Consider the following 72,089-nt stretch of genomic DNA (forward strand, 5'->3'; position numbering starts at 1 on the left):
TTGAATTTAAGCAAGTTTCATTATTGGTAATTTTGGGTCATGAATCTAAATGGTAATAAGAACATTGGTGACAAGTTAAACACATGAGAGTTGATTTATTTAACTTGGTAAAGTTCACTGCGGGTGTTTGGTGCCTAATTAGAGTGTGCATTCAGATCTGGGGTGCCTAAACCAGTACAATTCGTTGTACTGGTGTAGCACCTGACGGTGGTGATTAACCCGTCAAGCGATAGCTACGATCATAGTGAGGTCTTGGAGCGAGTAGTGCCTGGCGGTGAGGGTGGTCCCACCAAGCGATGGCTACAGGTTAGTGGGCTTTGAGGTGCTTGGTGCCTGGCGATACGTGTCCCCCGTTAGGCAGTCTATAAGCGTGTAGCGCCCGGTGACTCGGAACAGCGCCATGCGGTATTACTATGGCAGAAGTGTTTTTCTTGCTTTGAATGTGCGTGGTCTACAAGGTTTTGGGGATATCTCGAAAGTCGGTTTGTTGATGTTCCTTGAGTTGTGGCTCAGAATGACAGCTCTTGAGTTGTGGCTCGGGATGACGAATGAACATGATGAACTCTTGAGTTGTGGCTCGGGTTGGCGAGTATTGTCGGTGTGAGTGTGCGAGTTGTGGCTCGTACGGATGGGTCCAGATAGATTGCCCTCTTTAGTATTAAGCTGAAGAGTTCGGTAGTCTTAGGATGTTATGAACTATGTTCGTAGTGATCATCCACTTGGCGTTATAGAGTATGGTTTGTAGTAGGTTTCTCGCACGTGCTCTACAAGTTGTGGCTTGTAGGTGTGGCAGCAAGACATCTGGAGGTATTCACCTAAAGACGTAGATCATGGATGACATGGTGGTGGCCATGTGATATGGAATTAAAGGATGAAATTCCTTTCGTGTGTTTGTACATATATTTGTTTTGTACTTGGCGATGATCATGTACGCGGTACACGGGAGTAGATGAAATTGCAGGTGGATCTAGCGAGGCATAGAGCTAGAGCGTGGGCTATATGGGAGAAAAGATTTAATCGAGTTTTTATGTTTATGGTTTTTTTAGTAAATTTTAAACCTTTATATCATGAGACTTTGGTATTGTAATTGAGTTTAATAAGTATGGATTTTGGAATAAATTCTAAGGTAATAAATGTTTAATTTTCCGCGTTTTTAGGAAATGATGTTTCAATAAATGACGCTTAGTTACTATTTCTTTATTTTATTATTTAAATTCGTAATATCCGGTCGAGATGTTACAAGCGTCAAGAAGACATGATCCCCTACTGCAAACTTCAAAGGTCTCATTCTCTTATCAATATAAGACTTTTGTCAACTTTGTGAGGCCTTCATTCTCTCTTGGATCTTCTTTACCTTTTCTATGGTTTGATTTAACAGTTCAAGTCCCACAAACACCATCTCTCCATCTTGGTACTAGCACAAAGGAGTTTTGCACATTCTATCATATAGAGCCTCACACGATGCCATACCAATACTTGTCTGATAACTATTGTTGTAGGTGAACTCCACCGAAGGCAACACTTCATCCCATCCAACTAGATGATCCAACACACATGTCCTCAACAAGTCTTCTAGTGACTGAATTGTTCTCTCTGATTGCCCATATGTTTGAGGATGATAGGCAGAACTCATCCTCAAACTATTGCCCAAAGCATCTTGCAAGGTCCGCCAGGATTTAGAAGTAAATAGTGAATCTCCATCTAACACAATGTTAGAAGGCACTCAACGCAACCTCACTATCTCTTTTTCATACAACAGTGCCAACTTTTCCATAGACATCCTCATATTAACTGCTAGAAATGAGCATTCATTGTTAACGTGTCCACTGTCACCTAGATGGCATCATTACCTCTCATACATCATGGTAAATGGGTAACAAAATCCATTGTGATGCCATCTCATTTCCACTTTGGTATCTCTAACTGTTGTAACATCCCACCGGGTCTTTGATGCTCCCAATTTCCTTTCTGACAAGTTAAATAGGCTGCAACAAATTGTGCTACATCACACTTCATGCCTGGCCACCAAAAAGATTCCTTAAGGTCCTATTACATCTTAGTCTTGCCAAGATGCATGCTAAAATGACTCTTGAACCCTTTCTTAAATATTAACCTCTTCAACTTTGTATCCTCTAGCACATAAACTCTGCCTCTAAACCTTAACACACCATCTAACCCGAACACAAACTCCTTAGTATGCTTAGAGCCAAGCAACCCCACTGTCTTTTACAAGTTAGGATCCTCTAACTGTTTCTCTTTGATTAAGGTTAGAAAATCACTAGATATAGTCAAATTGCTACATCTAATTAAATCTACCCTCACAAACCACCTACAAGTTCATATCACTAAAGTTCTCTACTAACTCAAGCTTACTGATCATCATAGGGAAACATGCACTACTTTCTTACTTAAAGCATACACTACAAAAAAAAAATAGGTATTACCGACGGTCAAAATCCATTGCTAAACTTTTTTTTCCGACAGATTATCGACGAGCGATAATCCGTTGATAAATGTGACGTAGGTAATACTTACTGACGAATTATGCCCGTCGGTAATTACCGCTGCTTGATCTGACGGTAATTACCGAGGGATACATCTGTCGATAATTACCAACGGATCAAGCAGTCAGTAATTACCGACGAGTATAATTCATCAGTAATGTCATGCATAAAGGGATTGAATTTCTGACAGATTTTACGACGGATATATCTATCGATAGTGGGAATGCCATATTCAGGTGCATTTTGGAATTTAAGCATACACAATTATTATCAAACCTGTAATCTCACAAATACAATCAGACCTGCCAATTTCATGTATAATCCTAGTCAGGTAATCCAAAGAAACATCATACCCTTAACATTATATGTCTGGATACACCACACAAACATCAAGGTTCAAAATTGTCCACATATGAAAGAAAAAATAATATAAACATCCATCAGTCACAGTGTCCAATGTGTTATTTAAGTAATGTAATCACATAATATGTAAGATAATAAATATAGAACGAAGTCCTAATCTAATAGTCTACATAATCATCGGATGGTTTTTGTTCTGCTTCATGGTCTTGATGGTGCTGGGATTGTGGTTGGACTGGAGTGGGTTGGACTAAAGTAGGTTGGACTGGAGTGGGCTGGACTGTAGTGGGCTGGACTGAAGTGGGTTGCTACTGGACTGGACTATTGTTGAAGACGAGTGTGGGCCTCAAGAGGCAGATAGGCCATGAAAAGATTTTGGAGGTTTTGAAAATCCCGGCTCAAATTTTGATAAGCCTGATCACACTCCTCTAGTCATTGTGTGAGTCGGTTGACGACCTCCACGACACTGTTGGAAGAAGATGGTTGTTGTTTGTGGATACCTCTTCCAACAGTGTAACTTTAACCAAGTTCTCCAATCCCATAAAGTCTTCCTTTATTTTTTCCACCAACAACATCAACACAGCATTATGTCTTAATGACGTCTTTCTGATCAGCATCATCAATATGGTCTGACGCATCAACACATGACCCTTGCTCAGATCTGACCTGTGATAGTCTAGTTCAAAATTCTTCCTGTTAAAAGAAAACAATGAGAATGAAGTTCAATAAGGTATGCTATTTAAGTTTAAAGGAATTTATAGTATAAGTTTTTGCTTATATGTGTTCTCCTAGACCTTTCATCAACAAACTGGTCAGATCCCTTGCGAATATGAGTTTGGTAAAATACCCCATCAATATACGCCTCCCGCCCTAGCTCTTTTGCCTATAACAAAATAAAGGCAAACATATATACATTATAAAAGACGTAATTTAGTTATAATATGAAAATAAAAGGAATTAATGTTTATACCATACGAAGGGCATGCTCATGAGTGGTAATGGAACCACTCGTGTGTAGGGTCCCACCCTTTTTCGAAGCTCTATTCTTTTAGGTTGTCGCACATTTATTGCGATAAGAAGCAAAATTCCAATGTTCTAGCAGACTATTCTAGATATGGTCCCTAATCCAATAAGGGCATTGTCCTGGATTCCTAGCATCTCTAAACATCTCAAATAGCCTATGAGATGCTCTGCTATTGAAATTTTTTCTAATTTGAGCTTCGTGCTCAAGTCTCCACTAAACCTTTATCTATAAAATAAATCAAATACAACAGTGAACATCTATTACACATTTGAAATAAATACATTTATAGATAATGAAAACAAGTTTCATGAAGTTTTACCTTAAATCGCTACCAAAAAGGTTCTTTCTCTTCTTCAAGTATTACTCCCCATGATGGCCAAGGCGACATGAATTGTTGCTTAATAGATAGAGTGGTGGCCTGAGAAGCAACTCTAGAAGGAACAAACCTAAATATAAATGCATAAAAGTCATCAAAAACAAGACAAAGCAAATAACAAGTCATGTAATACAAATTTGTATTTTAAGATAATGGGATATATTCCCTCGATTAACGGCTCAATCATCGATCGTTCATGAAGAGGAGAGTCAATATCATCAGTAGCTGAATCAGGAGCATCTGTTGTAGGAGCTAGATCAGAAGAGGGATTAGAGGATGAGGAAGGTCTAGAAGCAATGTGAACAACAACAGGGGATGGTCCTATATGGGAAGGTTGTGGTGTGGATGTAAGAGGTGCGGGAACCACAATAAGGTGTGGTGTGGGTACCCCAGCAGTGTGTGGTGGGGGTACCATAGTAGGGTGGTTTGTAGGAACCATAGTAGGGGATGATGACTGAATGGGTGTACTCTGAGCTGGTCCTGTATGCGAAGGTTGTGGTGTGGATGTAGATGGTGTGGTAGCCATAACAGGGTGTGGTGTGGGTACCCTAGCAGGGGATGATGCCTGAATGGGTGCACTTTGTGGTATTTGGTTAGGAACCTTTATGATATAGTGTGGCTACTTTCTTGGTTTTGATATCTTCTTCCCCTTATCGGAACCAAATGGATGTTTAGGTGACATTGCAGTTATCAAACTGTATAAAACAACAGAATTAAACATCAAGTATGAAGTAGATAGTTGTATAATGACAATTGTTATTACAGATAGTATCAACCACAAAGATAATACTTTTATAAGTGATTTATTTAAAGTTTGCCAAAATATAATTAGGGAATCTTTTACATAAATTTAACAATTACAATAACCACAATAAAATTTGACAACAACCAAATAATTCAATTGTCGTCATTGTTGTCGTCATCATTTTTGTAATGATCGTCATAGTCGTCGTCATCATCATGTTCTTCATCATCATCATCATCATCAAACTTCTTCTTCTTCAAATGATCTTGTTCTTCAAATGAAGCATGTCAATTAAAAGCATCATTCACCATTTCTTGCATATACATAAATTGATCCATCTTAGAGGTATGTGAAACAATGCTTGAACTATGAAAGCAATGAAAAATCAACATACGACATTTCTTCACGATGAAAAATCCAAATCTTGTAATTTAGCATGAATCCTTTCTGGTATAGATGAACTTTAACCACTTCATCTTTCAAAATTTTAGTGCATTCGCACTTTAAGCATGGGCATATGATCCCTCCATCAAGAGCATAATATTTATATTGTCGAGTGGTCCTAACAAAGTCTTCAACTCCTATGAGAAAATTTTCCTTCAAACCTTTTCTACTAGGGTAACAACGGTCATACATCCAACCACGGTGGATGGGAACTTCGACTATGTCCTGGGGCAAACCAAAGGAGGAAAATGTTAAGTTACACTACATAAGTGCAACAAAGGAAAATTATCAAACATGTGACTTAAGTAATAAACCTATTACAACTTAAGCTCATGCATGTAGAAGACAAAGATATAGGGTGCACGAATAATTTGTTCATTCTAGCACACCTCTAGTTTACTTGATTTCAATTTTTGAACCTATTTTATAGTATTCTTTTAGTCTAAAATAAATTTACATATAGAAATCATGATCAAGGTAGCAAATACATATAAGGCAATTGGTATTTGCTATAACCATATATATTAAAACAACAAAAGCAACCACGATAGATGGGAACTTCGACCATGTCCTACGACAAGTCAAAGGAGGAAAATGTTATGTAGCACTACATAAATGCAAAATAGACAATTAAAAAACATGGGACTTAAGTAATAAACCTATCACTAATTAAGCCCATGCATGTAGAAGAGAAAGATAGAGAGTGCACGAATAATTTGTCATTTCTAGCACACCTCTAGTTTACTTGATTTCAGATTTTCCACCTATTTTGTAGGATTTTTTTAGTCCAATTACAATTTATATATACAAATCATGTTCAACGTAGAATTTATATAAAGCAATTCTTATTTTCTATAATCATACTTTGAGGGTATATATACTCAAACAACAAAAATAAATTAGAATGAAGGATGCATACCAAAAATACTAGAGAGAAGGGTTGAGGTTGAGTCAAAGAAGAAGGAACTGAAAACAAGGTAGTTAATGTACCTACAAATCAAGAAGCCCGTTAGAAAGTAGACATAAGATGGACTTGTACAGAGTTGATTCAACATGAGGAAAGCACCAAATCAAGCAAATGTTGAATCTGAACCAGTTTGCATTACATATGCACATGCTCAAAGTTGACTAAACTTTGACTTTTTTATTTAAAGCTTAAATGCAAGTGGAAGATGATGGGGAATGTTAAAGACACTTAAACACACGTGTTCAAGTCCTAATTGACTAAAAATAACCAAAGTATAACTCAAAACTAATTCCAAACCAAAATGCTAAAATCACTACTCAAACCTTACAAAGTCCACTAGAATGGCATACAATTTGCAACTATACTAAACTAACCTAAGAAACTGTAAAGAAGTTATCCCAAACAGTTTAAAATAATAAAATCTAGCTAAGAAAAACCTCAACTTACAAATAAAACCAAAGACTCAAAATATGGCAACCTAGAACCTAAAACTAGTGATTAGAATAGGCCAAAATTGTAAAAATATGAAAACTGCACTATTCTACTTATTTTAATTACTTAACCACTATGTAGACAACTTTTGAATTGTAAAAGAAAGATAAAAATGAAGTCAAAATTTGAAATTAACAAGAAAATTATAATTTCACTACTTAGAACCTAAAACTAGCACCTAAAACTAAAATTAATGCTAATATTATAAATCTGAGAATAAAATTGTAATGCAAGTATCTAAGTAGGTTTTAAATGATAAAGGATTATAAAAAACTGAACTACCATCTCAAATTCACTAGGGAATCAAAATATGCCTATATGACTAAAATTTAGAACACTAGAATTAGTAAATTTGAATCAGAAACCACAAGCAAGGGTATTATCTACTTCAAACATTCCTTGAAGGCTCACTTGAATGCTCCTCTAAAAGGAACATGACCATGACACTGTACTAATTTTTACCCACCTAATTTACCACTCTTTCCCTTTTATCTCTTGACTATGAGACTATAGTACTAAAAAGAACATGATCATGAGACTATAGTCATTCTAAAATGAACATATTGAGGGGGTAAAAATTAAAAATTTGTAATAGATAACCTAGACAACAACTAAGTATCTATACAAGTCCTACTTGACTAAAAATAACCAAAGTATAACTCAAAAACTGATTCCAAATCAAAATGCTAAAAATCACTACTCAAACCTTACAAAGTCCACTAGAATGGCCTAAAATTTGCAATTATACTAAACTAACCCAAGAAACTGTAAAGAAGTTATCCCAAACAGATTAAAATAATAAACTCTAACTAAGAAAAACCTCAACTTACAAAGAAAACCAAAGACTCAAAATATGAACCTAGAACCTAAAATTAGTGACTAGAATAGGCCAAAACTGTAAAATATGAAAACTGCACTATTCAACTTATCTTAATGGTTAAAATACCTTTTTGGTCCCAATTTTTGTCATGTTTTTTCAAATAAGTCCTAATTTTGGTTTTGTGTTTAAATATGTCTCAATTTTCGTCAATTTTCTTCAATTGGGTCCTTTTTTGTCAACACTGTTTAAATCATTAACGGCATTAAACAGTGACTACCACGTGTCACTTTATGGTTTTTTTGAATTTTTTTGAATTTGTTTTAAAAAAAAATTAAATGTACACGTGTCAACGCAGTAGCATGTCACGTGTCACTTCATGGTTTTTTAGATTTTTTTTTTTAAATTTTTAAATGTCCACGTGTCAACCCAATAGCGTGTCACGTGTCAAAGTCAATGTTCTATATTCAATTTGGTCCCTATATTTGTTATTTTTGTTCATCTTAGTCTCAATTTTTGTTAACATTAACCAATTTGGTCCCTCTCCAAATTGAAACCAAATTTAATTTTTATATTACAATTCACATTTTTTATAAAATATTTTTATATAATATATTAAAATTTACATCATTATAACTTTGATATAAAAATTAAACTTGATCACATCTTCGATAAGGACCAAATTGGTTAATGTTAACAAAAATTGGGACTAAATTGAACAAAAATAACAAATATAGGCACCAAATTGAATATAGAACATTGACTTTGACACGTGGCACACTACTAGGTTGACACGTGGACATTTAAAAAAAATTTAAAAAAATATTCAAAAAAAAAATCAAAAAAAACCACAAAGTGACACGTGACACGCTACTGGGTTAACACGTGTACATTTAAAATTTTTTAAAAAATATTTAAAAAAATTAAAAATTAAAAAAATTAAAAAAAAACACGAAGTGAGATGTGGTAGTCACTGTTCATGGTCGTTAATGATTTAAACGGTGTTAGCAAAAAAGGACCCAATTGAACAAAATTGACGAAAATTGGGACCTATTTGAACACAAAACCAAAATTTGACTTATTTAAAAATACTTGACGAAAATTGGGACCAAAAAGGTATTTTAACCCATTTTAATTACTTAACCACTATGTAGACAACTTTTGAATTGTAAAAGAAAGATAAAAAAGAAGTCAAAATTCGAAATTAACAAGAAAATTATAATTTCACTCCTTAGAACCTAAAACTAGCACCTAAAACTAAAATTAGTGTTAATATTATAAATCTGAGAATAAAATTGTAATGCAAGTATCTAAGTAGGTTTTAAATGATAAAGGACTATAAAAAACTGAACTACCATCTCAAATTCACTAGGGAATCAAAATATGCCTATATGACTAAAATTTAGAACACTAGAATTAGTAAAATTGAACTAGAAACCACAACCAAAGGTATTATCTACTTCAAACATTATCTAACAGAGAAGTATACATTCACACAACCTTAAAATCATCAAACTAGACTAACTACACTTAAAATTTCTTTAGAAAACTGAAAATGATAAATTTGACTACATGAAACTAGAAAATAGGCTAAAACTAATGAAGAGTTAAAGCAATTAATGGGAGAACATTTTTTGAGTTTGAAGAGAAGAATGAAAGAAAGGAATGAAGAGAAAATAGAGACAAGATAGGTAGTAAGGGTTGGTGGAGGGCATGGTGTTAGTGACTCACGCATGCCTCCTCCTAAACCCTTAACTAGTTTGTAGCCAAGTTGGGTTTAAGAGGTGGTTTTGTGATTTTTTTAGTTTTTAATTTAGTTTCAACATTCACTTAGTCATTACCATATATTAGCAAATTTTAGGTCATTTGCATGACATAATTCTTATGTTACTTTATTCAAGCATTTCATCAAGCACTTGGTGAAACCATATTCTTCATTGAGGCATTTTGTCAAACAGTTTTTGATTTTTCATTTAGGCATAAAATTTGGACAACCTAGTACCTAGAAAACATTCATAGCATGTTTCAAAACATTTTTGCATATTGTGTAGGCCATTATAAAGCTCACACACTCAATTCCTTGAAAATCGTCATATTTAACCTTTAAAAAGTTGAGTTGAGATAACTATTTCACAATAAAAATGTGCATGAAAACAAACAGTAAATTAAAATTGGTAAAAACAGCAACAAGGGCATACTCAACAAACATAAAAGGATCAAAGGAACCTAAGAAACAACTCAAAACTGAAATCCTACCTAAAACTTAATTTCACTTCCTAAAACTTCTAAAAACACTCTAAAACAAGGCTAAAACTAAGGTTATGCTAAAGCATGAGTAAAACTAGAAAGAAACTACCTAGACAAGGTTAAAATGACTTAAGAAAACTTACTCCTAAATCATAAACTATCAACTACAAGATTTACCTAAAATCACTTCCTAAAACCAAAACTAGTCTACAAAATTAACCCAAATGCATATGCATGCAGTAAGCTAACCTATGAAACTGTAATATAATTATCCTAACAAGATTCTATTGCCAAAATATGACTAGAAAACAACTCACACTGCTAAAACTAACTACAACTCAAAATCTAGGTACTTAAGACCAAAAAGTAGCACTACATTATGTTAAAACTGCAGCAATTTAGAATTGGGGATAACTACTACACAAAAATCTTCTAAAACTAGTTGGACAACTTCTAATGAGCAAAAGAAAATTGGAAAATAGACCACAAATCATTATGAACGTGGGAATTAAATCTGCCTAGTGAAAACCTCTAAAATGAACTAGAAATTGGGCAACAGGAGCTAAGACAACCCAAATCAGCTAAGGAAATGTTAAGCAATGATGCAAACACAATCTAATTAGTATATGAATGATGAAAACTCAGGTAAAAGTTAGGAATAATAGGGTGCACGAAAATTGATGTGTGGAGACTCAAAATTTAAGTATTTGACAGCAAAAATGTACATGAAAACAACCTACAAGTTTAAACAGTAAACTATAATTAAAACCAAGGTTAATCACTGCAAAATATAAAGGAATGAAATTGTAACATGTGCACTACTTTTATTTAAGAAAAAAGAAGACAAGAAAAAGTAACTTCCAAAATTGAACTCTACCACCTAAACTGATTTTTATGCTTTATCGCAATCAAATAGAAAGCTAATCATGCAAGCAAGTTGTAAATGATAAAACTAAGTTAAAACTACACTTATATACTAAAGAAAACTAAAGATGCCTAATATGACTATATCAACCTAGAAATATGCTAAACTAAGCTCAAATAGCTTGGTTTAGGTGTTTTCATTGAATTAGAGTGGGTAATTTGTGTGGGTTTTATTGATGGAGTAAAATTGAATCAAATGAGGAGTCAAGAAGAGTTCAATGGAGCTTGAGGAAGAGCTAAATACAACATAATAGCAACCTAGTGCATAAAAGTTGCTAGGATGAGTTTTTGGCTTTATAGAATGAGTTTTGCATTTTAGAATTTAGTGAGGGTGGTGATGGCCTTTGCTGCCCATCACTGGCAGCTCTAGGGATTGGTTGCTACAACAATGAATTTTCTTGATACTGTTTTAGTTTAGTTTTTAATTCTATTTTGGTCCAAAATTAATTATGTTTTGGTGTTTTTAGAATTTTAGGTTAGCTAACATGTTTCATTACTTGGATATAGTTTGTCTTTGTTGTTTTTAGGATAGAATTTGTTTTAAATTGTTGCTTAAGATTGAATAGGTATAGTTATGGTTTTGTGGTTTGCATCTAGCTAGATTACCACATTTTAGGTTGAAAGAGTCTTTATACTTGTGCTAATCCAACCATGCATACATAGTTTGAATATGTTTTCATCAAGAGGATTAGTATTGATCACTTTTTTACATTTTACCTTGTTTAGACTTGAGCTATAATTGAAATTCTTCTATGTGTGATACACTCATGAAAATGCTCCTACTCTTAAATTAAAACATTTGACCTTAGTGTTGACTTTCACTTTGGAGGTTCAAAACCATGCACAAGTTATTGGAAACCTCTAAAGACAATTAAATACACTTATGCATAGTTGATTGAAGGAGAATTAAGGGGAATTTTTTTGCAGCAAATCAAACTACTGTAGAAAAGAATCATTAAAGAGTTTAACTTTGACTGCATAGTTGACTTTTTGTCTTGAAGTTCAAATGCAAGTTGTACATGTTGGAGACCTTTAAAAGAGATATCATGTGAAGTGTTGAAGGCAAAAAGAACCATTGGACTGCACTTAACAAATGCACATGGTAATGAAACATGGCAATAAAAAAAATGGCAGCCAAGAATCGTGAAAGGCACATCAATCCCAAAAGAACAAACAAGAAACAAACTACATCAATTCAATACTACATGACCTATTCTCTAGCATCAAAGTACACACTACCCATGTTGCCCCTTACCTGGTTATTTCTCCTCCAATATGTGTTCACCTTGCACTATCAACCTTTGCTCCACCATTTTGTCTCTGGCCCTAGAATGGTGCGGTAGCAACTATTAACCAACTTCACAGAACAATAATTCTTCAACTCTAGCTTCAAATTCAAACCAATTGAAAACAAAATTAAACAAATTCAACAAATTGAACATTGATTCTCAATTAAAACACGTTCAATTGGATTGAACATCCCTTGAAAACAACACTCACCCAAAATGCACATGTTCGACGCTAGCGAAAGAGGTGGTGGCTGCAGCGAGCTCGAGGGGCAGTAACTGGCCTAGGCGAAATGAAACCCCTCTTCCACGAGCTGGAGCATACGCGTGCCTTCTGCTTTCTTATGGTGGCTCGCCGACGAACAGAGTGGCAGGGCAGCGGTTTGGCAGGGCTTAGATGAAGGATTGGCGGAGGGCTTATATGAACGATTGTGGCGGAGTGAAATTGGGGCAAATGAAAGGGAAAGTGGCGAAAAGAAATTGGGGCTTAGATGAATGATTGTGGTAGAGGGAAAAGGGAAAACAGTGGAGAGAAAGCAAACGAAAGTGAAATTGGGGGAGGGAATGTCAATTAAAATTCTGATTTAATCGACAACATTACCGATGACCAAGATTTGTCGGTTAATACATCGGTCAACAATTGCATTACATACTTTACCGATGGATACTTCCGTCAACACATTTGAAAGCAAAATCCGTTGGTATTCCGCCGGTAAAGTAAATCACCAACATCATTCGTGCCTTTACCGACAGATTTAAGCAGTCTATAAAATCAAGTGTATGATTCGTCGGTAAATCTGTTGGAAAGTGATCATTATCGACGGAAGAAAATTCGTCGAGAAAATGTCATCGGTAATAAGATTTTTTTTGTAGTGATATGCGACAACATTCACCTTTCTTGGGTGGTATAGTAATTCAAAGTCATAATCCTTCAGGAGCTTTATCCACCTTCTTTGCCTTATATTTAGCTCTTTCTGATCAAACAGATATTTTAAACTCTTGTGGTCACTGAATACTTAAAATTGTGCACCATAGAGATAGTTGCTCCATGTTTTCAAAGCCAACACTATTGTTGTCAACTCCAAATCATGAGTAGGGTAGTTCTTCTCATGAATCTTTAATTATCTTCAACAACTAACATGATATAATCGAAGTTAGAGTTCAAAGTTCTCAAAATATTGTCTACAATTGCTTTATCTAGAATTTTCTCACCATAGTTCTTCATCGCATTTGTGTGAGTTACGATTTAGTTGAAAATACTAGTTATCCTTTCATTATTTTCCATTTGCATCGGTTCATATTGACACCTCATTGTCTAAAATATCATTTTCTTCAACTTTTCCACTCAATTACTACATTTCTCCAAGATCTGTCATGTTTGACACGAAGTTTTAGCACCTACAATCTTCTCAAAATGTGTCTCATCAACACATTAATGAAAAATGTTGGTTTACAATCTTTCTTCTTATTTTTTTTGTAAAACGCCTTTTGTGCATTTGTTGCATTTGTCGAAGCTTTAGCTAACATTGGATATCCATCTTAAAGTATATATATATATATATATATATATATATATATATATATATATATATATATATATATATATATATATATATATGCAACATCTTGATACCCCAGAAATCCAATTCTTTCCATTAAGAATAGGAAGGTTGGTTGAAAACGCATTAGGCCCCATTTGAACCTTGCTCTAGATATCAGTTGTTGGAGTAAAGGAAAAAATATAATAAAACACTGAACTTACTAAAACAATGCTCTTAATTTGGTGAATATATATTATCACTTATGAGATGTACAAAGAGTATTTATAAATATAATTTAAAAGCAACAAACAAGAATTCAATCAGTTTTGAATCATATTTTAACATCATTGAGTTTAAATCATATGGGTTATGACTTTAGTAGGTGAGAAAGTTTATAGAAAATTTATTACATATGTAAAACATACATGTAGCCTGATAGTAATGTCTAATATATGAAGTTCATGACGCATAATTATAGAGCTTTTAAACTAAGTGTTATATATGATAGAACATAATTAATTAAGATTTTCAAAATCAATATTTTTTTTTTTTGTATTTTGTATGGTGGATTCATGTGTTAGTCTAAGTTAAGAGAATTGAGAATTTGAATTTTATAATTTTTTGTTGACAACTTAATTTATGAGTTAAATTGTAAATATTATTATGTTAATTTTTGATAACTTACCCTTTATTTGTTATATATGTGAAAACTTAGTGTGATTATATTAAATACATAAACAAATAGTAAACGTGCATAAACTAAATCTAGAAAATAGGTAAAAATCAATTGGGAAAATGATAGATTAACAATTTTTTTTACAAATAAATAAGTTAAAAAAAATATTATTTTTATTACTTCTTTTTTATTAGAAAATAAAAAATAAATCTACTTTAATCCTATTTATAAAAAGTTTGTCAAAACCTCATTTTCCAAAACATAATTTCTTCTTTTATCTTTTCGGATAAATATACATATATGTTATATTTATAACGTTTTTTAAATACTATTAATTTTGTAAACCCTTTATTTTGTCAACTCCTCATTTTGTACTACTACAAACATTTTACATGTATATAGTTTGTATGTAAGTTGGGTATTACAGATTTAATTTTATATTATTAATTGATTCTTAAAATTTACCATTCTTAATAATTAGATATGATCTCTCAATTATCTCTTAAATTGACCCATTTCACAATATATAGTATTATTTATTAAATTAAAAAATTATCAAAAAGTACCGACCATTTATTTTTTTTTATTTTAATCCAAGTCATTTATTAACACTATCATAAAATTATTATTAACTTCACGTTTTAACCAAATATAATTTATAAATTTTACTGCATCAATCTTAAGATATGAAATAATACTATTGTATTTAAAAAATGGTGAGACTCAATTGAATCTTAAAATATTATATTTTTAAAATTGAAAGACTTAATTAAACTTTGTATTAATAAATAGAACAAAATTAATAGAATAAATTACAATAAAAATTAAAACCTTTTTTTATAATATAGAGATCAATAGTTATATTTCTTTATAGTAAATAAAATTCCTTTTGTTTGTGTGTACACGTACTCTAATATAATGCTCTTTGAATCAAAACTCACCCAATTCTTTTTGTTGAATGCTTAAATCAAATTAAATGTGTATATGTACAGCTTCATTTATTATTGTTTATTACACCAGCTATATGTGATCAATTATCAATTATTTATTGCATGGTACACCCACATGACACATGAGATATGGTAACTTTTTAAATAATTAAAAGATGTTATTGTGATGTATAAAGAGTTTTAATAAGTTATTTAAAAATAATTAAAGAAGTTAGATAAAAATATAAAATTGATGCATGCAATATGAGGAAAAGGCACACAAGATGTTTGTGTAATTTAGTGAGAGAGAAAAAATCGAGGTGGGTAAGTGGTTGTTGATTGTTATTGACAAGAAAAGAAGGGAGAAAAGTTTCTAAAGATGCTTTTTCTTCATAAATCGAAGTGTTTCTTACTCTTTCTTCACTCACTCCCTCTCTCTCTCTCTCCAATCTCTTCCCCTATATTCACGCCGTGCTCACTTCCAAAAGCAAAATCATAACACATTCCACACACAAAACAACACCACTCCTAGTTTTCTATTAATCCAAACCATTTTCTCTCTTTCTCTCTTCTGCTTTGGTCACAACCACACAGAAAAAAGAACAAAACATGACTGAGCTATCCTTCTCAAACACTCCCACCAAGAAGAATGAGTTATCCAGTAACCTCTTCTCCATCTTCTTCAACTTCTGTTTCTCCATTTTTTCTCACCCTTTGTACTTCTCCTACTTCATCTTCTTCTCCCCTTACCTCCTCAGGCTCCTCTCTTTCCTCTCCCCTCTGTTCATCACCACAGCCCTTCTCCTTGTTGCCCTTCTCACTTTCACTCCCAACAATCTTGTTCAGGACAAGTGTGGTTCCGAGCCTTCTGAGTCCAAGTGGGGCATTCTTCTTTCTGTCTTGCAATATTTTCTTGCATGGCTGCACTCCAAGGCTGATGAGATGGATGAGGAAATGGGGTTGCTAGGCGAGGTTGAAGCATATCTTGTCATGTTCCAAGCATCAATCTTTGAAGTGTTTGAGCCTAAGTCAGAAGGCTTTGAAGCAGTTGAAGCAGTTGAGTGCTTAACTGAAGCAAGAGAAGATTCTTGTCCAATTGGAGATCCAAAGCCCAGTGCCAAGTTGGATGAAAACCTTGTTCCACAGCCAAAGTTCGATTTTCCGTTGGAAGATTTGCCTATATTTAGTGCCCGACAGAGTTTTGAACAAGATTGTCCCCAAAGGAAGATACATGAGGAGAAGCAAACAGTGTTAGATGAAGACCCAGTTGAAAAAGTTGATGAAGTGGAAGCCACTGTGCCAGTTGTAGAAGTCAAGAGCCTAGAAAGCTTGTTCCAAGAAAATGAAGGGTTAGAAGAATTGTGTTGTGAAAAGGAGCAGAAAGAAGTGAGGCCACTGATTACTGAGTTCAATAAAGTTGAAGAAAGTAAAGAGAAATTGGCCTTGAGAAGTGGATCCAAAGTGAATCCTATGAGTGATGGGGAATTTGGGTTTGGTGCATCAGGGAGAGTGAAGTCTTTATCACAGAGACTAGAAGCAAAGATTGGGAGTCCAGAAAGCAAGTGGGTGTACAGTGGGTGCAATGATGGGGGTTTTGGTTCAATGAGAGTGGAGAAAGAGTGGAGGAGGACTTTGGCCTGCAAGCTGTTTGAGGAAAGGCACAATGCAGATGGGAGTGAAGGAATGGACATGCTTTGGGAGACTTATGAGACAGAGTCCAACAAGGTTGTGCAGAAGAGCAAGAGCAAGAAAGGGAAGAAGGGTGAGGTTGAGAAAAGTGAGGATGAGGAAGAGGAAGAGGAGGAGATGGAGGGTAAGTTGTGCTGTTTACAGGCTCTGAAATTCTCAACAGGGAAGATGAATTTGGGAATGGGAAGGCCTAACCTTCTCAAATTCTCCAAGGCCATCAAAGGCATTGGATGGTTGCACCATGTTGGCAAGCATGGCAGAAAAAGTAGCCATTCAAATTAGATTTTGCTTTTACTTTATTTTTTTGTGACTTTGATAAGACACAAATTGTGCATTTCTTTGATTACGATGATGATGATCAGAAGTAAATATTTTGTATGTCAATATAATGCCCTTTCCTTTTCTCATCTTCTTCACAGTTTGATCCTTAAAATCACAATTTGTGCTGTTGTGATTATAAGCAACTACATGTCTACACAAGTTCTATTCCAAACCGGTTAATAAGTTTGTTGAACTGTGTTGATAATTAGAAACAGTTTCATCTTTGGAGGTTGAAGGGGAAGAAAAGGGGGTGAATTCATTTTTATGTTTTCATAGCTACAATAAAGAGACAAAATGTTACAAAAATTTGGTAAGGATAGTTTAGATCATGCAAAGAAAATAACTGGAAACATCAATGAGAAGAGTATATATTGTGTATATAGTATGCTTTTTAGTTAAAAAATAAAAAGAGAAAGGCCAAGAAAATTTTTGGAGAATCCAAATTCTTAATTAATTGAGTCATAGCATGGTAAACAATATCTTCGAAGATTTGATGTTGTTGTTATTGTTTTATTTCTTTAAAAAAATATCAATTTAAAAAATAAATGTTAAAATGAAAATTAGTATTTTTACCGTTTTTTTTAATACTCTAAATTTCTCTCTAAACACTTTATAAATTAAATTTAACTTATAAATAAATTAGCTTGTAAATAATTTATATTAATTTTTCCATTTTTTTTATTTTTAATTTATAAAAATCAAGTTTAATTATGAAAAATAATATTTTATGTTTTTTTCTATATATGGGATATTTGATAGGAAAAATAATTAGTTTTCTAAAAATTTAAGTTGGAAAACATTTTTTCTCAAATTTGGTTTACTTTTAAAAACATAATATATTTCTAGTGGTAAAAAATGTTTCTGAATAACTATTTTTTCTCAAATTTCTTATAAACAAATTCTTGTAGAAGAAATCAAAACCTATAGCTTGCGGTCATTTAAAAAAAGTTTTTATTAAAAAACAAGATGGTCATTTTACGGAGTCATTTAATGTGATAATGACTTAAAAAGTTAGTAAAAGCAAAACATTTCAATTTCTAAAAAGCTATAAAAAAAAAACATTTACGACAGTTTTTCATCACCTAATAAAAGCAATACTTTATACTTAACTAAACAAAATTTAAACATTGATTAAAATTACAAATCTCAAGATTAACGATTTCTAAAAGATATATGATCATATAAAATGAATAAAAAATTCCCTGGTATCTATCAATCATCTTTCAAGTGATTATGACAAAAAAAAAATTGAAGAAATACAAATTTACAACACAAGTTATATGAACTTTTCTTATTCTACTTCATGATGAAGAGATAGAAATGATTAAACATTTGGAGTGTTGAAAGAAAGTTATGATTATAATTAAGATGCATGGTGTTGTTACATGAGGACCCTGCATGTAAGGTATCTCTCACATGCTATGGTGTTGTTATGTGAGGGTGGTGGATGGTGGTTGCATCCAACACTGTGTTGATTTGAAAAATCTTTATCAAACTTGTTTTTGTAGTACATTAATTGATGCACCCAATTGTGAAAACGGTTAAGATGTCATTTCCTTCTATCAAAAACACTTAATGATGTGAATTATGAGGTAGGGTATGAGCAAAGTAGCATGAACTACTTCTTATCTTCTCACTCTCTTTCATTTTGTCAAGGATCTCAATCATCATGTCATTGCTAAACATAAGGTGGTTAGGGTCAAAAGGAATAACATTTTTTAGATTATGGTAGCAAATTGAATTTTAAACCTTACTGTGTAATCCAAAAAACTTTTAGATATAGCAATACAAAACAATAATAGAACAAGTATAGGAAAAAACTCAATTTTTTTTTTCTCAAAATGTTTTCTAAAGTATATCTTATTACTAACTTCACTTCCTGCTAACAAGAAAAAGACTAAAATACCCTTTCTCACTAAATTATAGGGTGCTGGAAGAAAATAACTAAAAGGTAAATGTGGTCACTTTTGAAAAAATTGGAGTGCAAGAAAAAACTATGGACGGGCAAGAAACAAAAGCCCCACAGGCATTTGGGAAAATCTATGAAAAGCCCAATCCAACAAAAGGCCTCAGTAGGCTTTCTGGGTCTCCTTCTTGGGCTCACAGGTTAAGCCTCTGATGAGGCAGCCTCTTCCTGCACCACCAGAAATTTCTTCTTGTACTTCTATAAATTCTTGTATTTCTTTTTTTTTCATCTGTAATTGTTAGTTGTTAGTGGTGGAAATTGAACCCACAATCTCTTTTTGTATTTCTTTTAATCTGAAAAATAAATTTCGTATTTTAAAATACGTAATTTAAAATTTATTTTTTATTTTGAAACATATAAACTGCATAATCTAAAAAGAATAAAATTATTCTAAATTGTATAATCTAAAATATATGTGTATTCTAGATTATAATTTTTTTTTCATTTTATATGATGAAATATATAATCTAAAATATAAAAAATTGTATTCCAAATAATAAAAAATTAGTGGGATTGCAAAAATGCCCCTCTCGTGATTGAGATGCGTCACAGAAACTTTTGGTTGAGATCTGCTAAAGTCTGCATAATCTTAAAACTCTACTTGTTCTCATATTTGTTGTTGTTCCAACCTTATATAATTCATTTATTTTGTGTTTTTCTCTTAACTCTGCAAAGTAAATGGTTCACACCTCTAATCTATAACTACCAAGACTTTTTCTCTCACATTATTTTAACAATATCTTTGAAGATTGATCACAAAGCACTAACATTGGAAAGTTTGCTCACATTCCAATATCATAAAAAAAAAAATAATAACTAACTTATTACCAGATTGATTTCTAATTCAAATTCAGAAAGTGTTGAAGTTGATAACTTAATGCAACTTTAGTTTTCAGTCTTTTGGTTAATGGTGCTACACCCAATTGGAGTACCAACCATGAATTTCAGATATAATTTTAGGTATAAACCATTTGCATGCCAATTGGTGGCAATATGCCAATCTAAAAAGTCAAAATAACACTTCAAATAAAAGACAAAAGACATTCATAATGTGCCGAAAAATCATTTTTTTAGTTTACGTCAAACAATAATGAAGCATTTTTAAGGTTAATCAAGCTACTTGAATCATGTTTGGTCGTAAGGCAATACAGTGGTTTCATGTCACTGGAACGGGACAAATTAAAAAAAAAAAATGGTTAGTTTTGATGTTTTAAAAATTACTGTTATTCTGTTAAAATTCAAATTTGTATCTACAATGATTCTTTGTTCATTACATTTAAAATTAGAAAGTAGTAATAATTTGGGTATTTTAAACAAGGTTGTATATTTACATGTTAAAATTAAAATTTGTAGGAATAGAAGGTTCTAATTTATTATTTTATCATGAGTCTCAAAATGTTACACTTGCTTAGTAGTATCTCACCCTCAATAGCATGAAAGCAAATTCTATCTACTTTTAAATGGGAAAAAAAAATCATGTTTTCTTCTTTTTTTCATATTAATTAACTTCTGTTTATTCTTTATGTTAATAATCTTTCTTGGGATTTCGTTTCATGCAAATGTTTGATCCTGTTTACTTACTTTCGTTTTTTCTGCATTTTTTTTTTTGTTTTTTTGTTTTTTTGTTGTTGTTGCATGTTATTGTAAAAATATTTAATTGAAACACGACATTTAATGAAACTTATTTCATAATATAATTTAATAACATAATACTAATAATAACAAATTAATATATATACTTATATTCAATATAATATTTTATTTAATTTTTTGTTTTTTTAACAATTGATATTTTAGTGATATGATAGAGTGTATTATTCAAGTCAAACTATAATAAAAATATTTACATTTAGTTATATATTTTTCAACTAGGTTTTTTGAGTATGGTAAATTATTATAAATTTATCAAATAATAGATTTTTTAATTAATTGATTAGCGTAATATGTATGAACGAATCGAAGTTAGAGAAAATATATATAATTTAATAAAATTTTAAAAATCAAGTTAAAAAGCAGTACAATTTGAACATTTTTAACAGGAACAAAATAATTATTTTTTATAAAACCTATTTCAATTTTAATAAGGAAAATCATTTGTTGACAAAATTTTTTTGACAAATTTAACAAACTTTCTATAATAGAATTAAATACACTAATATTTTATTTTTTCTAATTAAAATAAAATAATAAAATAGTACGTTTTTTTATTTAAAAGTGTAGTTTGTAAATTTTGTTAAAATTTTGTTTGTAAAAATATCATTACTCTTTTAATAAATCATGCACAATCTCTTTGTTAAGGCACTTTGTTAGTCTTTGGTTTATGTGTTTTCAATTAGGTTCTTGTTAGCAAGGTTTTAGTTAGTTTTTAAGTGCTTATTCATGTGTATGATCTTCTTTATATTCCTTGATATATGTTGAATACTAAATAAATATAAATAATTTTTTTCTTTTTCTGTCTTTTAGAGTTCAAATTCTTTTCTAAATTTTTTATGTTATATTATATTGTGTCTTCAAAATATATTGATGTTGGTATTTTGAAAATCTTTTTAGTATATTTTAAAACATCAAAATCAGTATCCATCGGTGTATTTTGAAAACACAGTAGATGAACAACACATAAAAACCTAACAGAGAATCCAAAATTATGTCTCTATCATTCACGTTTTTCTAGTTTACATCTTATACATTAATATAGTATTAAGAGATTGAATTTTGACCATGATTTCCGCTCATTAAAGGATTACTATGAACCTACAAAAATTTTCTTATCAAGTTTCTTTCCCTAATTCACATTTTCCATCTGCTTTCACTCTATATTTTCCACCTTAGTCCTAATCATAACCCACTTGAAAGGAACTTTGGAATTGAGATTTTTTTTTTGTATTTCTCATTTGAGACTCCTAAAAGGGGACTTAATCCAAGGTTGGTCCATGAGCCATTGCCAAATTGACATCTCTAGTCTCGATACATCTTAAGAAATATTAAAAAAGCTTAATGTATATTAGTCAGTGACTTTAGGCCAAGATAAGGAAACTGAAAAGTACTAAGAAAGATTAAAGCATTGCTACCTTCATTCTTCTTGAAATCAAGATAACTATGGACTCTCTTATTGCAATCGGATCTTAGAGTACTGAAGAAAAGCATATTGGAGCCATTCTTGATGACCTACTTAAAGAATACAATGTTTTTGTTATTGCTATTATATGTCTCGTTGATTGCATAAGAAGAAAGGTTATAGAAACAAAAAACAATCGATCCCACGATTCAAGCTAATGTAGCTGCTACCTTTTGGACCAATAACAATAATCAGTACACTCACAATAAACTAAACAATTGCAATGGTCATGGTTTTTACCATAAATAATTATTCTACAAGAGAAAATCACTCATTCGATCGAGAAAACGACAATGTAGTAATTGATAATTTTTTCACAAGCCAAGAACTCTAAACATTTCTTATAATATCAAATGAAAATTAAGACAACAATTTAACATAGTTTCATCATATATTTTCTAAACTTAATCCGAAATACTTTAATTAACAATGTAAAGCAAAACAATAAACCAACATGACATCAAATAATCTTCAACCAAATAAGATCTTAACATAAAATACAACTAATGTAACCCATGTAAGCATGAACGCAGAATATGATCCTATAATTGATTCTAACAATCAATCATAAACAATATCCCATACTGATAATCATGCTGTAAAAGTAAACGGAAGGGTACCTGAATTGGCCATAATGATAATATTAGAGAGCACTAATGATACAGTGATCTTCCTCCTGTAGAGCACCTTTATTTCCCTTTGGTTTTCTCTCTTGATGGGAATAGGGAGAAAGGAACAGGAAGAGTACGTTATGACTCTGTGTGTGCTCTCAGAAGGGGACCACGACCATTTATAAAATTACTTAAGTTTTAGTATTTCTAATTTGGCCCTTCATCAAATTAGAAATTACTAACTTGTCTCTACACAATATTTATTTTCATGACATATGCCTCTAGCCAAATCTTTAATTTAGTCAGATCACTTTATTATTTGGCTTTATAAATAATGGCCCTAACACATTTAATTATGTATCATATATATGCATGACCCAAAATTACTAACAATCTCCCACTGGTCACAAATATATATGTACTTACAACCTTATAAATGTGTTAGACTTTATGAGCTCAAAATTGCCATTATATTACTCGAGCATACTCCAAAAGTCTCGTCCATTGATTATATCAGTATGTAGAACCAAACTAGTTTTTCATTGCATCAATCGCAACTAAAACCAATAATGATCACTAATCCTGACCCAACCAAATGACATGGATTCATCATGAAATGTGTAGCATGAAAAATTATGTGAAGGTGATCTGTATATACACATTTATTTTTAACTGGTCCAAACTTTAACTTAATGAGATCAATATAAAAACTTAATGTACAAAGTGTAAAATTAAAACCACATATATAAATAACCAAATATGTCTGAAAGTTTAATGTATGCATACAAGAAATTAAACATGGAACATAAAACATATAAAAATGACTATCTCCCACTAAACCTCAGATTCCTCAAATTGTAAAACACCCATGTGAGCAACATGCTCATGAAAGACCTTGGGTGGAAGTCCTTTAGTTAGAGGATCTGTAATCATGGAGTTTGTCCCTAAATGTTCTATGGAAATCTGTCCACTCTGTACTCTTTCTTTAACAATTAGGAACTTAATGTCAATGTGCTTCGACTTAGTCGAGCTCCTATTGTTGTTGGAATACAATATAGCTGATTTATTGTCACAATATAACTTAAGTGGTCTTTCAATGCTTTCCACAATTTTCAGCCCTGTGACAAAATTTCTCAGCCATATCCCGTGATTAGATGCCTCATAACATGCTACAAATTCTGCTACCATGGTGGATGAAGTTGTAAGGGTTTGCTTGGCACTGCGCCAAGAAACCGCACCACCTGCCAACATAAAAATGTAACCTAAAGTAGATTTTAAGCTATCTTGACATCCTGCAAAATCTGACTCAGAAAACCCAATGATCTCCAACTGGTCTGACCTCCTATATGTGAGCATATAACCTCTTATTCTCTTTAAATATCTCATGACCCTCTTTGCTGCTTTCTAATGGTCCATTCCTAGATTACTTAAGTATTTGCCTAGAACCCCAACTATGTATGCTATGTCTGGACGCGTACATACTTGGGCATACATCAAACTTCCTACAACTGACACATAAGGAATCTCCTGCATTTCCTCAATTTCCAAATTTCCATTTGGGCACTGATTGAGACTGAACTTGTCTCCCTTAGCAACTGGAGTATCCCCGGATTTACATTCATGCATGTTAAACCTTTTAAGAACTTTATCGATATAGCTCCTTTGTGATAATCCTATAATACCCCGAGATCGATCTCGGTGTATCTTTCCTAATACAAATGAGGCGTCACCAAAATCTTTCATTTCAAAATTCTTTGACAGAAATTTGTTAGTTTCGTGCAATATGCCTATATCATCAGTGGCAAGCAGAATGTCGTCAACATACAAGATCAGGAAAATAAACTTGCTCCCCTTAGACTTGTGATACACACAATCATCAACAAGATTCATCTCGAAGCCAAATGAGAGAATTACTTGATAAAATTTATGGTACCATTGACGGGATGCTTGTTTTAGTCCATAAATGGATTTAGTCAATTTGCAAACCATATTCTTTGGGTCTCCCGACACAAAATTTTCTAGTTGCACCATATAGATCGTCTCGTCAATGTCACCATTGAGAAACGTCGTTTTGACATCCATTTGATGAAGTTCCAAATCATAATGTGCAACAAGAGCCATAAATGTCCTAAAAGAGTCTTTTGATGAAACTGGAGAAAAAGTCTCTTTCAAGTCAATCCCTTCTTTTTTAGTAAATCCCTTAGCTACAAGACGAGCCTTATACCTCTCCACATTACCGTTAGAATCCCGTTTGGTCTTAAATAACCGTTTACAACCAATGGGTTTCACACCTTCTGATAATGGGACAAGTTCCCAAACCTTATTATCTTGCATGGATTTATACTCTTCCCTCATTGCTTCAATCCATTTTTCTGAATTAGGATCCTGTATGGCTTGACGGACGGTGATTGGATCATCTTCCTCCAAAACAAATTTCATAATCTGATTCTTCCCCCCAAACTCAATATCCTCAAAGAATGTAGCAGTCCCTATCTCAAAAATTGTCTTTAATAGGGGATCATAAAATTTATATCCCCTGGATCTCTCAGAATAACCAATAAAGTAACTACTTACTGTTCGGGAGTCCAATTTCTTTTCATTTGGCTTATAAGGCCTTGCCTCAGTTGGACAACCCCACACATGACAATGCTTTAGACTAGGCTTTCGCCCAATCCAAAGCTCATAAGGTGTTTTAGTAGTTGCTTTAGTTGGTACTCTATTTAGAATATAAGTTGTCGTCTTTAGTGCCTCTCCCCAAAGTGACTCTGGTAAGGTGGAATGACAAATCATACTCCTTACCATATCCTTAAGAGTTCGGTTTCGTCTTTCAGCTACACCATTCATACTGGGTGATCCCGGCATGATGTACTGTGGGACAATTCCACACTCCTCTAGGTACCTGGCAAAAGGTCCTGGACGCTGTTCACCTGATCCATCATATCTACCATAGTACTCACCACCACGGTCAGATCTAACAGACTTAATTCTTTTGTTGAGTTGATTTTCAACTTCAGCTTTAAAAGATTTGAACACATCCAAAGACTGTGACTTTTCATGTATAACAAATAAGTATGCATATCTTGAGTAATCGTCTATGAATGATATAAAGTATTGTTGACCATTCCAAGAAGATGTAGGAAATGACCCACAAATATCCGTATAAATCAACTCTAAGACGTCTAAAGCTCTATATGCACCTAATCTCTTCGCTTTGGTCTGTTTGCCCTTAATGCATTCAACACAAACATCAAAGTTTGTTAAGTCAATGGACTCTAAGATTCCATTTGACACAAGTCGTTCAACTCTATTTTTAGAGATGTGACCTAAGCACTTGTGCCATAATGCTCCTGATTGAGTATTGTCAATTTTACGTTTAGTACCATGAGATTCTGTATGGAGGGTTTCATTATAGGTGGTCATAGTATCAAGCAAATATAGATTATCATAAGCCAAAAGTGAACCAGTTCCAACAATATTTGAATTAAAAGACAAACTAAATTCATTGTTCCAGATTTGTCCAAATAAGAAACTGAAATTAAATTCCGTCTAAATGACGACACAACAAAAGTGTCTTTCAAATCCAAATAAAAATCAGTACATAATAATAATCTAAAATGCCCAATAGCCTCCACCTCCACTGATTTGCCATCTCCAACATATATCCATCTTTCAGAATCAGTTGGCTTATGGTAGTTTAGGCAACCCTTCATAGAAACATTGATGTTAGTAGTTGCACCTGAGTCTAACCACCAAGTGTTACTAGGTACTGACGCTAAATTGACCTCAGAACAGACCAAAGTAAGAAACATACCTTTCTTTGCACGTTAAGCATGATATTTGTCACATTTCTTCTTTACATGTCCAGTCTTATTGCAAAAGAAACATTTGCTTTCCTGAAATTGTTTTTTTTGTTTTGGACCCTTAGCAGCTTCCTTCTTGGGATCCTCCGATCTCTTTCTTTTGCCCTTATTAGCCTTTGAGGTGCTTGCAAAATGAGCACTTTCTGTCTTGTCTTGCTTTTGTCTTTCCTCTTCTTGCACACAATATGAAATAAGCTCATTAAGAGATCATTTATCCTTTTGACAGTTATAAGATACTTTAAACTGATTAAACTGTGCAGGAAGAGAAATCAACACCAAATGAATGAGCAAATCTTTTGAGATTTCAAGCTTTAGTGCCTTGAGTTTGAAGACAATATTAGACATGCTCATAATATATTCCCTGATATTTCCTTTGCCTTAATATTTCATGGAGATCAAGTTCTGAAGAAGAGTACTTGCCTCCGCCTTATCGCTTTTTGCAAAGCGCTTCTCAATCTCAACAAGGAATTCTTTGGCAGTTGTAATGTCTTCAGAAACAGTGCCCCTAAACACCTTTGGGATGTCGCGCCTAATGATCATTATGCTCATGCGGTTTGAGCGATCCCACTTCTCATGATCCCTCCTCTGTTCAGGAGTACTTTCCACCGTAAGAGTAGGGGGTTCCTCAGTCCTTAACGCAAGATCCAGATCCATGCAGCCAAGAATAATTTCAATATTCTCCTTCCAGTCCTTAAAATTTGTTCCATTGAGGATCAGAACAGAATTCACATTGGTAGATACAAAAGCAACTGAAGCTATATATATAAAACTAGAGGAATAACTTATTATGCTCATATAATAAAATAAATCATTATAAAAATATTCAAATAATGGTTTAACCCATTCCAAAACACCCAATGCACCATTAATATCAAGTCTTTGGACAGTAATATTAACTGCTAGAGGTATCTGGTTGTAATGATCAAACATTGATAATAAAGCACGTCCAACAACAAAATATATTCTAAAATAAATAAAATTATTTATATTCTAAAATATAAATCCTTATGTTCAAATGTCTTGAACCCAAAATTCAAAATTAATTAAAATAATTTACTTCAATTAGGGTTTTAAGAAACCATAGGATTCTCAATTTGGGGTTTTTCTCCAAAAAACAAAATTGGGATTAAGGGTTTCAGAATTAGGGATTAAGGGTTCTGAAGAGAAATTAATTAAATTAACCAAAGACAAACATGAATCAAGTATGGGTGGCTCTGATACAACATGTAAGCATGAACGCAGAATATGATCCTATTATTGATTCTAACAATCAATCATAAACAATATCCCATACTGATAATCATGTTGTAAAAGTAAAGGGAAGTGTACCTGAATTGGTCATAACTTCCCTTTGATTTTCTCTCTAGATGGGGATAGGGAGAAAGGAATATGAAGAGTACGTTATGACTCTGTGTGTGCTCTCAGAAGGGGACCACGACCATTTATAAACTGAATTATTTTAAGTTTTAGTATTTCTAATTTGGCCCCTCATCAAATTAGAAATTACTATCTGATCTCTACACAATATTTATTTTCATGACATATGCCTTTAGCTAAATCTTTAATTTAGTCAGATCACTTTATTATTTAGCTTTATAAATAATGACCCTAACACATTTAATTATGTATCATATATATATATATATATATATATATATATATATATATATATATATATATATATATATATATATATATATATATATATATATATATATATATATATATATATATATATATATATATATATATATATTATATATATATATATATATATATATATATATATATATATATATATATATATATATATATATATATATATATATATATATATATATATATATATATATATATATATATATATATATATCAGTGGGATTCATTCAGTTCAACAATGGATTTGAGTCAATGATTGAAAAACTTCTGGATAGGTATCCTACATCTGAACTGAATTCTTTCTGGTTAAAGAATATCTTTCTAGTTGCTCTGGAACAATTAGGAGATTCTCTAGAAGAAATACGGAGTTTTGCTTTTGGTAGCAACATGCTATGGGGTGGTGGTCCCGCTTATGGGGTCAAATCCATACGTTCTAAGAATAAATATTGGAATCTCATCGATCTCATAAGTATTATACCAAATCCCATCAATCGAATCGCTTTTTCGAGAAATACGAGACATCTAAGTCATCCAAGTAAAGCAATCTATTCCTTGATAAGAAAAATAAAAAACGTGAATGGTGATTGGATTGATGATCAAATAGAATCCTGGGTCTCGAACACTGATTCGATTGATGATAAAGAAAAAGAATTCTTGGTTCAGTTTTCTACCTTAACAACAGAAAAAAGGATTGATCAAATTCTATTGAGTCTTACTCATAGTGATCTTTTATCAAAGAATAACTCTGGTTATCAAATAAGTGAACAACCGGGAGCAATTTACTTACGATACTTAGTTGACATTCAAAAAAGTATCTAATGATTTATGAATTCAATACATCCTGTTTAGTAGAAAGACGTATATTCCTTGCTAATTATCAGACAATTACTTATTCACACACCTTGTGGGGGGCTAATAGTTTGCATTTCCCATCTCATGGAAAACCCATATATATATATATATATATATATATATATATATATATATATATATATATATATATATATATATATATATATATATATATATATATATATATAATATATATATATATATATATATATATATATATATATATATATAATATATATATATATATATATATATATATATATATATATATATATATATATATATATATATATATATATATATATATATATATATATATATATATATATATATATACATAACCCAAAATTACTGACAATTCACTCATAACTAAACAAAATCACTAAAATCTATGAAACATTTAACTAACTTTCCAATAAAAATTCTAACAACCCCTAATTCACAAAAGAAACTCAAACACGTCCAAAAAACTCTATTGTCAAACCAAATATATCACTTCAATATTAAATTAGTAGAGATTAATTTTTTTTTCAACATATGTTAGTTGTTTTTTATATTTATTAATGGAGGAGTAGAACACACAATCTCTCACCTCTCTCTAAATTCTCTCACCTCTCTCTAAATTTACTAAATCAACCTTATTTTTTTGGTTATTTATAGATTATTAAACCCACTAAATCTACAATATTTCTCTTTCTTTTCTTCCATCTAACTAAAAAGTATTTTTAACACTCCTAATAAAGATTAATTGTTGCCGTCAAATTTCACACATAAATATAAATGATTTGTAAACAAATAATTTAAAGAAAAGAGCCAAGAAAGTCTTCCTCTGAATAATTATGATGAAATGAACATCTTAAAAGAAAAAGTAAAATTGAAAAAGATAACGACTTTTGTAAATTATTATATCATTTCCTTATTCAACGTGTATATATAATAACATATGCATGAGATATCTCATTTAATATACACATTTTATATGCATATTTTATCCTTAATTATATTAAAAAAAGTAAAAATAAACTATCTAAATACTAACACATAGCTTACACGTTTCAAAATCACAATCTCCTATAAACGGCTAACTACCTTTTGTGTAAATTTTTTTATCATTTTTTTTTAAATATAAAGGTTCAGATGTTTTGTAAGTTTTTGTCATAGGTGAAACGATTAATTTATAGTTCATTTTTTCAAAACTCGTATGTTTTTAAGTTATTATTTTAGGTACAAGATATTTATCGATTTTATTTGGGGAAAATTTGATAAATATCTTTTCTTATTTTATTTCTGTATTGAATGTATTGTGATTTAGTTGAGTAACAATCCAAATATAATTTAATAAACAAATATGTGATTTAAAAGTTAGAATGTGAAAAGTATCATAATTAAGAAATTAAAATTGAATTAATAAGACAAAGAATAATTTAATTTTACTTAATGAATGTTTTAGTAATAAAAGATTGTAACTTTATGTTTTGTTTTGTAAATTAAGCGGCTGACTAATCAATATGCTAAAATGGATGTTTCCACTCTGGAAATTAGAAAAAGAAAACAACATTTGGTGGGTAACAGGCAACCGGAGTAAAAAGTAACGCGGAATTGAGAGCAAAAAGGTGACGGTGGGAAAGTAGAGCCGACACTACCGGAGATCACAGGTTGAGGTTCACTGGAATGTCGGCAACACACATAATATGAAATTATTTATTGAGATAATCTACGTTAAATAATATTCCGTAGTAAAATAGCACTTATACTTTCTATAATTTTTCAAATGAATATTTATTTCTTTCATATTTTGACAGATTACTATTTATATTTTTTGTGCTTTTAACAAAACCACACCCACTTTTTCTTTTTGATAAAAGTTAAAATATTACAATTTTATTTTACACAGAAAAAATCACTACTTTTATATTTTAAAACTAATGTTTTATTTAAATTACGATTTGTATATTAAAATTTAGGAAGGTGAGTATATTTTTTTTAAAAAAATATAAAATATCAAACTATGTTCTTTGGAAATTTTCCGAAAAAGATCATTACATTATTCTCAAAATATACCTGAACAAAATTTAATTTACCATAATACATGCATATATATTTAAAAACTTGAAAAGATATCAATGATAATTTGTTAAAAATATAAACAAAATAAAATTTAATATTGATTTAGTATTTTAATTTGTTGTTTTATTTTATTTTAGTCCTTTCAATATTTTAAAAATATTTAATTTAATCTTTTTATTAGATTTGATTCAATTTAGTCTTTTTTAAATGACTTAATTTTATTGTTTTTCATTTCAAACAAAATTTCTAATTAAGTTTAATAAAAACTTATATAATCATATTAAAATAATTTCTATAAATTTATATATCAGATTATTTTATTTAAAGATAAAAAAATTAAATATTTAAATGAAGTGTAAAAAGTTAAAAAATTTAAATATTTATGTGAAGTAATTTGATATATAAATTATAAAAAATAAATTTAAATAGGTATATGTAGATTGATTACTAATTTGATTTTAATTCGTCTAAGATAAAAATTGAATAGTTTAAGAAAAATTAAATTAAATTAAATAAAAGATAATAAAGAAACTGAATAAAATATTTTAAAATATTAGAACACTAAATTAAATAAAAAATAATAAAAAGAACAAACTAAAAGTAACAAAATTAAAAAACTAAATTACTAGTTAAGTCATAAAATGAAAAATTCATTAAAAAAATGTGCGTAGCGTAACCTAAATTAATGGAGATGACTATAATTTTTTTTATAATAATTATTTAAACATAAAATTAATTAATTAATTAATTGTTAAACCTGTTAAGTCGTTTTATTGTTTGATAATGTTGCTTTTATAACAAAGTAATAAACACTTAACCTGTTCTAGAAAAATACTATATAAGTAGTATTTTGCTTTTACCTTTTTTTAATATTTTGTATAATAATATTTAAAGTTAAATTCAACTATAAAATGTCAAATCCGAGCTTTGTTTCTGTCTCTCTTTGAGAAGAAGAGAGAGTGAAAGAGAGAATCTGAGTGCATGTTTTTGAGAGTCCACTGGAGTTGAGTGCTGCCTCTTCTCTCTGATTTCGGGGTTCTCTCATACCAAAATGGTGAATCCTCGGATTCCCCGTTCAAGGATCCCAACCTTCACACTTTTCACTTCTGTTATATCATTAGCTCTCTGCACTTTCTTCGTCCTCTCTTTTCTCTTCACTACCCATTCTTATTCTTCCAATCAACACCACTTCACGGTAAGCTAATGTTCTTTCTGTGTTTGGTTAATTTTCAACCTTTTTTATGTATATTTTTTTCTCTGCTGTGTTCTTTTCCGGGGAGCAATTTTTTTTTTTTTGCAATTTCTTAGATTTCTGGATTTTTCTTTTTCTTTTTGGGTTAATTTAATTGGGAGAAAAAATTGGTGGGGTGGAGTTAGTTTTGGATCTTATTGTACGGGTTCAAATGGGTCGGATCCGATTCTTTCCGGATCTAGTGTTAGGTTTGATTCTGCTGATTTTCATGCAATGTTACTCGAAGTGAAAAAAGTTTGTGTTTTCTATTATGGGAAAGTACAGAGATTAAGCTTGGATGTTAATCTGTTGTTGTGCTTTTGAACTGGGCTTTAAGTGTTCTAACTTTCTCGGTTACAGGATTTGATTTGTTTTTGTAGTCTGGGAAAATTTTAATTTCAATGTCGCTGCTTAAAAGGGAAATTTTTTTGGGGGAATGTACAAGATTGTTGTTGTGCTTTGGAACTAGATTCGGAGTTAATTCTTTTGAGAATCAAAAAGGGTCTGTTTCGTTTTGATTTCATTTGGGTTGTTCTTGTGGTATTAATAAGTTGAAAAGTTTGGTGGTTTCATTAAATTGTTTTTGTTTGACGAAGTAAGGTTACTGATCTGTTGTTGTTGTGGTGAACTAGGGTTCTGAGGGTGGTATTTCACATGGATTTGAGTCAATAAGGAGATCCATTCTAGCTCTGAAAACAGATCCTCTGAAGCCTCGACTGGACCAGATTCGTAAGCAAGCTGATGATCATCGTTCTTTGGCTCTTGTGTATGCTTCCTATGCACGCAAACTCAAGCTCGAGAGCTCAAAGCTTGTCAGGATTTTCGCAGAGCTATCAGTGAACTTCTCAGATCTAATGAAAAAACCTCAATACAGGACTCTTTTCAGCAGTGATGCATCCCCTGTTGATGAATCAGTTCTTCGACAATTGGAGAAGGAAGTGAAGGAGCGCATTAAGTCCACACGCCAGGTGATTGGCGATGCCAAGGAATCCTTTGATAACCAGCTCAAGATTCAGAAGTTGAAGGATACGATTTTCTCAGTGAATGAGCAGTTAACCAAGGCAAAGAAGCAGGGTGCTTTCTCGAGCCTCATTGCTGCCAAGTCGATTCCAAAGAGTTTGCATTGTCTCTCCATGAGGTTGATGGAAGAGAGGATTGCCCATCCTGAGAAGTACATAACTGAGGGGAAGCCTACCCCTCCAGAAGTTGAAGATCCTAATCTGTACCACTATGCCTTGTTCTCTGACAATGTTGTTGCAGCATCTGTTGTGGTCAATTCAGCAACAAAGAATGCAAAGGAGCCGTGGAAGCATGTGTTTCATGTTGTGACTGATAAGATGAACCTTGGAGCAATGCAAGTGATGTTTAAGTTGAAGGATTATAATGGTGCACACATTGAGGTCAAGGCAGTGGAGGATTACAAGTTTCTGAACTCTTCTTATGTGCCGGTCCTTAAACAATTGGAGTCTGCTAACCTCCAGAGATTTTACTTCGAGAACAAGCTTGAGAATGCTACAAAGGACACTAATAATATGAAGTTCAGGAATCCCAAATATTTGTCCATATTGAACCATTTGAGATTCTACTTGCCAGAAATGTACCCAAAGCTGCATAAAATTTTGTTTTTGGATGATGACATTGTGGTTCAGAAGGATCTTACCGGGTTGTGGAAGATTGATATGGATGGCAAGGTTAATGGAGCTGTAGAAACATGTTTTGGATCATTCCATAGATATGCACAGTACATGAACTTCTCACACCCCTTGATTAAAGCAAAATTTAGTCCAAAAGCTTGTGCATGGGCTTATGGAATGAATTTCTTTGATTTGGATGCTTGGAGAAGGGAAAAATGCACGGAAGAATATCATTACTGGCAGAATCTGGTAATTCTCTTATCATTTTACCTCAACTTTACAGTTTCTCACTGTTTTGCATTCATAAAAATGTATTATTATAACATACAGCCCTTAGTTTATGATTGTTATTAACCCCATTTGGCATTGTTTGCTACATGCTAATGCTGTTAAATTCGATGGCATGTTAATCATTGCATCACTAGCATTGGTGCTAGAGGCTGCATAATATTCAGAAACTAAAATAGAAACAGTGACTATACATGCTATAGAATCATTCTCACACAGTCCATTTCATTTCCAATCATTGTTAACTAATCATGTTTTAACATGGTGTGCTCATGCTGGTGCAGAATGAAAACAGAACACTATGGAAATTAGGGACATTGCCACCAGGTCTGATCACATATTACTCAACAACTAAACCACTGGATAAGTCATGGCATGTTCTGGGACTAGGCTATAATCCAAGCATCAGCATGGATGAGATTAACAATGCAGCAGTGGTGCACTTCAATGGCAACATGAAACCATGGCTTGACATTGCAATGGCTCAATTCAAGCCTCTTTGGACAAAGTATGTTGACTATGAACAAGATTTCGTTCAGGCATGCAATTTTGGTAGCTAAATGGGCGAGTTTCTTCACACTTGGTGATGCTGGGATAGGTGCCTCTGCAGTTTATCTGCTGTTTAGGTTTGATATATAATGCTTATACCTTTAACGAAGTTCCGAGCTGGTGCAAGAAAAAATCTGGCTTCTTCTTTTAATTGTAAAATACTTAGTGTAGTAATTCTCTCATCTCCTCTTATTTATTTTAACATTTATGGAATAATCTTATTTAAAAGATGTGGTTGATCCTGAACAATAGTATTACTGAATTAAATGTTGTGCTTTTCACTTTTTGTCAGTTTTTATTTGTGATACTGGTAACTTTCGCATCACATATATTTGTCAAATTCTAAATCACAGAAACAGTTTGTTTAGTTGTGGTGTTTGAGCTTGCACATCTGAATTGAGGGTATCAATATCATAAATAGGGATTTCAATCCCTAAAATTACTTTTTAGATTCTTTCAGACTGATGTTTACCTTTTAAAGTGAGTTCGTAGTTTGAATAGAGGTTTCAGTGGAAGCTAAAGCTCTTTTCTAGCATGCGAATGCTTGGTCTAATGTTCTATTTTTAATTACTAATAATTCTGTTGTTAAATTTAAAGCCTTTATAAATATTTTTTTTATGAAATATTGAATTTTAAATTTTAGAGAAACTAAAAAAATTATATTTCATTATAACATACATTTATGCAATAAATAAAGTATACGATAATTTTTTTTTTTTCGTAAATAATCATGATAACCATCAATTACCAAATACAACTAAATTAAACATAAGAATAATTTATCACAAATTAATTATTAACATATATAGAGTGTAACTTATAATTACATTTAATGTAAGAAACAATGTAGATATTTTTATGGGATTTATGAATTATCATTCTATTTTTCTGCAGACTTTTTAAAAAATTGAGGTTCAAGGAACCTACTATACTAATTAACATTTTTATATTTTCTACAACAATCTCGATTCACCCACAAAACAAATATGAATTTCAGCACACCAAAAATTTATCAAAAAATACATTAGAAATAACCTTACTATTTTTCCTAGATAATTTAATTGGACATTTCAAGATTTATCACAAATTAATATTTCATTAACATGGCATTGAATCTCAAACAATAACTTAAGATTAAGTGGTATTGTCTAATCTCTAATAAAGTTAGAGCGTCCTCTGTTTTTAGACTTTACTAATTATTATGTTACTTTATCTCTGTCAGTTTTAAATAATGATATTTTTCTCATAAATAAATATATATATATATATATATATATATATATATATATATATAAAATCTATGTAATTTCATCGTAATTTTTAGTGGTTTTTTAGATTTGGATTATATAGGATGCAAATTGAATAGAAAAAGCACAATTGGTACTTGCCATTTGTTTGGCTCAAGTTTAATCTTATGGAATAGTAAAAGACAAGCATGTGTAGCACTCTCCCCTACTAAAGGTGAGTATATTGTTGTTGGACATGACTATGCACAAATCATATGGTTGAAGCATCAACTTTTGGACTATGGTGTAAGACTAAGCAAGGTACCTTTGTATTGTGATAATACTAGTGCCATCAACTTAACCAAGAATCCAATACAACATTCTAAAAACAAACATATAGAGATTAGACATCATTTCATTCGTGATCATGTTCAAAAGGGAGATTGTGAAATTCAATTTGTTAAAATTGAACATCAATTGGTTGATTTGTTTACCAAACCATTGGTTAGAGATAGGTTTAACAAGCTAAGAAATGAACTAGGTATATTAGACATCAAGAATATGGTATGATGTGTTTTTAGCATGTTAATCTTATGTATTCATGCATTGGTTTCATAAAAATCAGTTGCAATATGTAAAAATTGAAAACTGTCATATTTAACCTGTTGATTTTTAATTTCAACGTGTTGATTTCACTTAAATCTGCCTATGTTTGCACAATTCATGATCTGTCAATCTCTTTATTATGTTTACTGGACAACTTGATTCCACACATGAAAATTTTCAAATATGTTTACATAGTCGTAAAATCAATAAGCTCAATTGAATTTAACTTCTTATAATTGATTTAACATATAAAAATATATTCTTACATACTTCAAATGACATTAATAGATTACTAGGCAGAATCCACCATCATGCATCTTGTGATCACATTTTAAGAATGTCACCTCTTTAGGTTAGATGTCAATATAAGTAACCAAGCTCCTTAGGAGCTATCTGAACATAAAAAATTGTATTTGAAAAATAAATGAATAACAAAGAATTAAAAAAAATGAAAAGAATAAGAGGAGATGGAATTTTGTTTTTAACAAATGTCTCGTCATGCTAAATATTAGGATCATAATTATTTTTACCTTTCATCATATAAGGCCCACTTCAATTCTGACCCTAATGTTTAAGGGCCTGTCCTAATCTGTTGGACCTAAGGCTAACCCATAAGGTGCCTAAAACCCCAAAATCAGCCATAACCCCCTCATTCTTCTATTTTTTAGAAAACTGCTCCCCTCCTCCCTCTTAGAACTACAACAACAAGCTCTACTAGGGTTTGACTTCTATTCCTTGTCAAGCTAGCTCAACTCCTTTTCTATTTCACCTAAGTTGGTCATCGACTCATGCTTTCTATTCTTTCACTTGTTTTTCGTGGTTCCAACTAGAGTTCCTCTGAGTAACCTAGTCCTTGTTCTAGTGTTACTATTTTCAGCTCGCTAAACTGTTCTCGGAGTTGTGGTGGTCCTCTATAGGGTGCTTGTGTTGTTAGTTATCATCTATCCAGTTAAGGGAAGCTAGGGTTTCATGTTTTTAATTTATTTTGCTGGCTTTTGGTTCTGTTTCGTGCTTTTAGGTAGTTGCATGGTGCTTGCGATGATATGAAAATATATTGTGCTTTGTTCTGGGTGAATCTCTGTGTTGGCTTGCGTGAATAGTGGAGGAAGTCTGGTAGTTTCGTCTAGGCGAGCGAATCTCGCCTAAGCGAGAGTATCAGAAGTGCTCCTAGGCTTTTGCACGAGTTGTTGCTCAGACGACGAGCTCCAGTTTTGAGCGGGAAGTCATCTCGCTCAAGTGAGGAGGTCTCGCCTAAGCGAGAAAATGTGAAAGCCCCACTGTTCCATTGCTCGAGCTCTCGCCTAGGCGAAAAGAGCTCGTCTGAGCGAGAACTGGGCAGGGACGTGCTCAAGTGTTGTTTTCTTCTCTATTTTTGGTGATGGTCACATGATTGATTGGATTACTCTATTTAAAGCATGAATTTTGTGAATATGCATGTATTAAATGGTTTATGGGCTGGAAATGATGAACTTGGTATGAGTATGCTTAAGAAACATGATTGGGTGGTTAGTTGTATATGGGCATGAGATTGATATGCATGATGAACCTATGGTTGGTTGGTGAAACATGACTATGGTATTGAGTTGGACGTAATTCCATGAACCTCTTGGTGAGATCTCATGGTGGTGCCTTGTGTGATGGACGTAATTCCATGAACCTCTTGGTGAGAGTTCATGGTGGTGCCTTATGTAATGGACGTAATTCCACGATCCTCTTAGTAAGGTTTCGTGGTGGTGCCTCAACGTATATAATTAGGTAAGGATTCAAGTAAGAATTGCATCCTAAAACTCTAAAGAGTTAGTTAGTCTCACGTAGAGCATACTGACTCTGGTGAGAGTAGCAGGAGGTCCTAGTATTTGGTAGGATAATGACCTTAGATGTTTGAAGGCTAACCTTGTGCATGGTAAGGTGAAACCCATTGACAATGGCTCTATAGAGTACTAGAGGCCACTACAAATGCAAATATCCAGTGAATCCGACCGATTATATGTATCCGGATAATTGATATATTTATTTTTATTTAAATAAGCCATATAATGTATTTGGATACAAAATTCTGCAACTTTAAGGAGATTAAAACGTATTGAATTTAATATCCTTTTTTCAACAAATTCTTTCTGCATGTCCTAATGTTCAGGGCTTGAAAGTGGAGAATGTATTTGATTTATTTGGTGGTCACTTGAGGCTATGATCCGGTTTAAACATTGCATAACTTGCTTAGAGCTGATATTGAGAAACATGTAATCCCTTGGAAGTGGTTGACATGTTTAGTTTCTGGTGATAAAGATTAAGGTACTGTTTCCTTTCCCATCCAGTTTTATGAAAAAATGGGGTTTGATTCTTTTAAAAGTTTGTTTTTTTCCCAAGAAAATAATTTAAGACTGATACATGATTATATGATGAAAAACTAGCTAAAAACTAAATGTGCAATAACTGAAGACTAAACACATTGATCACTATGAAACAAGTGGAAGAGATTTATTTACAGAATCTGACTAATTGATAGGATGGTTGAAGCTTAGGAATTGAGAGAGTAACGAGGTTCAGTTTCTCAATGGCAGGGGAATGAAGGTCAATGGGTGAGTTACTTCTTTGAAGAAGCTGAAGCATTACTAGTTGGGAGCCTATAAAACGCATTTTATTTACCATTGTAGAGTATCACCCTTTGCACTCTATGTGTTTGACACAATGACTGATAGAATAAGCAGTTTACCAGATGAGGTGCTATGTTACATTCTCTCTTTTCTTCCCACCAAACTATCAGTCTCAACAAGCATTCTCTCCAAAAGGTGGAGACCTCTCTGGCGCTCTGTTCCTGCTTTCGACTTTTTCATTGGACAGCCAGAGTCAGACTCTTTTATTTCCATATGCACATTCATCCTCGCCAGGAATTTAGAACAACCCATCAAAAGATTCTGTTTCTGCATTGATGCTTCTGAAGAAAAGCTGTTTACTGATGATCAAATAAACTCATTTGTTAGAGCTGCTGTGTCCGCAGGCAGAGTTCAATATCTTCATCTAAATCTCTCTAATACTTTAATTCATTTGTCATCTGACCTACTTTGCTGCAAAACTCTTACAGCTCTCAAATTGGATTTTGTGGCATTAAAAACCCCCTTTCCTTTGGGTGATTTAACTCTACTTAAAGTCCTACACCTTTTTTCTGTTACGATTTTAGATGGTAATTCCCTTCCACAACTTCTTTCTGCATGTCCTAATGTTGAGGACTTGAAAGTTAAGACTGTATCCAGTGACTACGAGGCTATGGGTGAGTTTAAACGATTGCCTAACTTGCTTAGAGCTGTTATTGAGAATGATGTAATCCCCTTGGAAGTGGTTTACAATGTTCAGTTTCTAGAAGTTGAGGTACTGTTTCCTTTCCTGTCCAATTTTATGGAAAATGAGTTTTAGATTTTCTTAGAAGTTTGATTTTTTTTCCAATTATACCTAATGAAAACATCTAAATCCTTAAAATTTTTTTTTGACCTAACTCTTGTAGGTCTGCCAGAAACCGAAACATGATCAAGTTCCCATGTTTCATAATTTAACTCGCCTTAAAATCAGTCGTAATTGCACTTTTTATGACGATGATCTTAATCTTACCATATATGTGTTCGAAGTGATGAAGCTTTGTCCCAAGCTTCAAAATCTTTCCATTGATCTCATGGTTTGTTACATTATATTCTTAAATTTTGTCTTTTTTTTTTCTAACATGATTTTTTCACTTACCTAACGTTGTTCCCTTTTTAATATGCAGAGAGTTTAGATAACATTGATGATTATAGCTTCTCACAACGGGTTCCGACATGCATCTCATCCCACCTCAAAACATGTCTATTAAAGAATATTGGAAGTCATATAGAGTTTCAATTTGCAAAATATATTATGGAGAATGCAAGATTTTTGAAAGACATGATAATCTGCTCTCCCACTGAAGAGTTTGACATGATAAAAGAACTGGCATTCTGTTCAAGGCTCTCTCCAACTTGTAACCTTTCATTTAAAAAGTTTTAACTTGTTTCTATTTGTGCATGTGGTTCAACTATTTATTGTCTTTGTATATTGTTTATCGAACTTTATTTTCTCCTGTGAAATTTGTGTCATACATTGATCACTAGCTAAGAACATAATGTGCAATTTGCTTTATATACAAATATATATACTTTAATATTAAATTTAGTGTGGTATCAGAAGTCATTGATCTATTATCTATAACTAGTGTAATTTATTTGTATATTTTATATATTTTAAATTTATAATAAATTAATGCTTTTAAATATATAAATTGCTTTTAATTTTTGACATACAATTTCTATCATTATAAATGACTATTTTTAACTTGTGTTATTATAGACATTGTTTAAACTCAAATGGAAAATAAAATTAAAATGGTAGATTATTTTTAATTAGTTTGAATTTTTTAAAATTTAAGGATTTATAACTTACAATATACATACATATATATATATATATATATATATATATATATATATATATGTTAAAATACTTTTTTGTCACAATTTTCGTTAAGTTTTATCAAATAAGTCCTAATTTTGATTTTGTATTCAAATAGGCACCAGTGCAGTAACGGCTTTTGACCCTAATTATTTTCGTCATTCTGCCTAATTTTGATTTTGTATTCAAATAGACACCAGTACAGTAAGGGCTTTTGACCCCAATTATTTTCGTCATTCTGCCTCGGTTTTAGACCCGAGGCATATTGGGACGAGACCAAAAGGAGAAGGAACCGAAGCCATAGAGAGACTTTTTTGTTTCGGGTATATATATGAGAACTGAAGCCATCTTCACGCATCCAACCATGGCAGATTCACACACCAGCCACCATTCGCGCATCCAACCTTGCGGACACCACCATCTCCGCCACTACGAAAGCTCTAGATCTACAACCAAAATGAACCACGCAACAACAACCACACCACGCCTCAGCGACGCAACCACCGCAACAGATCCATTCATCACCGTGCTTGTAGCAGATCTGCACCAGTTTATCTCGCGCGGCAGCATCACCTCCATTGGCGAACAAAGGCAGCGAACCACCATTGTTGCAGCTTCACCGCGAGCCTCCACGCGTGAGCCAGAAATAGATCTACAGTAACGAAACACCTTGGACCTCGCCTAAACCATGGCAGCGGAGAGTGCAACTGCAGTCACGACAAAAGCAACAAGTCATGGCAGAGGAAGCACCTGCACACACAAACCTGCATCTGCACCATGCTCACAGAGATGAGAAAAATTTGGGTCGGCATAGAGAAGATGAACAAGTGCAGGGTTCGCGAATTTGGAACCCTAAATAAAATCTATGGCCTCGGTTCCATGAATAACCGAGGCATAAAGTCGTATAAGCCTCGGTCCTATTCCACCCGAGGCCAAAGCCTCTACTGTCAATGGCAATTTTGAAATTTAGGGGAACACTGGCGAGTTATAGGCCTCGGTTGAGTGATAATCGAAGCATAAAAACTCTTATAGTCTTCGGTTGGATAGGGACCCGAGGCAAAAAAGTTCGAAAATTTTCAAAAATGCCACCGTGTCCTTTTAGGCTTTAGTTCCGCAGTAACCAAAGCCTATAAGGCAAGTTAAAAATGCGATTTTGCACTAGTGAGGTTCCAATTTTCGTCAATTTTGTTCAATTGAATCATTTTTTTCTAACACCGTTTAAATTATTAACGACCATGAACAGTAATTGTCACGTGTCATTTCCTAGTTTTTTAAATTTTTTTAAATTTTTTTAAAATGTCCATGTGTCAACCCAGTAGCATACCACGTGTCAAAATAAATGTTTTATATTCAATTTGGTCTCTATATTTGTTATTTTTGTTCAATTTAGTCCTAATTTTGTTTAAAATTGACCAATTTTGTCCATATTAAAGATGTGACAAATTTAATATTTATATCAAAGTTATAATGATGTGAATTTGAATATATTATATAAAAATATTTAATAAAAAAATGTGAATTTTAATATAAAAATATTTAATAAAAAATGTGAATTGTCAACACCCAATTTCGTCCAGGTAAATAAATTTATTTTCAAAAAAATAAAAAAAATAAAAAATGTGAAACATTATTTTCTTCAAAGATTTTCAAACTTTAATTTTAGAAAAAAAAAAGAGATGAAAAAAACAAGAAAAAGAAGGAATGTCATGAAGTGAGACATAGCTCTAGTGACCTTGATATTTAGGTATTAGGGAACTATCCTTGTGAGTACATATACTTTCCCTTAGAACTTTAAGCATCAAACCCATGTTAAATAAATAGAGACACTAAAGGGAGATTATTTGTGTCCTTTACCCTCACCTTTTTCTTGTATATAATAATAAATGCATCACAATCACACCATTATTAGCCATAATCACTACAAAAAATCGTGTATATAACAGCGTTTTTAATATGGCGTTTCTTTGAAAATGTCGTTTTTTTGCAGTATAATATAACATTTTTAAAACTGTCATATTTTACATGTAAAATATGGCGTTTTTAACTATCGTATTATCAAATGTCATACTACTATTGAAAATTATGTCATTTAAAATTGTCAGTTTTCAATAAATATTTTTTTTACTCTAAAATTTTTTCCCGATTTTTAATCTGTTAGACCCTTTTTTTTCTTAAATGAATTCCCTCCATTCCCAAAAGCAATATTTTCATTTTCAAAGTCGTTCGCATTGTTAGCCATCACCGTTCACAGACACTCCCTCCCAACTATTCGCAGTTGTTCGAATCCTCTTCCGCAAGCGCCTGTTGTTGTTCACAGTCGACCCAATACTTTCGCTCTTGTTCAATTTTCTTCATTTCTTCAACTTCATTGGTTTATTCAAGGTAATGTATTGTATTAGGGTTTTAGAGTTTTCGTTCTTGTTTGATTTTCTTCATTTCTTCAATTTCATTGGTTCATTCAAGGTAATGTATTGTGTTAGGGTTTTAGGGTTTTGAAGGTCAAAAACCATTACGCTCTATTTTTTAGTTCTCTATTATGGACAAAGTTTAGGGTTTTACGGTTTTTATTTTAGATGAATCTTCCTCATATTTTTTAATATTATTTAATTAATTATATGATAATTATAGTTCTGCATTGATGAAATTGAATGTTATGTTAATTGGACTGCCTTTCGGAAGTAAATCTGCTAGCGTTTGGTATCTCACGGAAGTAGAATTAGAAGATATATGTTTCATTAACTTACTTTTGTATTTATGTGAATATAATTTCCACACCCATCGTATGAATACGACATCAGAAAAAATAAATACAATCAATAAGAAATTTGTGAGGTTGTGAATAAAAAGGATGTAGGTATATATACATATTAACACAATTGGAGGCACTGGTGTTTGGTGGACATCGTTTAGTACAGGCTATAAAAGATTGATAATAATGAACTTGATTTGGTAAACATTCAACAACACATAATTGAATACACGAGAGTTTGTTTGCCTATAGAATTTGGACAAAAGACATCATAATTATCATCAAAACTGCAACTCTAGCACTTTTCATTGTATTTTTCCCCATAACTTTTCCCCAAGTCTCTACACTCTAGCCCAAGATTTTGTATAGATGCGAAATTTTAAGAGAATGAATATAATTTTATAGACACATAACACTAAGGGTCATATCAAGATATTTTATGGTTTTTACTTTAGATGAATCTTCCTTTGTTTTCAAATCCTTTATAGCATCATTATGTCAAGCTATCCTAAACTATCCATTGCAGTTTCACGATTCTATCAAGCCATTCTTTTTTAAAAGTTTGAAATTATATAGAAATGCATGTAAGTGCTTTGTAATTTTAATGGAAAAGATTCATTAACACCAACTATTTTGACAACTCATGTGAGAGGTTAAATGTTGATAATTCAAGGTAACCATAAATTTTGTTTTTGATGCAGGTAAAATGGTGACTTAAATAAGGGTTGTGAGGTATTCAAGAAGCAATTGGTGCTGTCAAAGTCTAAATTTTCTACACTTAGAGATGATTATCTTATCACGGTAATTTCATATTGATTTCATAAAGCCAAATTCTGTGTCATTACTAATAAAGAAAAAAAAAAGAATGAGGTCCACATATTTCTTGCCTCTGGTTTTCTTTGTTCAATGTATTTTTTTTTTGCTTAAACAAAGAGAGTGGTGTCTATATGTCTATTTTTTGACTTTACTATTTATATATGGTGCATGTGGGTTAATTTACAAAATGTTGTGTGCTTTTTCTGTGGTTTTGGGTGCCATGGGTGTATGATGAAGCCAAAAATTGTCAATGTTACTCACCTTCACCAGAACTAATTTTTTCTTCATGAACGAACAGTATCTGTGATTAATCTTAATTTTTGTCATGTGGAAGGTTAAAGCTAGATTCCCTCACCTTTTACTCACTTCGTTAGGAGGCAGCCAAGTCATGTTTATATTCCCTGTTGCACGTTAACTCTTTTACTACGAAGTATTCATGGTTTCAAAACAATGTAATTTATGCTAAATCAGTATAAATATATAGATTAATGCTAACAAACCTTGATCAGATTATGGAAAAATTTTCTTAGTTTATAATTTACTTGTACACTTTAAGAAGCTTCTGATGACTATACTATAAGTTAAAGTTTATGTAGTGTGGAGATAAACATCAGAACCAAGTTAATATTCTAAATAATAATGCAGGATAATGCGGTGCCATACATTATTAGTTTTAATTGATTTTACTATGTATATGTGGTGCACGTAGAAAATTTATAGAATGTTGTGTGCATTTATAGGTGCATCTTAAGGTTGAAGTTTTTTATTGTTGTAATTGTAATTTAAATATGGTGATAAGAGGTGGCGAGAACTGAAAATACATTGGGATTAGTGGTGATAGGTGAAGATGAATAAAGATGGATGAGTAATGAGAATGAATCCATTTTTTATTTTCACAGGACAAAGTTGTATTCAACTTATTCCCTGCAAGTAAATTGATGCTTGTTAAACCAGTAAACTAGAGGGTTAAAGTTATTCCAAAATTAGATTGACACATTTTATGATATAAAGTAACAAATATTAATAAAAAATCCTGCTCATAATTGGTATTCACTGACCTATTATATATGTATGATATAGGTATAATATAAGTGTATTTATTAACATTGTTAGGAAGAAATGATTCGTATCTATCAACATCAAGAAACATAAATATTATTTTATTAAAAATTTAAATAAGGTGAATATCTATAGTAGAATTAGAAGCATTTAAAACCTATTTTTAATTAATTAAATAAATATATATCTCCAAATGATCCGATTGGTGTTATATTTGGAAAAGAATATCCAGGTCGGGTTAGAGGTCTTTCTTTTAGAGCTTGTCCTACACTTGCTTTCAAGCAATGCCCAACTGCAAGATTAAGTGGAATCAAGTGGAACTTCATCAAATATGGATGACAAGTTTGTAAAGATGGAAAGTGAGCTTGCAACTGTTAAGAATCAAATGAAGCAAATGCAAAAAGTGCTTGCCTACATTGCTTCTAGAGAATATATTCTTGAACCTCTTGCTGCAATGGTTGCTGCTTTGGTACATCTGTGTGGTAACGAGGTATTATAATTTACTTAAGAAAATTAATTAATTTTATTGTATTTCTATTTTAAAATTATTCAATTACTTATATTTCTTATTCATTGAATGCACAGGATGTTCAAAGTGGTGCACCGTCTCCAAATGATGTAGTACGATCAAGTGGTGGAAGCGAAACAAATTAGGTTTAGGTTTAAAAGTATAATTGTATTCCGATTTCAAAATGACTTTTAGTATTGTCTATTTTATGTTTGGATCTTTTAACTCTTCAACACTTTGAAATTGTTTCCTGATCAATGAAATTTCTTCTTTTGTTCATTTTATTTGTATTCTAGCATAATTTCTTATAGAGTTTTATAATTTTTTTCATAATTTAACTTGTCATTATTAAAGAAAAAATATGTTGAATATAAAATTATAAATATAGGTGGGTAATAATAATAATAATAAAACATTATTGAAATATGAAAATATAAATATAAATGGATAATAATAATAATGCAATATTACTGAATTATGAAATTATAAATATAGTGGATAATAATAAATAATAAAATATTTTATTAATTTTTTTTATAATATATTATAGTGACATTTATAAATGTCGTTATATAATTAGAATTATGACATTTTCAAGTGTCGCTATTTTCATTGGATTTATTTTCGAGGAAGCAAATAACATCATTTTTAATTGTCGTTATTTACCTCTTTAAAACGTCACTTTATACAATGTATAAAGTGACGTTTGTAGCGGCGTTTGACATGAAAACGCCATATTATATTTTGTGGCGGCAGCAATTACGACATTTTCAAAAAGCGTCACGCGCGTAAATAATGACGTTTGAAAACGTCGTAATATACAAAAATAAACGCCACAACTTACATGATTTTTTGTAGTGAATTCGTTTTTATGAGTATTGTCCAAATTCGTTCTTATTTTGACAGAAAATTCCCGTTATGACTGGTATGGAGAATCCTTGACTTTTTTAATTAGGTATAGGATTGGGTGTAAGGATTTATATATTCAGCCCGTTCTCGTCCTCATACACGTCATAATACTCGTTTCCGTCATATTCATGTCTTCGTTTAAATTATTAAAATATTAATAGTTATTTAAGTAACCTTAAGTATATATATATATATATATTACTATACAATTTTTATTTTTTATCATATCATATGCAATTATGTTCTAATGATGTATGTAAATTAAATATTTTTGATGTCTCACATTTAAATATTTATATTCTTTTTTAATATTTTTATTTATTGTATTTCATGAAAATGTTTAACACTCTCACCTTAAGTGTTTAATAGCATAAATATTTCATTTATTAGGTAATATAAAAAAATTATCTTCTTTATTCTATTATTATTAATAACTCTTTTGTTTTGCTAAAATAATTTTCATTATTTTTCGACCATTGACCATGTTGATATTTGTCAAGTTTTCTTATATCTCGAATGTATTTGTCATTTATTTTTATCATGTAGAATACTATTTTGATATATTTTATAAATTTATTTTTTATTTCCTACTCATTATCAATTATACTGTAATTTTGACACCATATTGTATATATAAATTTTATTTACTATAATATACAAATTTAATGTAATTGCCATGAATTTTTTTTACCATCATCCGACACATATTGAAGTTCAAAAGATGCAAAATTTATGTTAAAATTTTATTATTATTAGTTTAATATTAGTTCTTTGCATGATTTTGATCAAGTAATGTATTATATCTTTTATTAGTGTATAAAAAATAGATTCATTAGAATTTAAAAAATTGAAGTAAACAAACATTTAAAATATATTTTAATTTGAATATTTGTTTTTATTTTTATTTTTTTTAAAATATTTTAAAATTTTATCAATTAGGTTCCATTAATGTCTGCAAATTTAATAAATGTTTTGGTTCTCATGAAATTTTATTTGGTATTCTAATTTGAGATGTATATAATTATAATTTTTTTTAAAATATTTAATATCGAAGAAAAAGTCATCTTTTTAATATTGAATATTTGATAATATTATGTTTCCTTTAGAGTAATTTTTTATTATTTTATAAAAATTAATTAATACTAAAAAAGTAAGAAAATGGGTACGGGTATGTGTATGAGAATATACATGTTATCCGGTGGGTACAGGTATGGGTATTGAACTTTGTTTGTTTTCATTCATTAGCTGCATTTGTTTTGGACCGTTAAGTCTTGGATCCTTTACATAATGGGATCAAATTTTGGATCCAAATCCATTTTTTCAGCAAAACTAGATTTGATTTTTCTTTAAAATTGAGATCCAAATATTTGGATCAAGATTTAAAGCCAGATCCAAATATTTGGATCAAGTTCAAAATCCAAAATTCATTTTGTATAAAAGAAATTTAAATTGACTTTTTCAAAACTTGTGTCCTTAGGGCTGATAACATTGAATTTGACAGATTTTTTGTCGGGGCCAACTCGACCTAATTTCAGCATGGCAAGTTGATAATTCTAAAATTATCACTTGGATCAATAATTCTATCACACACTCGATTGTCACTCAATTGACAAAATATGATACTACAAAGGAGATATGAGATCACTTATTATTAGTAGAGGAAATTAGACTTGCTTCCCAACCACAGGCCAACATAGCCTTGCAATCTCAAAGTACATCATCACCAAATATATCCTCTAACAAATGGATCATTGATTTAGGTGTCACTAATCATATGTCACATCATTTGCCTTCTTTTGTTTCGTTATCACCTAACTCATCCATGTCAATTGTAACTAACGATGATTCAGTTCCATTATCTGATATTGGTACTATTGTCACACCATCTTTGTCTTTGTATGATGTTTACTACATACTTGGTCTTGCTATGAATCTTGCTTCTATTGGAAAAATTAGTGATTTTGGATATAATTTGTGTTTCTCTATATCTAAATGTTTTGTACAGGACCACACATCTCATGAGGTGATTGAGATAGTTCATAGGCAAGGTGGACTCAATGTCTTAAATCACTTTAAGGAACCAATAGTTGCAACATCTAGTGTGGATTTATCTTCATTTCATTTGTCTTCTTGTTCACCTTTTTTATTTGTGGCATTCTCATTTGGGTCATGTTTTTGTATCCCGTTTAAAGTTTTTAGTGTCTACATGAATCTTGGGTACTTTGGATAGTCATGATATTTCTGATTGTAGTGGTTATAAGTTGGAATAAATTTTCGCCTTACCTATTAATAAAAGTGTTTTTTCTACTCTTGCTCTTTTTGATCTTATGGATTCTGATGTGTGGGGACCTTCTCCTCTATCCACCAAAGAAGGCTTTAGATATTATGTCTCTTTCATGATGATTTTACTCGTTTAACTTGGATCTATCATATGAAACATCAGTCCGATTATCTCACAATTTTCAAAAAATTTAATGCTTTTGTAAAGACCCAACACTCTGCTACCATAAAAACCTTTCGTTGTGACTTGCGGGTGAATACAATTCTAATGATTTTACCACTTTACTTGCCTCTAATGGAGCTATACATCAGATCTCTTACATAAACACTCCTCAACAGAATGACGTTGCTAAAAGAAAACATTGTCATCTTGTTGAGACTGCAAGATCATTCTTGTTATTTGTCGATGTTTATAGTGTCTTTTGGGGGAATCCATTCTAACTACAACTCATGTTGTGAATCAGATCCCGACTTCACAATTATGGTTTGTCTCATTTTGAAAAATTGTATGGTCATGCACATGATTACTCTACTTTGCATGTTTTTGGATGTACCTATTTTGTTCTAAAACCACATGTTAAGAATTATAAACCAAGCCTGCTTTGTGAGTCTTTTTGGGATATGGTCTTGGTCAAAAAGGGATATCATTGCTTTGATCCAGTTAGTCAAAAATTGTATGTCTCACGTCATGCTATGTTTTTAGAATATATTTCATTCTTTTCTATTCCAGCTAGCTCACATTATTTGACTACATTTGATGTTATTAAAATTGATCCTTTTGATATTGATGACATTATACCTACTTATGTACCAACTTCATAACATGTCTTAGCACTAATTACAAATACCGCACCAGAGGTTGTACCTATTGATTCCTCTACTACGTTTACTTAATCATCTCTTGAGGTTGTGGTTCCTCTACCACCTGTTCACCGAGTCGTAATCGTAAGTTTACTCAACTATCATATTTTGTTTATTCCTCTTATTATGGTTCATTTGTTGCTTTTATTGCCTCTATTCGTCGTCTTCACGAGCCTTCATCCTATAGAGAGGTGGTTTGTGATCCACTTTTGCAGAATACTATGGTTGAGGAACTTACTACTCTACATCAGATTCATACATGAGACCTAGTTCCATTACCACCAGGAAAACATCCTATTCAATCTCATTGGATATACAAAATCAAGACAAAATCAGATGCTTCAATTGAAAGGTATAAAGCTAGACTGGTTGCTAAAGGATATACCTAAGAGTATGACATGAATTATGAGGACAAATTTGCTCTTGTGGCAAATATGACTATTGTTCATATCTTGATTTTTGTAGCTTTTATTTTTCAATGAAAGATTTTTCAAATGGATGTGAAGAATGTCTTTTTGAATCGGGATCTACATGAGAAGGTCTACATGATTCCACTACCAGGTGTCTCTCACAAATCTGGTGAAATTTGCAAACTTCAAAAAGCCCTCTACGAAACAAGCACCTCGTGCTTGGTTTCAGAGGTTTTATAAAATAATTGTCTCTCTTGGTTTTGTTTCTACTAATCATGATTCTGCATTATTTGTCAAGAAAACCAATGCATGACGTATTTTGGTATCCTTACATGTTGATGATATGATTATTACTAGTTATGATTTTGTTGGAATTACATCTTTAAAAAATGCATTATCCCATCGTTTTGTTGTGAAAGATTTGGGTGTATTGTGTTACTTTTTGGATATTGAGGTTGCTTCTTTTCTCAAAGGTTATCTTCTGTCTCAGTCTACGTATACTACTGACCTATTTGAGTCTGCTCAGCTTATCGACAACAAGATTGTTGATACTCCTTTGACTTATTTTACTTTATATCGAACTATTGTTGGGAATCTGGTTTATCTTACTATGACTCGTCCAGACATTGCACATGTTGTTCATGTTGTTAGTCAATTTGTTTTAGTTCCCACAATATTCATTGCGGTGTTGTTCTTTGTATTTTCAGGTATCTTTGGAGTACTTAGTTTTAGTCTCTTTTACTTTCTTCTACGTCATCTTTAGACTTGCGTGCCTATTATGATGTAGATTGAAATGGTGATTCTAATGATTGAAAATACACTACTGGGTGATGTATTTTTCTCAATGATTCACTTATATTATTGAAGAGTAAGAAATAAGATATTACATCTCGATCATCTACACAAACTGAATATCGCATCATGACTTTGATTACTTGTGAAATTATTTGGTTATGTTAGTTACTTGCATATATATGTACGTCTTCCGAGTAACGGAACCTGATAGTGTTGGTAGAATGGTTAAAGTTTGTGCATTCACTTCAGGAAGTGGTTGGATTTAGTTTCCCAATGCAAAGAATCTGAAGGGTCAATGGGTAGGTAAGAGTTTCATTGGATTTCAAGTGCGGTGAGTTATTTTGTGAAGAAGCTGAAGCATTAGAATTTGAGTTTAAACAATAATAATAGTAAATTTTATAAGTAATAAATTATAAATGTAGACTAAAAATCCTTGCAAATACTAACATAATAACTTATAACAAAGTAATTGGTAGAAGATATGTCTTCTGAATAACTGAACCTGAGAGTGTTGGTAGAATGGCTAAAGTTTGTGCATTCAGTTCAGAAAGTGGTGGGTTTAGTTTCCCAAAGCCAAGAATATGAAGGGTCAATGGGTCGGTAAGAGTTTCATTGGATTTCAAATGCGGTGAGTTATTTCTTTGAAGAAGCTGAAGCATTAGAATTTGAGTTTGAGACTATAAAATGCTTTTCATTTACCATCAGAGTATTATATTTTGCACTTCATGTGTTCGAAACAATGACAGATAGAATAAGCAGTTTGCCAGATGAAATGTTATGCCACATTCTCTCTTTTCTCCCATCCAAATTATCTGTTTCAACCAGCATTCTCTCCAAGAGGTGGAAACCTCTCTGGCGCTCAGTTCCTGCTCTCGACTTTTACGATCCTCGTGAACGTCCAGATCTTTTTCTTTATATGTGCATGTATGTCTTTTCCTATATGTTGAGACAACCCATTCAAAGATTACATCTCAGAATTTCTCCTTTTCAACAAAGACAGCTTGATGGTGAAGAAATATTGTCATTTGTTAGAGATGTTGTGTTCGGAGGCACAGTTCAACATCTTGATCTTCATCTTAATTTTTCTTCTTGTATTGATATGTCATCTGACCTTCTTTGGTGCAAAAATCTTAGGCTTCTCAAATTGAATAAATTAACATTAACATTCTGCTATTCTGCTGAATTTCCTTTAATTAAAGTCCTGCATCTTCGCAATATTCAGATTTTAGATGGTAATCATCTTCAACAGATTCTTTCTGCATGTCCCAATGTTGAGGATTTGAAAATCTTGAATATCGATAATGTATTTGTTGACTACGAGGATGTGAACCAGTTTAAGCGATTGCCTAATTTGCTTAGAGCTGATATTGATGAAAATGTAGTTCCCCTGGAAGTTGTTGGCAATGTTCAGTTTCTGGGTATAAAGATTAAGGTACTTTCCTATCCAATTTATGGAAAATCGAATTTTTATTTTTTTAAGTTATGAAAACCACTAAACCTTATAAAAGAACTGGTTTCGAAATTTCTTTGTGATGCAACTCTTGTAGGTCTATCAGGAAAAGATTAATGCCCCAATTCCTGAATTTCATCATTTAACTCACCTTAAAGTCCACAATACTTATGTTAATCAAACTAGATACTTTCATGATGTGCTTGAAGTGGTGAAGCATTGCCACAGGCTTCACAATCTTTCAATTGAGATGGTTAGTTAAATTATATCCTCAAAGTTTTTGCTTTTTTATTTTCATACTGTCTTATTTTTTTATTTATATTACTTTGTTTCCATTGTTAACAGGAGTACTGGGGCAAACCTAATAACATTGATGATTGGGCCTCCTCAGAGTGTGTTCTAAACCTCGAGACATGTACTCTAAATAAGTATACTGGAGCGCACTGGGAGTTGGAATTTGCAAAATGTATTATGGAGAATGCAAAATTTCTGAAGGATATGATAATTTGTTGTGACAGTGATCGAACAAGGAAGACGCTTGAAGACATGAAGGAACTGACATCATGTTCAAGGCTCTCTCCAACTTGTAACCTCTCATTTAGGAGTTTTTAAGGATGTTTTCATGTGTTGTTTTGGTTTCTGAATGTTTTTGTTTGGCCATATTGTTTACACAATTTGATTTTCTCCAATATAAAGTTTGTTTTATATATTGATCAGTAGGTATATGTTCACAAATATATTGGTTTATATATTGATCAGGAGGTATATTCCATCTTCTTAGTCTTATAGTCTTGTATTATAGTCTTATAGTATAGTCAAGAGGACGATCGAGAATAGAGTGTGAAACTTGTGAATTTTTGAATACTTAACTAATTGTGTACGATAGTCTAGGGTATCTATATCCCCCTCCCTCTTTTTAGGTCTATTAGACCTTTTTTTGGACTCTACATCAAATGTATCTCTATACTATTCATACAGTCCATTTTATTTTTTATTTCTGTACTTTGATTTATAATCATCCTTTCGCATTATTTTTATAAGTCTTGAGTTTTCACAAAATTTTGCCAGCATAACAACTGTGTTTCTAATTTTTATAATCTTCAAAATAGTAAAAACAACCAAATTAAAGAGTTTAAAATCAACAATCAAGCATAAATCATTCTTTCACAATAACTTTACAGAAAATTAATCAAAATAGTAATCATTATTAAAACATAATTTTTGTAAAAAATCTTATAAGTAAAATAGCAAACTTGTTTTATTTATTACTTTTTTGTGTCAAACTTCAAATAAAATGATTCTTGAACCTGACCCTAGGTTTTCATACCCAAGGAATCCATTTTTTCAACTGAAAATTTCAAAATAATGTATGAAAATTTCAAAATCAAGAAGACAAATTTTATACTTAAGGAAAACTTGCCAAGATAAAGACTTAGAGATTTGAGATAGACCACCCATACCTTGGTGATGCTAATTATACTCTAAGATGGAAATGAAGACCTCAAGGTGTTGGATTCCCCCTCCTACTTCAATTGTCTCACAAGAGTTTAGACCCCTCTTTCTCTACTTTGTTGGATGTTTGTGAAGATGTGAGAAATGAAGATCTATTTATGGGAGAAACCTTGGACAAATGGATAAGGATGAATTAATGGTAAATTTATGAGATTCCTTAACTAGGATAAATTTATTTTGACCATATAGAGAAGCTTGGTCAAGATTTTCATTGTTGACAACTTCATAATAATTACAAGGAGACTTGTTAATTTTTTTAGAAAACTTGTTCTTGTTCTAATTTGTAAAATTCATATCTCTTACCGGATACCTCTATTTATAAAGCTCAAGGGTGAAATTAAAGCCCTATGTCTCCAGAACCGAAAAACAATTAAAGCAAGTCCATCGTGTGGATAATTAGTTTTCTCCCTCTCTCTTAGCCAAAAGCGTAAAAACAAAAATATTAGCAAAACAAATGGCAACAAAGTGAATACCGCCAACGCAACAAACAAACAAAATTCAGAAAAACACTTTTGTTCATTAATTCATTGTTCAAACAACCTCATCGCCCCTCTCGATGTACTTGACGGCAACGAGTTCCTTGATTTGTTTATCCTGCATAATTTGGCCATGCGGAAATTTCTGGACCCGTCTATTTATGTTTGCACAAATATGTACAATTAAATGTTCTTTTTAGCATTTAAAGCTTAAAATATATTATTTTTATATTTTTTAAGTCTCATATATATATATATATATATATATATATATATATATATTATGAAATTTATTATTATGGGTTTGAATACAATTTATATAAAACAATAAAAAAATATTTAAAACATAAATATACTTTAAATCTATGATAATAATTCATATTGTGATAATGTTAGGGAAAATAGCCTATCATTATGTAAATCTTTGAAATTAATAATAAGAACATTTTTTTAATTTTAATATAGCCTTTTAATAAATTTTAAAATAATGAAAAAATGGTTTAGAGAGTAGTTTTTTTTTTATCACAACTAAAAATTAGTAAAATCAACCGTAAAATATATTTTTGTATTTAATATTTATAAATTTTAAAACTGTAGAGATTTTAAATTTAAATATAATATATTTTACACCTTACAAATACAGAACATTCCATTTTAATTAGAAAAAGGACAATAATATAACTTTAACATAAGAGATGTGTTAACAACAAATAAAACAATCTTTAAACCAACCTAAATAAAATTTTACAAGTTGAATGACTTCTCCAAATATTTATAATCTCCATAATATAACTTGCAAAGTCAGACTACCTACAGAAACAAAATTTCAATATAGAATTAAAAACAAATTATCAATACAAATATTTTTCAGCTTAGAACCACTTCTTGAACATATCTTCTCTTTAGATGGTAGAATGAATATTATAATAAAAAATAAATATAGCTTTTTTAAATAGACACGTTATTATATATTTTTTGTTTCTTATTATTTTCTTTTCAAATCATGATAGATCTTCTTTAGTTTTAAATTTGCATAATATTATCTTAGTCTTTAAACAAAATTTTAAACAAGGAATTTCTCAATGGTGACAATTTAGATACAGAAACAAGTAAAAATCTCATTTTAAGAGAATCCAAAGCCTTTTATCTATAAAATTGGATAGAAATGATAATTAGAAGTAAATAATTATGTAAATCCCTTAAAATCAATAATATGTACAGTTTTTTTTTTTTTAAATTTAGCATTCTAATAAATTTTAAAATGAGCAAAATTTAAGAAGGAATATTTTATCCTGATAAATTTCGTTAATTAACAGTAAAATATATTTCTCATATTTAATAATTATAAATTCCATATCTAGATAAATTTGAAGTTTAAACGTAACACATCTGTTCAAAACTAATGAACCATTCTCAAACCTACTTATATAAGGGTTAAGGGTTACAAATTAAAGAGATCCATGAGAAGAATGATAGTTTTCTTCTTTTTCTTTTTTATTTCAAAGTCATCTACTTCTTGTGAGTGTCAGTGCACATCGTCAAATTCTTCAGAAAGTTTGCATTCTCCATGCTATAATCTGCAAATTCAAACTTCCTACAGAAAGAAAATTTGAGTATAGAATTAAAAAAAATAAAAACATATAAATGGAATTTATTCTTACATTTCAGATTGAATATTCCAAAATATAAAAGAAATACTTTGAATGAGATTCCTAAAAGTATTTCTGAATTTACGAATGTTTTCTGAAACACTCATTTTGAAATCTTTTTTATATTCAAGACATTTTCTGAATATATAAATATATTCTGAAACATCCAATTTGGAACAAATAAAAAGTAGGAGGGGTAGGGAGGTGTAGGAATTTTTAATATACTTTTTAATTATGATGATACTTTAATTTATTTTTTTTATCCACTTTTATTCTACCACTTTAATTATCATTATATTATTATATCACATCACTAAAAAAAATAAAAAAAATATCTAATGATAATTAAAATAATAAATTAAAAGTGGGTAAAAAACTAGGTTAAAATATCATTTTTCTACTTTTAATAAGGAGTAGTTAGGAAAGTTTTGTTAGTGAAGTGTCATGCTATTTTGGTTATACTGGACTTTCTTTCTCTTTGTCTAAAAGCCTACGTTCTTGTAAGGTATCAGAGCTAAAACGTTATGGAAAACAAACTTTGAACATTTGTGTGGTGACATGGTGTACTGTTGTGATAGTGTGTCAGAAAGCCCAAAGTATTGCGTGTGCAGCAAGTGTGTTTTTCCAAGATTAGAAGGAGCAGTGTCAAGAGTGACCAAGAAGACAAGAAGACACCTCAAGATTGGTTAGCGGAGACATGGTTAGGTTCAGTAGAGTCATACAAGGTGGTCTACCAATATTTGTTGGCAAGCTATTTGATGATTCGTGCATCAAAATGCTAGCGCATCAAAATGCTGACAAGTTTGAGAGTTTCCAGAGTTTCCAGGATGTGGCTGACGTTGTTACTGTTGGATCAGAGGTTCCTGGATCAAAGGCGTCAGATCAGATGAAGAGAAAAAACACTACAAAGCATAAAAAAAGTTGGACAACAAGGCAAGATTTTTTATCTGCCAAAGTGTGAGCCCAAAGATTTTCAATAAAATATCCAAAGTTGCTACTACTAAGGAGGTGTGGGAGATTCTTAACAAAACCTATGGAGATGGGGATAAGAATAAGAAGGTAAAGCTTCAAACGCTACACAAATCGAATTTCTGACTATGGATGAGAATGAAACCATAGCAGAATATCTTGACAAAGTTCAAGAACAAGTGAATTCCATGAGGGCTTGCAAGGATGACATCACAAATCAGTAGGTTGTGGATAAAGTCTTGAGAACTCTGCCTCCTCGTTTTGATCATGTGGTTGTGGCTATTGAAGAAACTAGAAATGTTGACACCATGGAGGTTGAGGAATTACAACACTCATTAGAGGTGCATGAGTTTCGGATAAATGAACGACGACATATTCAAGAACAGACCCTTCAAGCTACAACTTCTGGAAAACAGAAGAAAGAGCTCAAGAAAGGCAACAAAATTGGACAAGAGGCAAGATTCCGGTGGTAGTGATGAGAAAAAATTTAACAAGAAGACGGTCTAATGCTATAACTGCCAAAAGTTTGGCCATTTTGTCCGAGAATGTTGGGATGGTGATAAGGTAAAAAACAAACCATAGAAACAACCACGAGCTCACTTGGCGTAGAAGGAAACGTCTGATTCAGAGGTTATAGTGCTAATGGCTCAAACTAGTGTTGGTATGAAGGATAACATTGCCTGGTACTTGGATTCTAGTTGTTCAACACACATGACAGGAAGGAAAGAGTGGTTTGTACAGTTGAATGTAGTGAGCCAAGAGAGAATTAGATTTGCAGATGATAGTTGTCTTACTGCTGAAGGATATGGGCGTGTTGGGTTGAAGAACTATGATGGCAAAGAAGTGATAGTTGAAAATGTCTTGTATGTACCAAGGTTGAAGACTAATCGGGTGAATTTGGAAGAAAAATCCTTGAAGGTGTATGATCAGACCAAGAAATTGATCATCCATGCCAATTTATCTTCCAATAGAATATTCTAAGTTAGAATGCATACACTTAAACATCATTGTTTTGTTGCTGCTGCAAAAAGAGATGAGTGGCTATGGCATCTCAACTTTAGAGATTGAGTGAATGTCGCAAGTCTAATTCCAAAGAATGTGTGCAATGCAAGCAAACTAGGAAAATATTTTGCAAGTATTTACCTTTCAAAACAGCCAAGAAACTAGAGGTTGTGCATTCAAATATTTGTGGGCCTTTGCAGATTGAGACACTCGGAGGTAATAGACCTTCACAGATGACTGACTAGAAAGATGTGGACCTACTGTTTGAAGAGGAAAATGAAGCATTTAGTGTGTTCCAATGTGGCCAACAATTGGTGTTAAGAATTGATGGGGGAGGGAGTATAATTCAGACATAGTGCATCAGACAACCCCTCCATACACACCACAATGCAATAGTATTGTAGAGAGGAGAAACATAACTCTTCTCAATATGGTACGGTGGATGGCTAAAAGCAAAATTGTGCCTAGTTATTTGTGGGGAGAAGCTGTGTCAGCAGCTACCTATTTCTTGAATAGGTCACCTACCAAGAGGCTAGTAGGTGTGACGCCTGAAGAAGCTTGGACTAGACACAAGCCAGATGTTACAAACATGATAATTTTTTTTATCCTTATGCTTTCAACATGTGCAAGATCAGGTGAGAGGAAAATTGGATGATAAAGGACTACCTTTGGTTCTGGTTGGTTACCATTCCACAAGGGGTTAGAAGTTGTTTGAACCTGTAGCTAGAAGGGTATCAATCAGCAGAGATGTTGTGGTTGATGAAAACTCTTGCTAGGGTGTGACATCAACAAATTCGTTGAATGATGAATCTACAAGAGTTGAAAGTGTCACACATCAACAGGAATCCTCTAGTCAACCAGTAAGGAGATCATATCAAGTCACTCAGCCACTTGCATGCTTCAAAGACTATGAAGTATTCAACGACTTAGTAGTCACGTCTGAAAGAAACTTTGTACACTTTGCATTAATGGCTGAATCAAAATTTATTGAGTTTAGTGATGGTATACAAAGTGAGAGGTGGCTGACAGCTATGAAGGAAGAAATTGATTTCATAGAGAGGAATCAGACCTGGACTCTTGTTGAACTCAGACCTATAGCATTAAAGTGGGTAGACAAGGTGAAGGTAAATCCTAAAGGAGAAATTGTTCGGTACAAGGCAAGGCTTGTAGCAAAGGGTTTCTTGCAAAATGCCGAAGTTGATTATGGAGATATATATGCTCTAGTGGCCAGAATGGAGACAGTACGAATCAAGGTGTATATGTAAAGTGTTGGAACTGCGAGAGGAAGGAAGGAAAACTCCTTATATGGCTCTACATTGATGATATGCTGGTTACTGGAAGCAACACATATTTGATTAACGAGTTTAAGTCTCAGATGCTTAGTGAGTTCGAGATGAGTGATCTATGAGAGCTCAACTACTTTCTTGGTATTGAGTTCCAACACACAAAATTTGTTACTATAATGTACCAAACGAAGTATGCAAGAGACTTCTTGTTCATATTTGGAATGTAGAATTGTAACTCTGCCACTACATTAGTTGAGACTAGTTTGAAGTTGGGAAAGGAACTAGGTGAGGAAGAAGTAGATCACACTAAGTTTCGAAGAATTGTAGGGAGTTTAAGGTACTTATGTAGCACTAGACCTACCTTGAACTATGAAGTAGGTCTAATAAGTAGATTCATGCAAGAACCAAAGTTGTCCAACATGAATGCTGCCAAAAGGATACTTCGATACATCCATGGCACTTGTGATTATGGCATTTAGAGCTATCAAAACGGGTAACCCGACCCGGCTCGACCCACCATGGGTTGATGATTTAGTGAGCCAACCCAACCCAGCTCACTTTTTAGCGAGCCAAAAAAATTCGAACCCGGCCCAACCCACCACGGGTTGACGGGTTAAACGGGTTGGCTCACGGGTTCACTTAATTAAAACAAATACAATTTTTTTATTTTATTTTAAGACAAAACTAAATTATAATTCTAATTAAAATCTAAATAAACTTTAATACAATCCAAGTACAAACCAAAATAAAAAAAATACAAATTATTTATGTGTTGGTTAAAAAAAAACCTAACATAACCCAAATGTAAAGCCCAACTTAATAACAAACACTTGTGTAACCATTTTATCTACGGGTTGGCTCACCAACCCGGTTCATCACGGGTTCAACCCGGATGAGCCGGGTGAAAAATCAACCCGTATTGAAATTTGCAAAAAAATTTCAACCCAACCCGACCCGAACCCGTGGTGAGCCGGGTTGGCTCGCGGGTTCCAACCCATTTTGACAGCTCTAATGGCATTTTGTTTCCTAAGAAATATTTAGAAGGAGGATTGGAGTTGATTGGCTACACAGATGTTAATTAGTATGGAGATAAGGAGATAGGTGTAACATCTCGGTCGGATATTACAAATTTATAATAAAATAAATAATTCCGATACTAAATACGCATTAATTAAACTGCATTTCCACAAAAATGAAGAAAATGAAGACATTTATTAACTCGCCAATAATTTAAAATCCACCAAAATATAAAAGTCAACTACACAGATGCTGATTTATTTTATTTCCTAAGAAATATTCAAAAGGCGGATTGAAGTTGTTTACTAAGAAATATTCAGAAAGAGGATTGGAGTTGATTGGCTACACAAATGTTGATTAGTGTGGAGATAAGGAGGATAGGTGTAACATCCCGATCGGATATTACAAATTTATAATAAAATAAATAATTTTGATACTAAAGACGCATTAATTAAACCACATTTCCCTAAAAATGAGGAAAATGAAAATATTTATTAACTCGCCAATAACTTAAAATCCACCAAAATATAAAAGTCAACTATAAACTTCAAGTCTGAAAAAATAAATGTTTACAAAATCTTTAAAATCCATAAAATATTAAAAACTCTGTAAAAAGACTCCCCAAGCTAGCCATGTTCTGGCTCTATGCCTCACGAACATCACTTGTAACATCATCTGCTCCCGTGTAACGCATTACACGATCATCGTCAAACACAACTAGATAGGATGAGCTAACATATATATATATATATATATATATATATATATATATATAATATTCAAACATATGCACACACACACCAAAGGAACTCTATCCTTTGATTCCATACCACATGGCCACCACCATGTTATCCATGCTCTACATCTTTAGATGAATACCTCAAGATCCCTTTTGTTGCCACACCTACAAGCCACAACTTGTAGAACACGAATGGGAAACCTACTACGGACCACACTCCGTAATACTAGGTGGAGTTCCCAATACGAACAATAGTTCGTATATGTCCCAAGACTACCAAACTCTCTGACCACCGTCGAAGAGGGCAATTTTTCGGGACCTATCCGTACGAGCCACAACTCACACACTCACACCTGCAACACTCGCCAATCCGAGCCACAACTCAAGGAATGCTCATATTCTCCCGTACCCTACTCGTTGGATAAATATTCGCCCCGTACCGGTACCCATATCCGTCAAGTATCTGTTATGCGCGTACTCGTCTATATTTTTCATATTTGCGGGTATCCACGGGTACCCGTAGGTATTTACAAAATTATTTAAAAAATAAATATTTAATCATAAATTCGAATAAAATAAAATAAAATACATCACTGCCAAATTTTAAATAAAGTTTAAACAAACTCAAGTCCATACAAATCCAAATAATTATAAAAATAAATATAAAATGATGTTCATCACAATGGAAATTCTTTAATTAGTGTTTTGATCAACAAGTCCACTTTCTCCGATTGATTCTTGAAAAATAATCAAATAATAAACCCCAACTACCACGTGCCAAGTATTCTTATTTTGATTCCATCATTTGACAACAAGCATACCATAAATGTCACTGTCTATATATTATGCCCAATTTTAAAGAAGGGAAAGAGAAAAATGTCAAGGGGTGTACTTGGAAGAAGACAACGTACAAATACTTGAAGCTGGAAGAATGAAGACAAAAGAAGATAAGATGTGCAACTTAGAAAATATTATATCAGAATGTTTTTTACTAATATATATATATATATATATATATATATATATATATAAGGGTATTCTTTTGAATTAAAGTTTAGCAGGTACGGGTATCCACGGGTACGGATACTGTGATACCCATACCTGCCCCGTTAACATGTAGGTATAAAAAATACCCGTACCCGCGGGTAGCTGGTATCCACTTTTAATATTCGTTTCCTACCCATTGCGGGTTTTATCCGCAGATACTCGCGGGTACAGATATTTTTGACATCCCTAGCCACAACTCAAAAGATGTCATTCCGAGCCACAAATCAAGGAAGGCCAGTGTTTATCCTCTATCCCGAGCCACAACTCAAGGAATACTCCAGCAAGTCAATCTTTAAGGTAACATCCAAAGCCTTGTAGACCATGTAATCCAAAGCATACAAACATTTTGCTACTATATTATCGCTTAGCGTTGCTCAAGAGTCGCCAGGCGAAAGCCAATTCCAGATCGCCTGGCAGACACCTCTTACTGCTAGGCGCCATGTGCCTTTAAAGCTTTTGACCTTACAGACATCGCTTGGCGGGACTACCCTTATCGCTAGGTGCCACGCGTCCTAGCGCCCCATTATGTTTATAGCTATCGCTTGGCAGGTCAAACACCATCGCTAGGCGCTACACCAATACTTGTGTAATATTGGTTTTTATACACTCCCACCAGATTCTAGTATTTCATCCCTGCAATAGCTCACTTTGAATTGCACTTGAACCTCTGAATGCACCCTTAAACTCGAGCCACACTAAACCAACTACAAAAGCTATTGTCACCGTTATCGCCTAGCAGCAAGCTATGAGCCGCTAGGCGGTGCCTTACTATCTGGACAAAACCAGATTTGGTTTTGCACCCTACGTGAATCCTAAACACCAACATCTCATACCAACCAACCCATTTTCCTCGCAACCTTTGTTTGTCACGTTCCAATTCACGATATATAACTATTACTCAATTACACAAAGAATTTACCATCAAGCACAATAAAGATCATGCTACCCAAAATACCCAAATTATCACAACTCTAACACCCATGAAATCTTTAATTGATCGCATTGTAGTAGTCACAGGTCCTCCCACCCCAATTTGTCAAGGTACTCAATATTACAGTTCATAGAGACTCCCACGAGTGTTTTACATTTCCAGAACGCGCAAAACATAAAAAATCAAGCAAATTTAGTTTGCGTCACCTGGCGAGTGTTCATCACCGCCAGGAGGTTCATACAAAATACCCAGAAACTAGGTTGGAACACATGCGCCGCCTGGCAGCTAATTCATGACGCCAGGCAGTTCCTCTCTAGAACCTATAATTTGCACAGAAAATGGATGAGTCGCCTGGCGACTTTGAAGGCCTGTCGGTCGATTTCTGGAAAAATTCCATAAACACGCAATTACACGTATTAAGCAACACTGAAACTACCAAACATACATACTATCATGCATAAGAATATCATAAATTAAATTTACGGAGTCCAACTTCCCTAACCTGGATTCCTTGCTTAAAATTGATGAATCTAGAGCTCCTCTTTAATCAACAATGGCCTCCCCTTGCTCCTCCCATGAACATCACACAATGGCCTCCCCTTGCACCGGTTGCACATAGCAAATTATAAATATCGTTCTCTCCACAGGGACTTGTGCAACACATGACAACTCTCATAATTCACAACTCAAATAGATAACAAAGCTCACAAAAACACAAAGAAACTCTTTTTGGTATTTTATCAAACAGTTGGCGTGCAACAGAAATTTAACATAGATTATATACAATTCCTTGAATCCTCAACAAGTCAAATCATGCATTAAGTTCAAGAGTCTTAAGATTACTAATGAATCATGTTCTATCCCTAGATACAAGCTCCATTAGGCATTCAATTTTAGTTCTAGGTTCAAAAGACATTTCCTAACACCTCAAGAACCATAAATCATGCATGGGTGGCCAAACCAAAGCAAACATTAAGCATGTAGATCAAATGCTAACATACAAATGAAAAAGCATATGGATTAACATCACAAAATACATAAGAATTTAGTTCATTACATCTAATCTCAACAAATACGTTTAGCTCTCCATGGTGGAGAACCTAGGTTTTAGAAATTAGAGAGATAGAGAAGAGATTGAAACCAAAGAGAAGATGCAAGCCCTCTCCCAAGGTTCTTAGCAGTTTCTCTATGCTCCAATTGCGCCTACCTTTTGCATCAACACCTCCAATTCGTAACCCATCTTCCTCTCCAACCCCAAAAGGGGGAAAAACCACCATGAATGGAGGAGAAGACCTAAGGAGAAGTTGGAGAGCTTCCCAACACCCCTAGCAACCTCGAAGAGGCTCTCTAAGCATCCAAAAGTGTTTCTCTATTGTGCAAAATGAGGAATGGTCCAAACCCTCACGAGAAACAATATTAAAAACCCATTTTTTGACATGTCAGCGAGCCACCGCTCAGCCGCGCTCAGCACCAGATTTTGCGAACTGAATGGCGCTGAGCCCCACTTTCCATCGCTCAGCCTTGTGACGCTCAACCCTAATTCGCCACCGCTTAATGTAAGACCCGAGAAATTTAAATAATTAATTAAATAATTATTTAATAAATGCCGGTAATAGGAGCCTTTAAGGCATTTAATGCGGTATGCTATGACGTGGAAAAGTACTAGCTCAATTGGTTGAGAGTACTTAATTGTGTGAGAGGACTTGGGTTCGAGCTCTATGTATGTCAATTGTATGTTATTTTAACTTGTGCATTATTTTAATGATATATTTGAATGTGAGTCGTGATAATGTAATCCTAAAATTATAGGAATTATCACTAAACATGATTGGTTGAATTGGTTGAGCGCTTGCTTTGTGATTGAGTGGTTATGGGTTCAAACCTTGCTAATGGTTATTGAGAGAAATATTTGCTAAGAAAAGGGAGAGGAAAACCCTAGTTGCTAAGAAGGGCAGCCTAGTGGGGGCTGAGAAATATTTTGCTAATGGTTATTGAATAGCCATTAATCAAATTTTAATTGATTTTCGTTTACTTGGAGGTGATGAATGGCTATTAAATAGAGAGAGGAGAGAACTAGAGGGGGGAGAAACACTGCATTTTCGTATTGGCATTGGGTAGAGGTTTTTCAAAAGAATTGTGCTGTAAAAATTTGAATTGGGAGCAAGGATTCCAGGTAAGGAGAGTTGTTCCTTGTACTTTTATCCGTGTTCGAATGATTATGTCTTGCTATGTCCCATTGCATGAAAACCCAACCCCTTGGAGGTTGTTTTTCGTAGTTTCTGGGTTTCTGCCCAAAAACCGCCTGGTGGTACAGCCCGAGCCGCCAGGCGATGCATCAGACTTTGCCTGTGTTTTTGCATTTTTGACATGAACCGCCTGGCAGGGATGAATGTCTGCCAGGCGGCGCGACACTGTTCACGTTTTTCTTGGCTTGCAGTTTGCGCAGGGGTAGTTGTGACTTTTGAATGTGCTTTTGTGAATGATGCTATGTGTTAATAGTATAAAACTTCTAGAATTGGGGGTCTGATGGTGCTGTGAGAACACTTTTTAAGATTTATCATGGATAGAGGTGGGGTTTTGGAAGGGAAGAACTCGAATTTGAATTATCATGGCCCAGTATATGTGTGAGTTAGAGAGAATAATATCATAGAACGCTGGGATGGTGAATCATGTGTGAATTATTGTGTTTTATTGCAATTGGTGTCTGGATAGAGTTCTGGACATACTAGGTATATTGCAGGTACAACAACCAAGAAGTTTACCTGGGTTCTGATGTACTACCTGGCGGCACCCAGCTTGCCGCCAGACAATGACGAGAACAGTGGCAAAATGTTGTGTTTGATTTTGGTTGGTCGCGAGGGAAGAGGTTATGAGTGGATTGGAACAGAAATTAGGACAAGGAAAATGGAAGAGAATAGGGTACTGGAATTCTTTGTAATTGAGACAATAGGACAATTAAGATAATATGTTTTAATAGAAGTATACTAGGTTGGAATACTGATTATGCATTGGTGGTTTAACTTGTAAGGGATGAGGTGTAAATGGTGTAGATTATGATTTATGAAATGTTGAGAATTTAGATGCCTTGAGATGGGAATGTGTATTTTGTATTTATGAGCGGATAGATGGATAAAAATGTTAAATATAGGGAAAAAGTACATATTAATTTTATGCATAAAATTGGTATTAGTAAATGGTAATCAGGGTGGTGCTGTTGGGCTTGTTATGTGGTGATGCCTTAAAGAGGTTATGTGGTCCATATGGGTGTCAATTGATAAACATGGGTTGTAGATATATCTAAGTTTGAAAGATAAGGGAGAGGTGCAATGGCATGGAGTTGGACAATAGATTATGGATATGTGATCAGGGAAGGAAATGAATTGGATTGAGTATAATACATGAAGGGGTGCTAGAACCACTAATTGGTGCGCTACTGATATAATGCCTGGCGGCACGAGTATGGCCGCTAGGCGATAGGAACAACAGGAAGGCCTCTACAACGAGCGGTGCCTGGCGGCAAGGTGGATTCCGCCAGGCGGAAGACCCTAGGACAATGGGTTTGTAACATCCCAGCCGGATATTACTAATTTATATAATTAAAATAGGGATATAAGTAGAAAATCGCATTTATGATAATTCCTTTTCCCAAAATGAGGGAAAATTTAAAACTTTATTTCAACGCGCCAGTTATAACTAAAATTCATCACATTCAATTATTACAATTATAAATATTTATAAAACCATTACAAAAAAAAGTCCATGAAGCTTCTATAAAGAAAACTATTAAAACTCCCATAGTTGGCCCCCACTCCGACTCTAGGCATCCACATGCTCACGTGCATCAACATCCAATGACGGACCTAGGTTAGGACAAAGGGGAGCCATGGCTCCCCCAAACTTTTAATTTTATATATATATATATATATATAATTTATATTATTTTTATTAAGTTATATATATATTATATATTTTTATTGTTTAAAAAGTAAAATAAAAATTAATTTGATGGATTAGTAACTGGATTAAAGAGATTAAGGTTTTATATCTGGTTATAAGGTTTATCCACAACAAGTTATAAAAAAGTATGAAATAAAAGAAAGACAGATCAGGAAAAAGAAATTGAAGAACAAAGATAACAAATATGCATACTCACACGATCTCATGAATAAGTATCCTAATATGATATATGCATGTTAGATTTATGATTCTTCCATTACAATATTTCTCCCAAATTAAGTTTCCCTAAATTAGTATGAACCCTAACTATGATTTTAGGAATTTTTTGTATGAAATTGGCATAAACCTTAATTATATTTTCTCAAATTAGTATAATTAAACATTATAAAATGTTGATATTTTGTATTTTCAACTACATACAATGAATTAGTTGAATACTCTTGAATTGAAATAAAAATTAGAATACTCATTTATGTGAATTCAACAAATTAAAAAAATTAAAAATTGAAAAGTTTGAATTGCATGATTTAAATAAAGAAAATAATTTTTTTAATTAAAAAAAATTATATATAAAACATCTAATTTGGCACCCCTACATATTTTCTTCAAGTTCTGCCACTGTCAACATCTGCTCCCATGTAAAAAGTTACATGATCATCGCCCCACACACACACAGATAGGGTGAGCTCAATTACAAAAGGGACAAATACAACATGGCATAATTAAAGCATTTCATAGTCATAACCCGTGTTAGCCCCAAAACCTCAATCCTCCACTTCCAAACATTCTTTTGGACGCATCTTGATTCTACACCCTTTGATGAGTACACTGATTGATCTTTGCTGCACGAGTGTCTACTCGCCCCTCCAATTATAGGCCACCATCTGATAGTCCACATGCGGGAATAAATTTGCCACGGCCTCGCACCGCGACACCAAGTGGAGTTCCCCGAAACGAATAGAAGTCCGTAGTTGTTCCCAAACTACCAAAACTCTATCAGATAAACTGAAGAGGACAATCATCTGAAACCTCGCCGTACGAGCCACGATCTCGTACACTCCACTAGACTTCTTAAACCACCAGGCTACAACCTAGAGTGGCCACGTGTTACCCCAATACAAGTTACACTCGTAACTGGGCCCCCAACAAAGGATCACCTCATTACCTCCATTCAAAGCGGTGCATGAATCCTCCTCGCGATCCAACTCTGCACCTAAAACCGCTTGGCGCACATCTCATGTTGCTAGGCAAAACTTGGATCCAGACCGCCTGGCAAACACCTCACGCCGCTAGGCGCCATACGCTTTTTAGAGCCTCTACCAAATCTTTATTGCTTGGCGGGATTACATTTTCCGCCAGACGTCATGCATTCCAAGCTTCTCTTGTTTTCCCTTATCACCTGGCAGCACACCCCAAGCCGCCAGGCAACACACCCCAAGCCGTTAGGCGCCATACCAATAGCGTCACTGCTACTAGTTTTTGGCACTTCGAAACAAGTTCCAAAGAACTCTAAGCACTATACATACAATCCATAACATGAAATATGCTTGTCCAGTCATAATCACATGACTGGATCATAGTCCAACACAATTCTAAACAACCAAACAATATAAAGCAGGAAGAATACATAACCATTGCCCTAAAATATCGCACGGACAATAAAACAATAATAATATTAATAATAAAAATAACAACAACAACAACAACAATAATACTAATGAAAATAAAATAAAACAATAAAAATAAAATAATAGTAATGAAAACAATAATAAAATAAAATAAAATAAAACAATAATAATAAAACAATAATACTAATAAGTTAAAAGAATAATAGCAAAATAATAATAATAATAATAATAATAATAAAATAAAGCAATAATAAAAAAACAATAATAATGATAATAAAATCATCAATAAAGTCAAAAAATGATAATAATAACAATAATAGTAAAATAAATAAAATAATAATAATAATGATAAAATAAAATAAAATAATAATAAAATATAAATAATAATAGTAAAATAAAATAATAAGAATAAGAGTAATAATAATATTTCAATTGCTTCTGCTAGCCAAGGTTTAAACCTACCCTTACTCAATTATCAATTAACAATTTCACAACCATTCAACCAATTCATATTTCATGATGATTTATGCACACATATACATTAAGTCACGAGATCTTATCCCCACACAAAATAAATTAAATAATTTATTAACACCATAATGTCATATATAAGACTTGAACCCAAGAACTTTCATATAATCAAGTATCCTCAACCACTTGAGCTAGTACAATTCCTTGTCTTCTCTTTCCACATTATTTAACTTAGAGATTCTCGCCCTCGCATTTATTAAATAAATATTTATTTATTTATTTTTCCCGGGTCTTACAGGGTCTGCTTGGAGTCTGGCGCCTGGCGGCGAGGAAGTTCCGCCTGACGGTCTGCACTGGTTTTGCCTAGCGGCACTTAGGCCGTGCCAGGCAATGACGCTGCAGACTGTGGCTTGTGCGTGTGTTGCGTTTAAGCAATGATGCTATACTTGGATCAGGGGATGTTGTGCCATGAGTGGATAGGTTCATGGATGGTGGTGAACATGTGATGATATGAGCGGAGAGGTTCATATCTAGTTACTCTCGTGTGGGGATACGAGCGAGGGAGGTTCGTATGTTCCGTGCTCACACTTGAGAGATGTTGCGTGCGGGGAGGTACGTAGCTGGGGATCACATGTGTTGGACTACAGGCGGGCAGGTCTGTAGAGCAGGACTACGAGCGGGGAGGTTCGTAGAGGCAGAACCACAAGCGGGCAAGTTCGTGTGAGCATCATATTCCTAAGTCCAAGGCTAACTATTTGTGTGATTAAAGGTTAAAAAGCCATGGGGAGTAAAGTCTTGGCCAAGAACTAATTACGAAGAATAAGATGGGTGTATTACTTACCTTTTGCTATTGTATATGTTATTTCTAATTTTATCAGCTCACCCTTTCTGTTTGTGATTGGCGATGATCGTGTGATTCGTTACACGGGAGCAAATGATGATACAGGTCATGCTGTGGATGTAAGACCCGTGGAAATTAATTAAATAATTAATTAATTAATTAATGTGGGTGGTGGGAACTTTGATGTCATTAAATGTTAAATGGTATGACATGGAAAAGTACTAGCTCAAATGGCTGAGAGTACTTGATTGTGTGAAAGGACTTTGGTTTGAGTCTTGTGTATGCCAGTTGTGTGTTATTTGATTTATTATTATTTTTATAATATATTTGAGCTTGTTAAGTGATAGTATAATCAAGAGATTATAATAATTATCATCAAATATGAATTAGTTGAATGGTGATGGATTGAATTAACATTAGGAGGGTCACGAGTTTAAACCTTGATAGACATGAGTTAACCATTAATTTTTTTTATAAGAAGTAGCTTTGGGCTTGAATGTGAAAGGGTAGAGAAAACCTAGCAGATAGACATGAATTAACCATTAATTTTTTTTATAAGAAGTAGCTTTGGGCTTGAATGTGAAAGGGTAGAGAAAATCTAGCAGAAGGACAGCCAAGAGGGGCTGAAAAACCACTAAGTAATTATTACCCTTGAATGGAAATTAAACACACCCATTTTCGTTTTAGCACTTAAACCCATCATAAAGACACCTATAAAAGGTCATTTTTTTGAGAAAGGAAGGGTTTTGCTGTGCTGATTAATTGGTTTTTGAGAGGAGAACGAAATTATATAGTGAGAGGCGAGTTTTGAGTGCACCAAAGGCTGAATTGGGAGAAAGGGTAAAGCAAAGCATTGGAGAACAAAGGAACATTATTTTTCCTTAAGTTTAATCAATAATTCCATGTTAGAGGAAGTTGTCCTTATATGTGTATAAATTATGCTTGGATTACATGAATAGCATTTTTCGACCCTGATTGGATAAGTTTGTTGTCGTCTTCATTGATGACATTCTTATCTACTCGAGGACTCGGGAAGAACATGCTGATCACCTGAAGGTGGTATTGGAGGTACTTAGAGAACACCAACTATATGGAAAGTTTTCCAAATGCGAATTTTGGCTGGAGGAGGTACAATTCCTTGGACATGTCATCTCAACCAAGGGCATTACGGTAGACCCAACTAAGATTGAAACGGTGCTTAAGTGGGAAAGGCCTAAGACAGTAACGGAGTTAAGAAGTTTCTTGGGCTTAGCAGGCTATTATAGG

At 32.7% G+C, this 72,089-nt stretch overlaps 4 protein-coding genes across 5 annotated transcripts; all 4 read left to right on the forward strand.

The window, feature by feature from the left end:
* Window positions 1-15,941: 15,941 nt before the first annotated feature.
* Window positions 15,942-17,303, forward strand: LOC114184402. The gene has a single exon (XM_028071713.1). It carries the CDS (start codon window positions 15,942-15,944, stop codon window positions 17,301-17,303), a length of 1,362 nt encoding a protein of 453 aa, XP_027927514.1.
* A 15,088-nt stretch (window positions 17,304-32,391) lies between these two features.
* Window positions 32,392-35,465, forward strand: LOC114184954 (galacturonosyltransferase 8). Its single transcript, XM_028072378.1, has 3 exons — window positions 32,392-32,667; window positions 33,336-34,586; window positions 34,910-35,465. The coding sequence occupies exons 1-3, from the start codon at window positions 32,524-32,526 to the stop codon at window positions 35,183-35,185; spliced, it is 1,671 nt and encodes a 556-aa protein (XP_027928179.1). The 5' UTR covers window positions 32,392-32,523; the 3' UTR covers window positions 35,186-35,465.
* A 3,680-nt stretch (window positions 35,466-39,145) lies between these two features.
* On the forward strand, window positions 39,146-41,126 carry LOC114184296 (F-box/FBD/LRR-repeat protein At1g16930-like). 2 transcript variants are annotated; one of them, XM_028071588.1, is made up of 4 exons: window positions 39,146-39,298; window positions 39,568-40,372; window positions 40,506-40,673; window positions 40,764-41,126. In XM_028071588.1, the coding sequence occupies exons 2-4, from the start codon at window positions 39,695-39,697 to the stop codon at window positions 40,770-40,772; spliced, it is 855 nt and encodes a 284-aa protein (XP_027927389.1). In that variant the 5' UTR covers window positions 39,146-39,298; window positions 39,568-39,694; the 3' UTR covers window positions 40,773-41,126. The 2 variants fall into 2 exon arrangements, with proteins under 2 accessions (XP_027927389.1, XP_027927390.1); XM_028071589.1 differs by lacking the exon at window positions 39,146-39,298 and having other exon boundaries at window positions 39,482-40,372.
* A 10,956-nt stretch (window positions 41,127-52,082) lies between these two features.
* Window positions 52,083-54,019, forward strand: LOC114184295 (probable FBD-associated F-box protein At5g38565). The gene is made up of 3 exons (XM_028071586.1): window positions 52,083-53,280; window positions 53,396-53,551; window positions 53,644-54,019. Exons 1-3 carry the CDS (start codon window positions 52,588-52,590, stop codon window positions 53,908-53,910), a joined length of 1,116 nt encoding a protein of 371 aa, XP_027927387.1. The 5' UTR covers window positions 52,083-52,587; the 3' UTR covers window positions 53,911-54,019.
* Window positions 54,020-72,089: the final 18,070 nt, after the last annotated feature.

This window comes from Vigna unguiculata, chromosome 5 (assembly GCF_004118075.2).
Source record: "Vigna unguiculata cultivar IT97K-499-35 chromosome 5, ASM411807v1, whole genome shotgun sequence".
NCBI classification, from domain to species: Eukaryota; Viridiplantae; Streptophyta; class Magnoliopsida; order Fabales; family Fabaceae; genus Vigna; species Vigna unguiculata.

Excerpts from the sequence above, each read along its gene's own strand:
- LOC114184954 (XM_028072378.1), top strand. The coding sequence starts at position 32,524 with ATGGTGAATCCTCGGATTCCCCGTTCAAGGATCCCAACCTTCACACTT. Across the intron at positions 32,668-33,335 it reads CCAATCAACACCACTTCACG|GGTTCTGAGGGTGGTATTTC; the intron begins GTAAGCTAATGT and ends GTGGTGAACTAG. Across the intron at positions 34,587-34,909 it reads ATCATTACTGGCAGAATCTG|AATGAAAACAGAACACTATG; the intron begins GTAATTCTCTTA and ends ATGCTGGTGCAG.
- LOC114184402 (XM_028071713.1), top strand. The coding sequence starts at position 15,942 with ATGACTGAGCTATCCTTCTCAAACACTCCCACCAAGAAGAATGAGTTA.
- LOC114184295 (XM_028071586.1), top strand. The coding sequence starts at position 52,588 with ATGACAGATAGAATAAGCAGTTTGCCAGATGAAATGTTATGCCACATT. Across the intron at positions 53,281-53,395 it reads TTCTGGGTATAAAGATTAAG|GTCTATCAGGAAAAGATTAA; the intron begins GTACTTTCCTAT and ends CAACTCTTGTAG. Across the intron at positions 53,552-53,643 it reads ACAATCTTTCAATTGAGATG|GAGTACTGGGGCAAACCTAA; the intron begins GTTAGTTAAATT and ends CATTGTTAACAG.
- LOC114184296 (XM_028071588.1), top strand. The coding sequence starts at position 39,695 with ATGACTGATAGAATAAGCAGTTTACCAGATGAGGTGCTATGTTACATT. Across the intron at positions 40,373-40,505 it reads TTCAGTTTCTAGAAGTTGAG|GTCTGCCAGAAACCGAAACA; the intron begins GTACTGTTTCCT and ends TAACTCTTGTAG.